A 71,245-nucleotide genomic window follows, 5' to 3' on the forward strand; every position below is an offset into this window, starting at 1 on the left:
GGTGAAACGCTCGGCCTAATGTACCCCTTGGCCAACAAATCTTCCAGCTGATCTTTCAACTCCTTCAATTCAATAGGTGTCATTCTGTAAGGATCTTTGGATAGTACCTGACATTAAATCAATGCTGAAATCTATCTCTCGAACTGGAGGTAAACCAGGAATTTCATCAGGAAATACATCAGCAAATTCATGCACAACTGGAATATCTGTTACTGCTGGACTGGATTTCAATACATCGATTGCATAAATAAAAAATCCTTCCGTACCTCTCTGCAATAAACGGGTCATAGATAACACAGATATCAAAGGGATCTTGGCTCGAGAACCCTTACCGTAGAATTTCCATTCAGCTGCCATTTCTGGTCTAAATCTGACCACTTTCTGGAAACAATCTACAGTCGCCCTGTACTTGGTTAACATGTCTATACCGACAATACAATCGAAATCTGATAATCCAAGTGTTGGAACACGGTCGTTCTTCGGATCGAAAAAGAAAGTGATACCCGGTGCAGCGGAAGTTTTAAAATTTAATTTTTTGATTTTTTGAAATTTTTGAAATTTCAGTTTTTGATCCGATGCCGCGCTCTTACCATGATTCGTTGGGTAAGTCGGAAATTGTTGTTTCGAGTCACAAGGAGTTGTGAGCTCACGGCTAGCTGTATCCCTGATAGTGCCTGCAAGAACCAATAGATTTTGGTTAGCGTACAGTACGGTCCCTTCATCCATATATCCCGATCGAATCAACAACCATTGGTAAATCGAGAGTCGTTCGAGATTCGATAACTTTGCAATTCATCTTGAAGATCAAATAGTGACATCGCATGTGCTACTAGGAAACCAAGTAACCTAAAATACATCATGTACTCTGGCCAGAGATTCGTCACACTAATATCTCCTCAGATTGCATAGGATATCCACACTCGCAAGTGTGCGGTGAATCCTTGACAACAAAGCATCGACTCCTATATGTGTCGTAACTGTACCCAATCCCGACACCTGATGACCCTAATAGAGTCGGTAAACGAGTCAAAGCACAGTACTAGCATATAGAGTCTCAATGATGTTTCAAGTAATAAGGACTAATGGTGTACAATCAAAACCGCGGACTATATCCACTCGATAAGTGATAACCACTTGGAAAGTCCGAATAGGGTAGTTCGATCATTCATCATATGAATATCCATTTGCATGCTTCGAACATCTCTATGTTCCATACCAATGAAACGTGGTACTCGGCATCGCAAATGCTAGTCTCAATCTCGAGCGATCCTTATCCTTATTTGTGGATGACTCAATTGACTAGGAACTGTTTAGAATGTACAGTGAACATAAGATGTGTTTCATGACAGTGATCTCTCTATATTCACTATCTCATCTTACTTTAATATATTCAAGGTCTTTATCAAAATAACAATAGTATATCATTATATAATAATAAGATAAAGTGAACGCCATTTAAAGAACGTATATTATATTAAACAAAGATTGTTTACAAAAAGACACTCTCAAAGCCCTTAGCCACAAGTTGGCTAACGGGGCATCAACTCTTTCACCAAGTACTATACAATCTATATCAATCACATTCTCGTCATATTGCAAAGCACAATTGCGAATCATTCGAACAGAGATAATACCTTCACCCAAAGGTGAAGAAATAGAAATAACAGTAGGCAATGGCTCAGACAATAAAGAATGCATCAGAACAAATTTTTCAGATATGAATGTATGTGATGCACCTGTATCTATCAAAACATAGGCAGGATAACCATAAATAGAGCAGTTACCTGCTATGACATCGTCAGGTGATGCCTGAGCCTGTTCCTCAGTAAGTGCAAATACTCGAGCCTGTTGTCTAGGAGGTTGAGTAACAGTCTGACTTCCTCCTGCTTTGGTCTGTTGTTGAGGCTGAATGAGTGCACTGATTGTCTTTCTACCTGAGGTGCTTGTCGAGAAGAACTTGCACCAATAGCTCGTTGGGGACATACTTTGGCATAGTGACCTGGTTGACGACAAATATTACAATTCCCTAATACACCTATACACTGTTCAATAGCATGTCGTCCCCCACATTTTCCACAAAATACTCCTGACTCACCAGTTCTCTGACCTGTACCAAACTGTCTCTGTCCACTAGAACTGGAAGAACTACTGCCTGTCCTCTTGAACTGTTTATCTTTTGGCTTGAATCTAGAATCCTTTCTGCCACTGCTTCCTCCCTCAAATCTGGGAGATGGTTGCTGAAACTGTGGCGGATTCTGTGGAACTGATGCTGATACAAGCTGTGGGGCTGGCTGTGAAATGAACGGTGCTCCTCTTTTTCGCAATAACCCCGCTTCTGCTCCCTTAGTTTTATTCAAGTCGTCAGCAAAAGTATTGTGTCGTCCACTATTCACCAAAGTAAACACATCTGGATTGAGGCCATTAATAAACTGATCTGCCATGCCTTCCTCAGTCGCTGCTATATGTGGAGCAAACTTCAAAAGACTTGAAAATTTGGCCACATATTCTTCAATATTCAAGTTGCCTTGCCTCAGATTGGCAAATTCAGCACTCTTATCCTTCCTATAGGAGACTGGAAAGAAACGTTGATAGAACTCAGTTTTAAAGACAGTCCAGGTAATAGTCATACCTCGTTGTTCCAACGCACGTTTTGTCGTAATCCACCAACTTTTGGCAACTTCATGAAGTTGATGTATTACCAATCTGATACGACGATCATCGGTATAATTAAGTGATTCAAACAGCTGTTCTATATCTTCAATCCAATTTTCACAATCAACTGAGTTTTCTGTTCCTTTCAATTTTGGCGGTTTGAATGACTGAAATTGCTTCAACAAAGTCTCCATTGGAGTAGCAGTAGGATCCATAGGGTCAGTAGATGTACTACCCTGTGCATTCTGAAATTCAACAACTGGCGGTGGTACTACTGCTGGTTCAGCTTGAGGAACCGCTAATGGATATCTAGTGGCCGGTGCTTTATGAGGAGGCATATCTGATTGCCTAACAGATTAGTGCATAAACAATATCATATGCAACAATTTATTCCATCCTTCTCAGATAAGCATTCTCATGCATTCTCATGAGAATTCAGGTTCTGACTGAGGATAATCTGGAACACAATTGCATATATAGCATGCAGTAGCAATGAAAGCACATCATAATGCAATTACATAATATTGCAATATCAAGCATGCTAGCATATAATGCACATAATCAGATACTACATGTCATCTCATGTGATATCAATCAATCAGACAGACTCAATCTACCCCGCTCATCAACTTCTATCTAAATCCAGAAACTTATGCTCTGATACCACCTGTTGTGGGGACCTCGGGTGCTAATCAAATCTTATAGGGCGATTAATAACTAAAAATAGCTAATCTGCACTACCAGACATTTGGCGACGCATAACCTTACATTTGGCGACGCAAAAACGCGTCGCAAAAAGATCGACAATTTTTTTTTTTTTTAAGGAAGTAGGCGCGGGCGCTCCACCTTAGGCGCGGGCGCTCCTAAGGCTCGGGCAAAGGCACCCAAGGTGCCTTGGTTAGGCGCGGCCGCGCCTCCTAGCTGGGCGAGCACGCCTAGGACTCGGGTTCCACACCAAAATAGCTGGAAAATGAAGATTTTGCCCCTGTTTTGAATCTCAAACATCCTATAACATTACAAACATGAATCATGCTTCAAAATATAAGCATAATCATGCATAACCATGAGTTAATCAAGTAACAAAACATGGACTTGATATACAACTCACTAGACGTTACATCCTCTTGTTCTTGACCAACATACATGTCTATATGTTCCAAGTACTAAACAAACTCAAGTTCAAGATACAAGTTTGACATAATCTCTACTTCTTATACCCGAAATCACCACTTGCTAATCTCTCTCTCGAGCTATTCTTGTCGTTTCTGACCAGCTCCTGCCCCACCTATTGCCATGCACACATACAAAACAAAGCAATAGCCGGATACCTTCGGTAAGAATAAAATCCCAGTATAAACAACATAAAGCGCGAGATAATAAACGTGAATGCAATGCATATGGCAAAAGAGGCTATCAAGCTGATATCAATCGAATATAAGTTCTTGGGATCCCGAGAAAATAAAATCTTCAACAAACACCAACTCACCCAATCGAGGTGATGTCAAATACTTTATTTCCTCTGACTTTGGTGCAACTATAGTGAGTCTTCTGGCTCTGGAAGTAAGTCTACAATCCGTGCCACTCAACTACAGCCCTCCAAACGTCATATGCACTCTAGGCCTTTCAACCCTCTGTGCTTTTCAGGCTGGAGTTCACGATGAATGCAACATGTTTTGTATGCATTAAATGCTATAAAACACCTTGAACATTTAATCAAATAAGCAAGCAAAGCAATCAAAACATCTAATCACATAAAAATACATAAACAACTAAGTATATGATTAACAAGGGAATACTCGAAACAATAGCTATTTCGAGCATTCTATCCCATCTGGATTAGCTGTCATTTATACCTTTTAATAGCACGTCTGAAAGTACTTAAAATCTGCAATTACATGACATGATGAACATATATCAAAATCTGCTCGAAGTCGTTGCAATTTAATCACTCAAACTACTTCAAACCTCAAGCGTTTTCTATTCCGATTCGAACGTTGAATTCCCGAGTTTCGAACACTTCACACCAAATCTGAAAATGAAGTTTCACAAGCTCAAAGATCAGCTTATCATTCAATCTCCAGGATAGCCAACTCAACAAAATCGAAAGTGTATCAATTCGGAAATCGACGGCGTAACGGCTAAAAACCGGCAATCCAAACAATATCACAAGCAATCCAACAAGCAAGATAACTCATAATATCATCTCAATACCATAAAAATCATCATAATCAGATAGGATAGGGTTCGAATTTTTCTTGCTAAAATCGTATAAAATCCGAACGACAGTCTTTTTCCGAACCGTCAGCGAATACGTAACCAGCACTAGTTGAAGCACATATATAATCAAAAAGAAGAACAACCCATCTTCAACATAAAAATAAAGTCTGAGAAAAGTGAATGAAACTTGTACCAAAACGAAGGTCTCGGAGCGGTGATCGCAGATATATATTTATCTGAAATTTCTGACAACCGAAACACACAAAATCGAAGCTTTTTAAGAGACAAAAATGGAGTTTTGAGGTTTCAGCCGTTCTTCCTTTTCTTTTCTTTTCTTTTCTGTTCATTCACGTGTAAATTGGCTGAATAAGGTATAAGTGTAGATAAATATTAGCCAAATTGCAGTTTAGTCCCTGAACTTTTGGCTATTTGCAATTCAGTCCCCGGAAAAGCGATTTAATTCAATTTCAATCCTTATTCATTTAAGAATATTAGAATTTAATTCTAAACTCTAAATATTCCCAAATTAAATATTCTCGAATTAAAATTAAATAATCCCGGGCCTTACACTTTGTGTTTATTTTAGGGGACGAAATCCTCTGCTACACTTTGTGCTACAAACCATGCTACACTTTGCTAAAAACAACCTCGTTTGCACAAATTATTAAAAATTAAATTTATTAAACAATATGGATTAAAATGAGATATATATGATTTATTATTCACAATTAATTCGATGTTTACTTATAAAAATAAAATTTTATTCATAATCACTCTATATCCTATAGAATTATTTTAATAACTATCTTAGAAATTATATCTGCACAAATCATATCATGAAAATAAAAAGTTAAATATTTAACAGATATCAAGTCTACATGCCTACAAGTCGTCAACTCCATGTCGGAATCAGAACAAAGTTGGACTACTAAGCCATTGCGGTTAGGGGTGTCAAAACTCAATTCAACCCGTCAACCCGACACGACTCAACCCGAAAAATATCAGGTTAGGGTTGGAGGTTTTTGGGTTTGGGTCGAATCGGGTTGACCCAAAAGCTAACCCGAAAAAATTAGTCGGGTTCGAGTTGGTTCGGGTCAACCCGGGTCGACCCGAAATGACCCAAAACTTTTAATTATTATTATTTTTATATAAAATTAATATAGATTTACTACATTTTTATACATTGTATGTTTGAAAAAAAATATTATATATTGATATAATATATTTTCGTCATTTAATGTTTATTTTGTACAATTTTTATTTTTAAAATATTTTTTTAATTTTTTGTAATAGGTATACTTTAAATTTTCTACAACTAAAAGTTCAAATTTAAATTATATATAAGCTTAGATTTTGTTATTATGTGATTAAATTAAATATTATTATTATTATTGTGTGTTTTGAATTTTTATTTAATAATTTGGTTAAAAAAATAAAAATAAAATTGGGTTGGTTGGGTTAGTCGAGTTCGGATTCGGGTTGGGCATTTTCGTGTTGATTCGGGTTCGGGTCGGGTTGGGTTTGGTTTGAGAAAATTTATAAAATTATTATCGTCAACCCGACCCGAACCCACCCAAATTGAAAACCTAATTGCGGCTATTTAGCTAGAAAGAGTCCAGATGTGGTCCAATTAGACAGATAGAATCAAGTGGCCCAAATTCGTGTATTTAATTACTTAAATTTGGGCCAGGGTCCAACTAGTTTACACACTACGGGCCTCGACCGAGAAACTGGTTTACCTTTAAAAATTTATATATATATATATATATATTTTGCTTTAAATCTTTAATACATTAGCAGTAACTATTTTTGATGTGTTATGTGGGTATGTGATTCAATTTTACTTCTGCATATTTTCTTACATAACTTTGATGTCGTGGGTTTACTAATAATTTACAATTATACATGGTTTTTTTTTAAAAAAAAAATTAAAAAACATTTTTTAAAAGTAATAATTAAAATATGTAAACATGTGATCCGTACTTTTGACTTGACTTTTGGATGACCTAATCGGGTATGTAAAGAAATTATGATACAACGAGGATTAAAGTCCAAATAATTTTCAATATTCAACTCATAATAGTTTATACTTCTTTATTTCAATGTTTATTTATTTTATGCTCTATGTTATTTACTCACGTATCAGACTTGTTATCATCAGAAAAAGACGAATACATGTGGCAATCTCCTCCCACAAAATATTCACACAGTTTTACCCGTAAATCGATGTCGATTTTCTGCACATCGAATAACTCATGACCAGAAGTTGTAAGAGATTTTTTACGAGGCCATTCAAATGGTTAAGTCGCTATTGATATAAAACTCAAGATAAATGTAAGTGTGTGTGTTATGAATATCTAAAGTATGGGGTCAATCTCTTATTTATGGACAAACCCTACGACGAGCATTTTCGAATGCAAAGATCTGCTTCTCTTTTAGATTCAAAACTTTTTTCTTATCAAATATTTTTTCTTTATCCAGAGATATGGTGATATCTTGACAAAGTAATAATGGATTTGATTTGGTATCATTTTTTTTATCTCTCGTAACTATGTACCTTTTAAGCTCGGTCCTTAGTCCTCAAACCCCAAGCTTCTCCGCTTCTTTACAAAGTACCTCTCTTTTCCAATATCTCATGATCGTCTTCTCAAACGACTTCTCTTTCTCCACTACCCCATGTTGGTCCTCGTAAGAGCTTGGGCTTGAACCTTCATTCTCAGCTTCCTCGACACTTTTTACCATCTGTTCAGCCCGACGTCTCGATCATATTGGGTTTGCGACTCCCACTCCCGACAGATCGATCATCTAATCGCCATCGACCAATTAGGTCATCGATTCGTCGGCCCCAACTCGGGATACTAGTCAGTTCTTACTCGGGTCAAAACTCAGAATACTACAAAAATATCAAGCATCAAAATTAATCAACCATACATCTCACAAGTTACAACATACAAAAATAGGTGGAAACCAACTAACCAAGTGTAGTAAAAAGATAGGAAAAATTGAACTTCATCTTTTTAATTTATCAAATGTTGGGAAGTCGAGGGATAGTTTCAAAATTCATTTTTTTCTTTCAGAAATAATTGAATTTATAAATTACGAAGAAGTGAGTAATGTTTAAAAACAAAAGAGAGAAATTGAAAAACCAAAGAGGTCGTGTTTGATCAATAAATAATTTTGATATCAATCTTTTTACCAGTATTATTTTTTGTAAAAGCTGAATCAGCGTCTCATTATTGTTTTAAAGCCAAAGATACAAAATAAATTATTTTTAGTTTATTGGAAACACTTATACCGAATATACGCAAATATTTAAATCTGAAATTATTTCAAAATTTATATTCACAAATTATTTAAATTTATTTTAAAGTATTTTTAAATTAGATAAAAAAATCCCAACCAAATCAGGCCAAGAACAAATCTCCAATTTCAAAACATTACAATTTCCCAAAAAACAAAAAGTTCAAAACATCACCAATTTGTCATTTTACGACATTATCCCTTTGCTTCCGCTCGAAAAACATAGATATTCAAACCCTTTTTCGTCTTTCTAAATTATAACCCAACCTCCTCAAAACCACGGAGTTCCAAAAATCTCCATCTCCTAATCCACACCGTTCGTTACACGGCAATCGACGGTGAAAACACCGCTATATATGTGTTTAATTTTTTTTTTAATCCCGAAAATATACGTACACATATACATACAGAATCCGGGCCCCGTCTCCGAGAGCAAAATTGTGTGTGTTTTTCCTCTCTCTAAAATCGACGAAATTCGATCGCTTCTTCTTTCTACAGATCCCTAATTTTTTTCATAACTATCGGGAAAATCTGGGCGATCGGTGAGTTTTTTCAGCTCAATCACTCTCCAAAGATTGTTCGATCATCACTTGTTACTGCAATCGAATCACTATTTTTGGTTAGTGTGTTTCCCTATTTTTATGCCTTATTTTTTATTGATTGCATCACTGTTATTGGTGTTCGACACCGATTTTAGTTCGCAAACACAGTGATTCTGAATTTTTTTATACCTGTGTTTGGATGACGGGCAAATGCGTGTGTATCTATGTATTCCTTTTAACTTGATAAATTTATGGGAATTTTTAGGGTAAAAAGGTATGAGAATTGGAGGATGAACGATGCCGGTGCTGCGTAGTGGAGTGCGCAGAGGCCGGAGAGGGAAGCAGCAACAGCAGCAGCCACCACATAACGACATCAATCAAAATCCAGACAAAGATATCATCCCAGTTGTTGAGGAGAACGCGGCTATTGCAACAAGAACAAGGAGAAGAAGAGCAGAAGCAGCTGCAGCCGTCGCGGTTGCTGAGCCCGTGGATGACAAAGTAGTTGCCGCTGTAGCAGCTGTCGAGGTTAGGGAGGTCGAGGAGCAGGGAGAAAGGGTTTTGGAACAACCAGAAAGGATAGAGGAGGTGGGGGAAAAGCTGATGGACGATTACGGAAGTGGCGGGAAGAGCCCTGACAAAGGGAATGCCGGCGATGACGAGTTAGCCGCAACACCTATCCCAGAAAGGGTGAGACTTTATGTACATATATTATAAAAATTATATTTTTATGATTTTTTTGTATTAAGTTTTGGTTTCATGATCTATTGGTGAGCTTGTATCTGAAGCTTGAAGCTTTTCCATCTTGATTGTGGAAAGCGGGATCTCAGATTTGTTTGTGAACGTATTTGAGTTTAGATTTGTGTTTTGATAGATAAGCATTTCTTTTTGGATATTTGTTTGCATGTTGTGCGTAAGTGGGAGGTAATTTATATACTGTAAGAAAGAAGATGGAAGCAATACTTTTAACTAACGTCTCTTTGATTATGGCAGTGACTGAATCACTTGTTCTGTCAGCTTAGATTATTGTATAATATTGCTGGTGTGAGACTACATGTTGGAGTTGAACTTTGTCCTTGTTTACTTCTCATACTTTGGGGCTGGGATTTTTTGGTGAACACTTGTCCGATGCAATTAGATTTATACGTCTTTTGAATATCTTCAGGCATCTTTTCCCTTGAACATTTCCCACTTTCCACTTGTCCATTGTCCGTAAGTAAACTTTGATCACCAAAGCCATGTATTTTCCTTATTTAGTTAAATTTGCTCACTCAAACCTATCTGGGTACTTGGATTTCATGTAGATCGTAAACTGAAGAAAAATATCCCACCTGTCCTAATTGAGTAATTATGTTCTTATATTTTTGTTATTTTCTTTTCTAGCTGTCGAATGCATGATTGTGATTGTGCTTTATGCTTAGCTTGTCAGAATTTGAGTTATGCTGTCATCTTGAAGTTGTGAATGTCCTAGGGGTTTTATCGCATACAATCCTTTGAAATTATATTTTTCTGGTCTTGTAGGGCCATCGAGATTAAAAAAAGAATGCTCGGACGTATTAGTTAGACTATATATTGAAGAACTGAGTGTGTAAAAGATATTATGTTGTATGCAGTTGAAGTTTACAAGTGAAATAGCAGCGGAATCTAATCAACCTTGATTTGCATTGTTGGGTGCTTATTATGATATAAGATACCCAATTTTGTTAATTAATTTAACTCCAACGTTGTGTGCTACAGGTTCAGGTTGGTGGTTCACCAATGTACAGAACTGAGAGGAAGCTTGGTAAGGGAGGTTTCGGACAAGTATATGTCGGCCGCCGTGTTTCTGGCGGTTCCATCAGTGAAAGAACGGGCCCTGGAGCTACAGAGGTATACATTCTGCTTTGACCAAAGTCAAACATTTTCATGATCTTCCTTTTTATATTTACGTATCTGTGCTTGCATTCACCAGGTGGCCCTAAAATTTGAACATCGTAATAGTAAAGGGTGTAATTATGGCCCTCCTTATGAATGGCAAGTGTACAAGTAAGTAATGTACTGTGATGCTTTGGGTGCTAGTTGTTGATGCTATGGATGTTTTACTTTGAAATTATATTGTGCTCAGTACTCTGGGTGGAAGTCACGGTGTTCCACGAGTGCACTTCAAGGGTCGACAAGGTGACTATTATGTGATGGTATGTTGGTCACTGATTTTATCCAGTTTGCTTTGTTTATAAAAATTTTTCCTCGCCCCTTTTGATTTATGATTGTTCCATTGATCAGTTGGAGACTTCATTTGCAGGTCATGGATATGCTTGGACCAAGTTTGTGGGATGTGTGGAATAATAACTCCCACACGTGAGTGGATCATCTCTAAGATACAAGTTTTTGTCAGTGATTGGTAATTTACCATTGCTTGATTACCCTTTTATGTTGTCAAATTCAGGATGTCTGTTGAAATGGTCGCATGCATTGCTATAGAAGCACTATCTATATTGGAGAAAATGCACTCGAGAGGGTGAGATTTCTTCATCGCTTTATGGAAGTATTTTTACTGAACGTTTCTATGTTTCCCTTGACTCTACTCATGTGTGTGAATCTCTGCGTAAGCTTCCTCGAAGCTTTATGGAATTCTTTTATTGCTATATTTCCCTGGATTCTATTCATGCGTGTGAATCTCTGCATGAACCAATTTCTTTTCCTGATCTCAGAATGAAAATAGCTAGCAGGAGCAGAAACTCATTGGCATGTCTGATATTTCAAGTTTCAAATTAATAAGAAAAACATTGAAAACTCCTTTTGCTTTACAGTATTATTGGCCTTCATCAAATGTCAGTGGGAGATGTTTAGACTCTAGTTAAGTTTTTCTATGTAGTGACTAGTGCAATTGATGTCTTTTATTTGAGCACAGCTGTTTGTTTGATGCCTAATACTTTTTGGAATTCAAAGAAAAAAAAAAAGAAAGACAAACATAACTGGGTGAAGTTTTTCATGCGTGAATAAGTTAGGATTTTGATCTATGTTAATCCCGATGAATTTCTTACATCTGTGAACCGCTAGATGAGATGAAGTTGCTTTGTTGGTGCTATAAGAATATAACTTTTGATGGTTATTTCTGTTGATATTATAGATTTGAGGAATACGTTTGGTGACTTGCCTAATATTTAAACATTTGCAGGTATGTCCATGGGGATGTGAAGCCTGAGAACTTTTTGCTTGGGCCTCCAGGGACCAGTGATGAGAAAAAATTGTACCTGGTTGATCTTGGTTTAGGTACTTTATATTTGTGTCTTGGTTCATCATATAATTTAGCATCATATTTTGAGAAATCATTCTATTTCTTTTTGCACAATCAGCTACTAGGTGGAGAGATGGAAATACAGGTGTGCATGTTGATTATGACCAGCGGCCCGATGTTTTTAGGTATGTCTCGAGATTTATTTGGGACAATGACATGTTTTCATTTTATATTTTCTATTTTCTTTCCATTCTCACCCATGTCATGATGAAGGTATGGCTGATGTTAATCATATGATTAATATTATCGTTATTATTTGTAGTGGTAGTAAATTTTTTTCCCATTTCTATCATAATGTGCTGTTGCTGAAGTGTGTGTTTTTCTGGCCATCAGGGGAACCGTTCGATATGCAAGTGTTCATGCTCATTTAGGTAGAACTGGCAGCAGGAGAGATGATTTAGAATCTCTTGCGTATACGCTCGTTTTCCTTTTGCGTGGGCGTTTGCCTTGGCAGGGATTTCAGGTATGTCTGTGAAATTACTGTGCCAATATTCTCCATGTGCAGCTATTTTTAATTGTCAGTATATGCTTATTTTGTTTTTGCTTCCTACCCTTCTCCCTTTCGGCTCTTTTCTATTTCTGAAATGATTCTGCTTTTCCATAGGGTGAGAACAAAGGGTTTCTAGTTTGCAAGAAAAAGATGGCGACTTCACCCGAGGCGCTTTGCTGCTTCTGTCCACAACCATTTAAGTTGTTTGTGGATTATGTAGTAAATTTAAAGTTTGACGAGGAACCCAATTACGCCAAATGTATCTCCCTTTTTGACGGGATTGTGGGACCAAATCCAGAAATCAGACCAATCAACACTGAGGGTGCACAGAAGGTGATCATGCCAAATTCTACTTGTGGAAAGAAGTTTTCCTGGCACAAAATTTAGCTGCGCGTCTAATTTTATATTTTGCACTTCAAGCTTATCGTTCAGGTTGGTCACAAGAGAGGACGACTGACTTTTGAAGATGAGGAAGATGAACAACCTAAAAAGAAAGTTCGCATGGGAATGCCTGCTACGCAGTGGATTAGCATTTACAACGCCCGTAGGCCCATGAAGCAGAGGTAGTTATCACTGATTTCCTTGTTTTTCGTTTCCTATTAAATAAATTGACGAGCTTTCGAATAATTGTCTAGTAAATGGCCATGTTCCATGCGATCTCCATACCAATTATTTTACCTTCTGCTTGTAAGATTTTTCCCTGTTTAATGGGAATTTTTGGATTTTGCTTGCACCTCAATAATTCTAATTCACTATTTCTTCTGTTTGTATTGCAGATATCATTATAATGTGATGGACTCAAGGCTTGCGCAGCACATCGAAAAGGGTACCGAAGATGGCCTGTTCATCAGTTGTGTGGCATCTTGTCTTAATCTGTGGGCTCTAATAATGGATGCCGGCACCGGCTTCAGTGCTCAAGTTTATGAACTCTCGCCGTTTTTCCTCCACAAGGTACCTTATTCATGACGAGAATAAAGTATTACCTTCTGTCTTTTCTTTTGACATACAGAAGTTGCGAATTTCAAGCAAATTTTGGAATGCGTACAGGAATGGATATTGGAACAGTGGGAGAAAAATTTTTACATCACTGCAGTTGCTGGAGCTACAAATGGTAGTTCATTGGTAGTAATGTCTAAAGGTAAGCTTATCATCCTTTGTTAATTTCTGGTGGACGTCATAGATTTGTTTGACTGATTTTACTATGTCCAAGTCAGGAACTCAGTATTTACAACAATCTTACAAAGTTAGCGATTCATTTCCATTTAAATGGATAAACAAAAAGTGGAAGGAAGGTTTTTATGTCACATCCATGGCCACATCTGGAAATAGATGGGCAGTCGTCATGTCTCGAGGTGCAGGATTTTCAGATCAGGTATTTGTTATTCACCATAATCACCTATTTTCAATTTATTAAATCATCAACGACGTACAATCTAGGCTGACCGTGTAATTATTTGTGCAGGTGGTGGAGCTAGATTTTCTTTATCCAAGTGAGGGCATCCATCGCCGTTGGGACAATGGTTACCGCATAACTGCTACAGCAGCAACTTCTGACCAGGCTGCACTGGTTTTGAGCATGCCAAGAAGAAAACCCGTTGATGAAACACAAGAGACGCTTCGCACATCTGCTTTTCCCAGCACACATGTCAAGGTTCATTTCATCTGTCTCATAGAATTACATCTTTTTACTGTGGTCTTTTACTGCTCGATTCGTGGACACTAACAGATCATTTTTGTTGGTTTATTACAGGAGAAATGGGCCAAAAACTTGTACATTGCATCCGTTTGCTATGGCCGTACAGTTTCGTAGATAGCCTTCTCCCTGTTATGAAAGATGTTGCTGCCTTGGTTCAAAAACTGGAATTTATACTGGAAATAACCTGGATTCCTGCTCAAGCATCTGGGTTTTGTTATAAACTTAACGGTGCTGCGACCTGTCAGTAGTAGTGGTAGTCTAGTAGTTAGTAGTTCGTGCAAGGTAATTTACCGATGGCTCATTTGCATGCGAAACCGAAGATTGATTGTCTTCACTCGTTGCCATAAAATGTGTATAGTTCCCTTTACGATAAATTTTCTTTTAGTTGTACGAGTTAACACGGTATTATATTACCTATCGCAGACACAAGATTGAACCTCTAATATTTATTTCATGTCTTAGTGCTTATTTCTTTACCTTTACCTTTATGCCAAATTTATTTATTAACGCGAGTTCATTGAACTCGATTTTTCCGGGTACGTCTATTTCTCCAAACATGACTCGTTTTAATTTTTTATTAGGAAGATGGAACCCAACAACCCATTTTCAGGGAATGGCAATATGATACCCAAATAATAAGTAATAACCATCTCCAAATTAAAAAATAAAAACCATTTTATAATCAACTATTAAATACCCGCCGTGATTGTGAGAAGCCATCTTGTGCCTCACGGATGATTTGATTCTCTTTTATGCTTTATGGCTTTTCTTTTTTCTTTTTTTTTTTTAAAAAAAAATTTAAATGAGAAAGGTTAGATCAACTGAGAAGTTAACCTCGTAAGTCAAATCGGTTCAGCTTCAGGTTATACTATACTTGGAAGTGTTACTTCCTCTGTGTTTTGGTGCAAACTCAATTGATCATCTGATTCTAACATATCGGGAGTAATACTCTTGATATAATATAAACTTATCCATTGCAATCGGAATTGTGACCCTTCAACAGACTGTTGTGGGTACGTGTGTGGATTTTATTTATTCGTCATTAAATTGGATTCTAGAAGGAAATTTTTCTTGAAGGAGGTTTTAGGCTTTTAGCAGAATTTTAAATTTTAAATTATTTTGTACGGTGGAATCACGTGGTGATAGGGCAAAGTTAAACTATAATGAATATTTTACTACCCTTCGTGATGAAGAAATTACGCTCAGATTCGAGCAAGTTCAAGCTCTAACGTTCATGCTTTGTCTTATCAAAATATTTTTAAGAATCTTAAAAAGTTAGCATAAACTTTAACCACAACTGGTATCTTCTCGTACAACGTTGTTAGGGTGAAGGTGAAAACTTCACTAAAAAGTCATATGTCATCGTGTTACTGTTTTTCCATTTTTCAACATGATCCTCTGCTGTTTTCTAAGAACAGCACCTTGTACTGTTCACGCAAAACGCTACCGTTTTGCTAGCTGTCAATTTATTTTTCGTTTTTTGTTTTTGTTTTTGTTTTTTGTGTACGGACTAAAAGAGCATTGCATTTCATTTTGATAATCACGTTACCTCCTTCATTTTGGCAATATAAAATTATTTTCTTTTCTTCTTGCTTATGCTATTTACATGTATTACAATTTTTGTATGTTAATGTAAATAAAAAATTTATTTTGATATATAAACTATTAAAAAAATATATTTATTTATTATAATTTATAAGTTTTTAAAATATATTTTAAATGTATATATGATTTCTGTAAGAGTGTGATTTTATTATTATATATATTAATATAAATACAGTAAAAAAGTATAATTTTATTATATTAAATATGTATAAATATACAAGCAGTAAGTCAACTATTTGTTATAATATAAAATTTAAATAAATTTAAATTTATTTTTTTATATTTTTTATTCATAAAATAAAATAATTTTAAAAAATAAAATGGTTATTTGAATTTATTACAAATATGAATTTGTCAATTATCAATAATTCGTATCAAAATGAATTTTATTTTGTTAATGTTTTGAGAATAATTGTTTTAAAAAATAACTTTGAAGCTATTTTGTAAAGAAAAAAAAATGTAAACGAACCTCAAAAACAAAAGAAAAAAGTAAAGTTATTGAAAAAGGAAAGCACTTTCATTTTTTCAAAAAGAAATTAACCGCACGCAAAACGATGACGTTTTGTGTGAACAGCATGAGGTGCTGTTCTTTGAGACTCGTTCCGAATTTTTAATATACTAATTATACAACTTAAAATAGGTAAGTATCAGTGTATCACTGCTTAAAATATTATTGTCTTATAATTTTACCATAATATATTATATTCAAATTTTAGAATAACTCTTTCAAAATTACAATTCAAATATATATGGAATGACCCCCTACTCCCTAGAAGGTTGTTTTTTTTTGAATCCACTCCCAAGAAGGTTATTTAACGTGTAGTATATTCACATTTATGGCGAAAACGATTATATGTAGTCCAATATGATTTTTAAATCTATGTTTTTTAGTTGTAATGTTGCTCAATGCTAGCCTGAACTATTAAAAATCTTCAAAAAATAGTCGATAAATCCCTATGATTAATGATTAGACGGGAGAATCGAACCACGCATCTTATCCGATTCCTTTGTTTTCGATATTCCATTGGTAATTTTCTTGTTGGTAAGTTTTGATGTATTGTATGCCATTGGAATCTTTGAAAAAAGTTGATCCAAAACCTCGAAAAACAATTGTTGGAAGGTTATCTGAAACTATATATTATGAAATTTTATCATCCACACGAATAATGAAAGCATTGAATTCATATTTGTGATGTAGATATCTTATAGCAATTTTCGAAATATGGCTTTTAAATTTCATAATAGACGAAAACAAACAACTTGTCGACCGTGACTAATGAAACCCAGCCACATTTTCTTCTTGGCGTTGCCCCATTGGACATGCAACTTGAGAACAAACCTTATTTTTGGAGAGAACACTATAAAAGTAAGTGTTTCCTCTTGTAGCAAAAATATAAGAGGGGAAAAACTTGGTAAGAAACCATGCAAATTCAAATGAAGAAGCTCTGATTTGGGATAAGCTACAGAAGTTGCGGCCTACATTAGAAATGCCCCGGAGAGCGAACCTAAAGTCTTTAATGCAAACTGATGACAACTCAAGCAACATGGCTTACAAAGAGGTCGATGCAGCAAATCTCGACGCGAACGCTAGGCAAGAATTTATCAATAGGGCTATCAAGGTTCCCGAGGAAGACAACGAGAAGTTCTTGAAAAAGATTAGGCATCGAATGAATCAGTAACTTACTGCCACTCATCCTTGTTTACTCATTACGAAACGAAACGAAACGCCTGAATACATGGTTTTTCTTTACATTTTCTCAGAGTAGGGATTAACCTTCCCACCATAGAAGTCAGGTTCAAGAACTTAACTGTCGAGGCTGATGGCTTCATAGGTGACAGAGCACTTCCGACGCTGCCAAACACGGTTTGTAACTCTGCAGAGACAGCTTTGAGTTGCTTTGGAATCAAGCTGAGTAAACGAACAAAGTTGACAATATTAAAAGATGCTTCTGGGATCATAAAACCATCAAGGTATATCTGTTTCAACTTCTATGGATCAATTCTCGCATGATATATTACATTTAAAATAAAAAAAGATGTCTCCTTTAGAAAACAAAACAAGCATAGACAGTAATTTTAATACAATCTCTTAAAACACATTTTCAGGGAAAAAAATATATATATATCTGGAAGTGCTAGAAATGAAACCAAACATCCCCAGAATTTTCTGAATGTAAAAAGACATACGGTGACCAATTGTGATTTCCTCAATTATTATTCAGCTAACGAGAGAACATCCTAACGCAGTAGAGGATGTTGCGCCACACATAGCAGCGACACTTTTAAATTGACTACTTACAAGATGTTAGAACTTATTTATGATATACAATTTGATTGAGTTATCTCCATTAACTATTCAACGCTCACGGGTCTAACTTATGCGTGTGTTTTTTTTTCTTTATGGGCTCATTCAAAGGATTACCCTTCTATTAGGACCACCATCCAGTGGAAAAACAACCCTTTTGTTAGCTTTGGCAGGCAGGTTAAGTCCCAACTTAAAGGTCGGTTGTTTTGAAGTTATCAAAATTCAAGACTTTTAGGGGAATTCAATGAAAACTTTTAGATCCCTTGAGAAAAAAATAAATAAGAGATAAAAAATGAATCCCTTTCTTTTAACTATGTGGAATAGGCAAGAGGAGAAATCACTTACAACGGGCATGGACTCAAAGAATTTGTCCCTCAGAAGACATCCACATACGTCAGTCAGAACGATGTTCATGTCGCAGAAATGACCGTAGCAGAGATACTAGATTTCTCTGCCAGGTGCCAAGGGGTTGGATCTCGATGTGGTATTTATTTCTTTTTTACAAGCTACACGGAATTAGTCAACTATCATGTAACTAAAATGCACCAAGTACCTCATTGTTTTAACTCTCCGAGTATCTTTAGAACTCTTGGAGGAGATTGCAAGAAGGGAAAAAGAAGAAGGTATTATCCCAGACACGAAGGTTGACCTTTTTATGAAGGTAGAACAAGATGATTCAATGCCTTAGACAATAAATGTCATTGTTGTCGTCATCACATGAGTTTGACATTTATCTTTTTAAACTTTGTGGTGTTGTTTAATAAGGCAACTGCACTAGAAGGAGCTGAGAGCAGTCTTCTTACTGACTACACGCTCAAGGTAAGATGAGAAACAGTAGGCAACTTAAAGTAATTTAAAAAAAAATGACTTCTTACCGTTAACATCAACGATAAAAGAAAATTCTAAATGTACAGATACTGGGACTTGAACAATGTCGGGACACCATTGTTGGGAACCAAATGAGACGTGGGATTTCAGGAGGTCAAAAAAAGCGTCTGACAACAGGTTTTTACAATGCCTGCCTAGATGAATTAACAATGTAAAGAACTGTAAATGATAAATGAATATGTAAAGAAAGAAGCAGAAAATCAGAACAAGAAAATAAAAAAGTTCTTGAAACAACGATTAAGAATTATGCAGGTCTCACAGTGCTTGCTTCGCTGCAAACTATTATTTCCCAGTGAATATTCTTACCTTGATTGATGCAGGAGAGATGATTGTTGGACCATTCAAATCACTATTTATGGATGAAATAACAACAGGCCTAGACAGCTCAACAGCATTTCAGGTCATCAAATGTATGCAACAATTTGCGCACTTCACAGAGGCTACCATCTTGATGTCCCTCCTCCAACCAGCACAAGAAATATTTAACCTCTTCGACGACATAATCCTATTATCAGAAGGCCAGATCGCCTATCATGGCCCAAGAAAAGACGTACTTGAGTTCTTTGAGAGCTGTGGGTTCAAGTGTCCAGAGAGAAAGGGGATTGCAGAATTCCTACAAGAGGTAATCACAAGGCAATTGGTTAAGTTACCATCTACAATATGCAAGGAAACACAATACTTAAGTGGTCCAACTTATATATCATAAATCAAACATTGAACGGAGGGTAATAAAGGTTTAATTTAGAATTCAGTAATCGAAGAAAAATATCGTAAAAAAATCTAAGTGATAATGCAGGTAACATCAAGAAAAGACCAGGAGCAATACTGGGCAGACAAAAGCAAGCCATACAGCTACTTTCCAGTCGGCAAATTTGCAAAAATGTTCAATGATTTTCACACAGGAGTGGAGCTTCAAGATGAACTTTCAGGCCCTTGCGACAAGAACAAAAGCCACAAAGCAGCCCTGGTTCGTAAAAAGTATTCAGTCAGTAAAAGTGTTCTTCTCAAAGCCAACTTTGACAAGGAATGGCTTTTGATAAAAAGAAACTCCTTCTTCTATATCTTCAAGACTGTCCAAATTGTATTTGTCGCGATAGTTACATCAACCGTGTTCTTGAGGAGCAAATTACACACTCGGAATGAAGAGGACGCTGCTGTGTATGTTGGCGCACTAGCGTTTTGCATGATCAATAATGCATTCAATGGTTATGTAGAAATCTCACTCACCATGGAAAGACTTCCAGTGTTCTATAAGCATAGGGACCTACTTCTTCATCCACCTTGGGTTTTCACTCTGCCAACCTTTCTGCTCCGAATACCAATATCCATGTTAGAGTCTGTTGTATGGACGATCATAACATACTATACCATCGGATTTGCCCCAGAAGCAAGCAGGTAACCAGAAATATATTTTCGCACGTTCTTTCTGAGAGATTAAATGAGAGTTTTCCACAGAACTGGGATTAACTATTTATATTTGATCTCAAATGGTAAAAGAGCTTCCGAAAGACACAAACTTCAAGTGAAGCACATGTTGTTGAGACTATTTCACAGTTTAAAACATATAAAGAAACTCATGAATTTCACAATGTTGTAGAGAACAAAATCAGGTCAATTTGAACTTTATTAGCTTGATTGTTAGAATGGATAATCATATTATTGCATTTGGTAAGCAATTGATATAATAAGTTTATAAATGTGATATGATTCCAACCCTGATCTTCGAAGAACCTAATAAAGAATCGAACATAAGAATTGTGATGCAATTATTAGCAATTAGAGGGCTGCAAAAGTTGAGCTAAGTTAAAGATCACATATCAAGTATATTCTAACTGATTTTGTTACATAGGCTTAGTATGTAGTTTATTTTCTTTTATATATTATAGTTGGGTGGCCAATTCGCCAAGATAAAAGAGTTTTCTTGAACTTGTTTTGAGGTTGTTAGGACTGGCATATCTCATATCGACTAACACGGTATCACCAGGTATCGCATCAAAACACCTCTGACTATCTGACACTGAGCAAGACATTAAAGACAAACCTTAAAGAAATATAAACTTTGTTGTCTTTATACCCTTAATTTGTTTAGTCACTTCTCGTGAAAGGATATAGACGATGACCAAGAAGTAAATTATCATTTTCTCAGGTTTTTCAAGCAACTCCTGTGGGTATTTTTGATTCAACAAATGGCTTCAGGGTTGTTTAGGCTCATTGCAGGAGTATGCAGGACAATGATAATCTCAAAAACTGGCGGATCTCTAGCTCTTCTATTCGTGTTTCTGTTTGGCGGCTTTATTCTTCCTAAAGGTTTGTTCGATCACTTTACAACGTGATGAATTACGTATGTGAAAAGCTAGATTAAAATGCAGATAAATTCCAAACAAAAACCAAAAGCTTGTGTATATCACAATATTAATGTATGTTGAATTCTCTGTTGGGTTATCTTACATAAGATCTTACTTGAATCATAACACATGTTATAGCTTCTGATAAATTAATACATGTTCGTTGTCAAAGCTAATATCAAGTGCTTAATGTTGACCTATAAGTGGATGCAAAAGTTGATAGGCTGCTCCGTGCTCGTTAGGAAGTATAACTCTTTGGCTGCTGTCTTATAAAATTGCAAGGATCTATATCTTTAATTTGGAGGCTAAAGCCTAATTAACGGTAAGAGGACAAGACACAACTAAGACTTGCAAATGCTTTGTCGGACATGAAGTTAAAAATTTGGATTTGGACTACTGACAGGCAACACATAAAACTAGCAGTATAACACCTACTGACAGGCAACACATAAAACTAGCAGTATAACACCAAATCCAAGCTGATCACTCACTTGTTATTTACCTTCACACATAAGTTTCTTCTGCTTTTCTTTTTTCTTTTTATCACTGAGTTACGTTTTGGATACACATAAATAAACATCGACTGCAGATAATATTCCAATCTGGTGGAGGTGGGGTTATTGGATGTCTCCCTTGAGCTATGGATATAATGCAGTCACCGTGAATGAGATGTTTGCTTCAAGATGGATGAGCAAATTGGTATGAACGATGGTTACATTCCATTTTTTTTTATGATTGTATCATATCATATAATGTCAAGCATAAATCGATAACGCGAAGCATGTATATTTTTTTAACTATTTGGTCTCATTTACAGGCCTCAGACAATGCTACAAGATTAGGAGTGGCAGTGCTAAATAATTTTGACATATTCCCCGAAGAAAAATGGTATTGGATTGGCATAGCAGCCCTCTTGGGGTTCACGGTTCTCTTCAATGTATTATTCACTTACGCTCTCATGCACCTCAACCGTAAGTTTTACAACTCCAATTGTCATAAGTGTTCCTAGAATTCACGTCGCTATGACACCTAATGTCGCTCAGTATGACAGCCTTCCAAAATCAACAAGCTACAGTTTCCAAAGACCGGCCATTGACGATGGGAATGTACCAGGAAAATTACAAAACGCTAAAACTTGGACTTACAGAAATGAAAAAAGATTCATTCCCCCTACCTTCATCAGCTTTGAATAGAAATGATACAGGTATCAAATATTCAAAGGCTTCAGATATAGAATCGATTATTTGTCAAAAGTTTGATGCTCACTCAGATTTTTCAGATTTTTTTCACAAAGATATATCAATGCAAGGGATGAGCAACCAATCCAATGTCAATGGAAAAAATGAAAATGAAAATGAAAATATAAGCCTTGGTGACACAAGATGGAATGCAGCTCAGAGAGGAATGGTTCTCTCCTTTACACCTTTATCCATGTCCTTTGACAATGTAAACTACTTCGTGGAGATTCCCCCGGTAAGAACAAACATCTTTTCATTTGTTCGTGTATCGGCAAGTAAAGTATAGGGTCTGATACATCAAGCTTATCCATTTTCCACAGGAAATGAAAGAAAAAGGGGCAACTGGAGAGAAACTCCAATTACTTTGTGGATTAACTGGTGCATTTAGGCCAGGAGTTTTGACTGCATTAATGGGAGTAAGTGGAGCTGGAAAAACTACGTTAATGGATGTTCTAGCAGGAAGAAAAACACGGGGTTATATCGAAGGTGACATTAAAATATCTGGTTTCCCCCAAAAACCAGAAACTTTTGCCAGAATTTCAGGATACTGCGAGCAAAATGACATCCACTCACCTCAAGTGACAGTGCTTGAATCTTTGATCTTTTCAGCTTCTCTTCGGCTCCCTAAAGAAGTTAGCAAAGAAGAAAAAATGGCAAGAACTTTTCTTCTGTAAAACATAAATTTATTTAATTACTAAATCAAATACTAAGTGAAAAAATGTTGGCAGATCTTTGTAGCTGAAGTGATGCACCTGGTTGAACTGGATAATCTCGGGGAGGCCATGGTAGGAATTCAAGGAATTTCCGGATTGTCAACTGAACAAAGAAAGCGATTGACCATAGCGGTTGAACTTGTGGCCAATCCTTCCATCATATTCATGGATGAACCAACCACTGGTTTAGATGCACGAGCTGCAGCTATCATAATGAGAACTGTGAGAAACACGGTAGACACAGGAAGAACAGTTGTTTGTACAATACATCAACCTGCCATTGAGATCTTCGAAGCCTTTGACGAGGTAAAAATACAAATCATACAGCTTCCTCAAATGTCAGAGCAAATCTTCTATTTCTACCTCATTGTTACTCTAAAAAAAATTGCGTCATTATGCATCAGCTACTTCTACTGAAAAAAGGCGGCAAGATGACATATGCAGGACCATTAGGGCAAAACTCACAAAAAGTCATCGACTATTTCGAGGTACAACATACTCCAGAAATGTTTAATGCACTCATTAGGATAAGCAAATCAAACCTTCTATACAATCACAGGCAATTCCTGGAGTTCCGAAAATTGATGACAAATGTAATCCAGCCACTTGGATGCTCGATGTCAGCTCAGTTGCAACAGAACTCCGACTTGGTATTGATTTTGGCGAGCACTACAAAACAACAGCGTTGTACTCGTAAGTAAAGATAAACCTCCCGGGAGCTTTCCCCGTTCAAATTTTTACCCATTCTGATACATACTCGTCTTGTTTCCCAGGCAAAACAAGGCTCTAGTGAAACAGTTGAGCATTCCAAATCCCAGGGCCAAAGACTTGCACTTCCCTACCCAGTACCCTTTGTCCACATGGAACCAATTTCAAACCTGCTTATGGAAGCAAAAATGGTCTTATTGGAGAAACCCTGATTATAATCTTTCGAGATACTTCTTTACTTTGATTACTGCACTGATGTTTGGAACAATATTCTGGAGTGTAGGCGCTAAAAGGTATATATCTAGTTCAACAAATGTCTTCAAGAAAATACGGTAACAGAACTTGGCAGCCATATCTTAATTTTTGGTTTCTAATTTCATATTCTAGGGAAACTGACAGCGATATCATAACGGTTACTGGAGCCATGTACGTTTCGGTTCTTTTCATCGGAATCAATAACTGCGGTACCGTGCAGCCAGTAATAGCTACTGAGAGACCAGTGTTCTACAGGGAGAGAGCCGCGGGAATGTACTCAGCATTACCATATGCAATGGCACAGGTTATTTATTACCAGATCAGTGTTCGGGTTTATAATCAAGTCAGAATTTTCTGCTGAGGATGGGTCAAACTTCAAATCATTATTTCGGGAGGCAGCAGAAAGTTAAACTTGAAATCCCATCATGTGGGACAAGTTTATAACCAAAGTTAAGCTGTTAAATCTTTACTAACATTTTCGGTTACATGCAGGTCGTGACAGAAATACCTTACGTATTTGTCCAAACTTTTTATTACACACTTTTGGTGTACACTATGATGAGCTTCGAATGGAAAGCTGTTAAGTTCTTCTGGTTTTTCTTCGTGACCTTCTTCTCACTTCTCTACTACACATATTACGGAATGATGACGGTAGCTATCACACCTAACCTACAAGTGGCAGCAGTCTTTGCAACTTCCTTCTATTATCTTTTCAACTTGTTCTCCGGTTTCTTCATCCCCATGCCAGTAAGTTAACTTCATCGACATGCATTGATTTCTACTAATGGTATTCATAAAGTTCTAACCTTTTCCACCTTGAAAAATCACAGAGGATACCCAAGTGGTGGATTTGGTATTACTGGATCTGCCCAATGGCTTGGACAGTGTACGGATTGATTGTATCCCAGTATGGTGATGTGGAGGACACCATAGGCGTGTTGGGGGTGCCTATCAAACCAATGGTGAAAACGTACATCGAAAACCATTTTGGGTACAATCTAGACTTCATGGGAGTAGTTGCATTAATTTTGGTCGGTTTCACTTTTTTCTTTGCCTTCATGTATGCGTATTGCATCAAGACATTCAATTTCCAAAAAAGGTAGATAGAATAATCATGACGGGGGGAAAGGATCTGTAATATGGTTTCGCAAGCACTTATATATATTTCTGTGATTGTGTGAAAACTATTAAAAGGTTTCAGAGTTCATCAACATTGCAATGCGTGAGCTACCTATTTGAAGCTTTGATCCAACAAAAGTTTTTCCCGAAGCATGTTGCTAAGCTAGTAAGCTACCAACTAATCAAGAGTTTTCACCGGTAACATACACACTCAAATCCGACCAAAATATAGCAATTGTTTAAACAATCTGACAGACAAATCGAAGCAAAATAAATAATTATCAAGCACGAAATACCTCCGAAATCATCTTCATATTCAGCAAAATCCGTCCGCAGCTGTAATGGAGCGGAGCTTGAGCATCCATACGTATTTCGCAGTAATTCGCACGACGGCGTACAATATCTGGGCTAGTACCTTGGCCCATAAGTTATGGGCTTCAATCAACCTTGGCCCAACAGGCCTTCTTGGGCTCCCTGCAAGTAAATACTTAATTTTCAGACATGAATAATAATATTTGAAGCTGTCTTAATTTTCTTTAAAAAATATTGAATATTAGTTTCTTCATTTATTATGGGGAGAGTGTCTATTCTACATTAGTAATTTTCTTATTATATAATTATTTTAATGCATTAATTAATACTCAACCTGTTCGATTTCTAATTTTTTTAATTAATTGGTGTATCTTTATATATATAATTTTTTTTCTTATATATATATATATATATTTAAACAAATGATATGATAAATTAAAAATTAAAAATTAAACTCATGTTAATTTATTGTTGGCTAACCTGTGCAATTGCCTCACAACCTAACTTTTCCAGCACTTTACGTGGATGAAAAGCGACGGAGTATACAATGTGAAAAACGTTTTGCAAATAAATAAATATAACGTTTGTGTGTGCTTAAGGAACATGGAAATTGACCTCATTTTAATTATTTAAAAATAATTATATTTCATTACCGAGGTTTATTCAATGCACACCGAAAGATAGCAACTGTGGATTCTCGCGTTATACCAAAAATAATAATCATCATCTTTTTTATGATTTTATTTAATTATAATAACATTCTTAGAATTGTAAGTTTTTTGTGTAATATATATTGTCAAGCCAATAATGTTATAAATAATAAAAATATATAGTTTTAATTTGCCATCAATACAATCGATTGGCGGGGTCTAATCTAAACAGCCCCAACCACCAAATTAACATAATAGTAGTGTTTTGAATTGTGTTCCCAAAGTCTAAATTATAGGTACATTTACGGCAAGTAATTGTCATTTAGACGTGGAAACAAGATTTTAAAGTGCTAGTAATGACTGCTATATTTCAAAATTTTAAAGAATTATGATGTATATTTGCGTTTTCTAAAAGTAAAAAAAATTGTGTACTTTTGTATAAAATGAAATTTTAATTTAATTTAAAATACCATGACATATAAGATGGTAGTGATGCATTAATAAAATGAACACGTGTTTAATAATGTCTCAAACACTATTTAATTTGCGGCCGCGTGGTAATTGTTATATGCACTAAATTATTTTTTGGGTGGCATTTAGTTAAAAGATTTTCCATAACACCCATGGCTTTTGACTGCAGTTTATATTCGAGATTAGTTGCATTAATTTCTCATGAAAATTATATTATAAAACTCAATAACATTCAATCTCTCTGAGAGGAGATTTTATGTTCAATTTTTATGGGGTCTAACATACTATTAATTATGGATATGATATATTTTTTTTTACAATAGATATATAATTATGCAATTGAACCATTTATAAATTATATTATGTGAAGAAAATTTACAACTTAAATTGCTTGATTCCACTCTTATTCACGCTGAAAATCAAAGAGACTTATCACAAGTTCACAACATTAACCTGTCATGAGTTTTTTTTTTTTTTTTCATTAATGATATTTGTGTATTGGTTGTATTAATTGACCAATTAAATTTTTTTTGGTTTGAGAATTTGTGGTGGTAACGTAATAGGAATACGAAGAAATCAAAATAACAAAAATGACCAAATACACACATTCCGTTTTCAAAAATATCGGAAAATTTGCCAAAAAATAAGATCAATTAATTATTCCTTATTTTGGTACGTATAGCATATTATTATTTCCCATTTTTCTTTACCTCTCGCTTTCAAATAAATTTTCACCAAGAAAGCACTAAAAATATGTACATTGGTTTCAACTCTTGAAAACCACAAAAAAACAATAAATTTTTGGCTCATCCACCCTCGTTGTGGGAGAGAGCCATGGTATATTTCCAAGAGAAAGGGACACCCCAGATCCCATGAATATTACATAATAAAATGCAATCTACAAAAGTAAAGTAATTGTTTTTTAAAATATTTTTCAATGAACAATAATTAATACGTGGGATATTTCCTAAATATTATTTTTATTTTTTTGTAAATAAAATATATAGAGAAAACACAATTTATAACGATGGATGATGCTATCTCCAGTAAAATCCAAAACTAACACATCCCTAATGATCCCCAAGAACCATACTTAAAATCTCCCACCAAACTCCAAATTAAATGTACAGTTGTTTGCTTTGTTTATTACAGCACAATCCAACCATACGGAAACCGACACAAATAAAATAATACAAATACATAAAAATTGATGTTTATTTCCTCAATATATATTATATATTCATATAAAATATAGAATAAAGTGAATGTTTCTTTTTCTTTTTTCTTTTTTAATGCAATAAAGTGAATATTTCTGAGTGTAATCAAAATCACATGCAAATTTCTAGTTTCTTGAATAATGAATGACACAGCTACATCTCCCCAAAAACAAAACATATAAGTCTAACCAAACACAGCGTAAATTAAACACTAATTAATTAAATAATTAATTAAAGAAATCAAATTAAGAAAGAAAAATCTTTTGATGAATCTGGTATAAATGCGAACTCCAAAGGACAAGTAGGAGAGAGGTAGAGAGGAAAGCGGTGCAGCAGATCCCATAAGAAGGAAGCCATTGTTGCCCATTTTTTTTCCTTCCCTTTCCCCTCTCTTCTCTCGCCTGGTTTCTCGTTACGTTGTCTCAAGAACACAGCACATCGGAAGAAAAGACTACACTTTTCGTGCTATCTGCCACCATGTTTTCATTAAATGGAAGCAGTTTACTGGTAATCCGAACCATTTTCTGGAAAATCTCTTTGCCTGTCTTGAATCGATCGTATGCATTTGTAATGATTTGTTTCGTATATTTCTGGCTTCTTTATCCTGAAATTGTTAGTTGCTTGTAGTTTTCTTTATCTTCATATTTGTTTTTTTTTTATCTGATCCTGGATTCGAAAAAAGCAGAACAACCCATTGCATGGATCTTGATCGAGGAAGTAACCACAAAGATTAAAAAAAACAAATCTTTTTTTTTTCTTCAGGAATTCCGTGTTCAGCTTGCTGATAGTTTTTTATTTGATCGAAGGCCCTTTTTATTTCTCGAATCTAACTATTATTGGTGTATGTTTTTTTTTAATTATGTGCAGAATAATTCGATTTCCGGGTTGTACCTGAGCTCGACAAAGTCCACACATAGAAGGGTCGCGGCAACTCCGGTATTGGTGGCTGCCGCTAGCTCAAATGGCAGACCAGGTGATCGAAACGCCACCGTTTTGATGGAGAACACGCTCAAGGAGATGAGGGAAAATGCTTCCTCGTCTCCAACACCATCACCTGTGATTGAAGAAGAATCTAAATCCACCGTCGGTGGTGGTGTGGAGGACGTGTATGGTGAGGATAGCGCCACCGAGTATCAGTTCATCACCCCCTGGACTGTCACTGTTGCCAGGTTATAAAAGATCTATTTTATCGTTTTTCTTGATGTTGCCTGTTATTATTTTGTTTTGCCGGGAGTTTAGATGATTACTATGTTTTGTTACGAGTTTATTGCCTCTATTTTTTTTTCTTATTGATAAATCTACGTGCATGTTAATAAAGATGGTAAATTTAATTATTTTTGTAGAGGTCAGGGCATGGTCCAGGGAGGCCCTGTGTCCCAATTTTCTGATTTTGTCCCCCATTTTTCTCTTCGGTTTAGAACAGGGGGATTGCATTCCTTATGGTCATCTATTTGTGTCTTATGTGCTTGATAATTATGTGATTTAGTTGTTTGTAGGCCAGTGCGGGACGTGGAAGGTTTAAGTTCCATATTTTCTAGTTATAATATAATATAATTACTTTTCTGCAATCACTATCCTCATTTGATGAACTTTATTGTTTTAATACGTTCTACGAAACAACAAGATCAGCTACATAAATCTGGTTTATGATTAATAATGAAGTGTTCATAAAATATGCCACAGGAATTTGATAACTATAGTTATACAAGTGTGAAGATGAGGGTATTTGTGTTTCATTTAATTATTTGCTGAGAACTTTGGTCTGAGTCTCTGCATTTTCCAGTATCAACTATAGCAAGCTTTTTATATCTTCTTTTTCATGTTGCAGTGGGTATCCATTGTTGCGCGATCCTCGCTACAACAAAGGCCTTGCCTTCACTGAAAAAGAGAGGGATGCTCACTTTTTACGTGGTCTTCTTCCTCCGGTGCCTATTACCCAAGATCTTCAGGTTCATTGTCTGAGAAACTCCATCCTTCTTGATTTCTTTTCACTAGCCCTGAAATAAGCTTAGAATAGTTTTGTGCCATTCTGTCAAGTAGGTTAAAAAAATGATGCACAATATGCGCCAGTATCAAGTTCCGCTTCAAAGGTACATGGCTATGATGGATCTCCAGGTAATTATGCAGTTTCTTTTGCCGTATTTCTTAGTTTTACTTCATTATGAAATCCAACTTTTGTTCTTTTTAACATTGATGGCTATGAATAGGTAAGTAGGTTTTCTCATTTCAGGGAAGAAATGAAAGATTATTCAACTTCATTCTGTAATCTATAAACTTGTGTTCTTTTTAATGTTTGATGGCTATGACCAGGCAAGTAGTTTTTTCCTCATTTCAGGAAAGAAATGAAAGATTGTTCTACAAGCTTCTCATTGAAAATGTGGAGGAGCTACTCCCAGTTGTCTATACTCCTACCGTAGGTGAAGCATGCCAAAAATACGGGAGTATCTTCAGGCAACCCCAGGGTCTTTTCATCAGTTTGAAAGAAAAGTATGTTTGATCCCAGTGATTCAATGTTTTTACCGGATTGGTAGCTGAAAGCATCTCTTTTCACATGTTAAAACTGATTTTTGGTAGTATTTTCGCAGGGGTAGAATTCTTGAAGTTTTGAAAAATTGGCCTGAGAAGAAGATTCAAGTTATTGTGGTGACGGATGGTGAGCGGATTTTGGGGCTTGGTGACCTTGGCTGCCAGGTGAATGAATGTTTACTTTTAAATTTCTATTCCTGTTATTTTTTCATCACAAGTATATATCTAGATATGATATGGTTTGGTTTCTTTGATCTTATCATGTTACAGGGAATGGGAATACCTGTAGGAAAGCTTTCCTTGTATGCAGCTCTTGGAGGTATTCGTCCCTCTGCTGTAAGTATTAATGAGGCCGCTCTTGTCAGCTTGATATGATAAATGGCTTTAACTTCATTTTTGGTCATTTGAAATTGATTAATTTGAAACTCTTGGTATAATCCCCAAATTTAAATGTTTTATCCATCCCAGTGCTTGCCTGTGACCATTGATGTGGGGACCAACAATGAGCAGTTATTAAATGATGAATTTTATATCGGGCTTCGACAAAGACGAGCAACTGGGCAGGTTAATAATCCATTGCTGTGAATTATATGACCTTAGAGGCGATTAAAAGAATTTGTCAATTAAAAGCTCTCTGTCACCAGGAATATGCAGAGCTTCTGCATGAGTTTATGTCAGCAGTCAAACAGAATTATGGGGAAAAAGTCCTTATTCAGGTTCTTCATTTTTCGACATAAAAAGTTGTGTTTTTTCCATATTTTTGTTTTGCCATTTCCCAACACAATCTGTACTCGCCTCACAGTTTGAAGATTTTGCAAATCACAATGCTTTTGATCTTCTTGCGAAGTACGGAACTACCCATCTTGTATTCAACGATGATATTCAGGTACCTAAATTTTTTTAAATATACATATTCAAGTATTTGGTCCCTCTTGTATTGTGCCATTAATAATTTTGACTCTGTTTCCTTTGTGGCAGGGAACGGCATCTGTTGTCCTTGCAGGACTCATGGCAGCTTTGAATTTAGTTGGGGGAACCTTGGCAGATCATAAATTTTTATTTCTTGGAGCTGGAGAGGTGCATTTTCATTAATTACAGTTTAAGGTTTTCTTGTTATTTTTAAATGTATAGTACATGGGGACTGAAGTTATATTTTATGTATATGCGTCTGTGTGTATTTGATTTGGATGCTGGATGCTAATATATTTTCCGAATTTCCTTGAATCCATTTTGCACTTTCGGCATTCGAGTTCATGTGCATTTAAAGCCATCTTGAATGGCCAGATTTTTGTTCGATTAAGTGACTAACGGCTTCTTGTTCAAATAAATTTTAAATATTTGTTTATTCACATCCATGTATGATTTTCTTCTTATGTTAATATTGCAGGCTGGCACTGGTATTGCAGAACTCATAGCTCTTGAAATGTCGAAACAGGTTTAAGAATGATATTACCGTTTCCATCATTAGAATGACTTTGTTTGTTTTTCTTCTTTGCTCAAGTTCAAATGGCGAGAGTTTTTCTGAATCTTGTTGATTAGTTTACCGTTTCTATGTTATGCAGACTGGCGTTCCTTTGGAAGAGACTCGCAAGAGTATTTGGCTTGTGGATTCAAAGGTATGGAGAATAAGTTCTTTTATGGTACCTCGCTTCATGTTATATTGTTGAGCATCCGTGATTTTTCTTTATAGGGGTTGATTGTTAGGTCTCGCCTCGATTCGCTTCAACATTTTAAGAGGCCATGGGCGCACGAACATGAACCCGTCAATACTTTATTAGATGCTGTGAAGGTTTGAACTCTCTAGCTCTCTTTGTGCCTTTTTGTGTGTATGTTTACAAGCAGCAGCAGAAGGAATTGGTGTCACGATTGTGACTGAATCTAAAATCCTTTGTCAAATTGTAACAAAAAAACATTGTTTTTGGGAGGGAAATAGGGGTTGAAAATTACATTTTTTTCCTCTCGAAATGTACTATTAGCTCTGTTATACCACGTCTCACAACAGATTCTGCAACATGTGTTAATTGTTATATAAGATGAAGACTAAACATTGGGCTCTTCTAGCAACTTGAGGTTTTACCATTTTCTTAAAGTGAAGTTGAAAATGAAGGAATTACTATTAAGCTCATTCTTTAAAGCCTAGGATGTGTGGTCCTGGAACCTGACATACTCCCAGCAGAAAGTCTTAAGGTCTCGTATTTAATTTTTATGATATTAAATGTAAATTTTGCATTAGATCGTCTTATTATCCAAAAATTTATGTATCTGCCCCTGTTGCTGTTGTTTATGTACATGCATGAAAACGAGCATTTATGCATGAGCAACTATGTTGCAAAATGTGGTCTACTCACCTATCTCAGTTTTCAGGCCATCAAACCAACAGTGTTAATTGGATCATCTGGAGCAGGAAGAACCTTTACACAAGAAGTGATCGAGACAATGGCAACCTTGAACGAGGTTCGTCTCCCAATATAATATCTTTAATCACCATGAAGTGATTGTTCTCTCAACTTAACTTCAAATCCCATTCGTTTCACAATCAGAAACCTGTTATTCTTGCCCTCTCGAATCCAACTTCACAGTCTGAATGTACTGCAGAAGAAGCTTATAAATGGAGTCAGGTAACTTCACTATCTTTTTTGTTAATGCCCACTGATTCAACATGTATTTAATCTGTAACCAAACTTTTGTTATCACATGCATGTAATGTTTCCAGGGTCGAGCTGTTTTTGCTAGTGGGAGCCCATTTGCTCCCATTGAATATAATGGGAAAATTTACGCATCTGGCCAGGTCCGTTTTAATCATCTCTCCTCTTCGCTCTAATCATGCACCAGCATCTGGCCAGACACTAGAATGTTTCTGCTCTGAATTTGTCAAATTTGTATTTTTCAGGCAAATAATGCGTATATCTTTCCTGGATTTGGGCTCGGATTGATAATTTCTGGTGCCATACGAGTTCATGATGATATGCTGCTAGCTGCCTGTAAGTAACTTATGATAATATAAAGTTTCATGTAACCAGTGGAGGATCTGCTTGCCAACCTCAAATTAAGGGGGGAAAAAATCTCCGAACACTCCTTAATTTTGCACAGAAGTTTAGTGTCTCAATGACCAACTTTTTCGTGTGGCTCGAGTTATGGATTTAAACATCATGTTTTCCCCTGAAACAGCGGAAGCATTAGCAGCACAAGTCAGCCAAGAAAACCTGGATAATGGTCTTATATACCCACCTTTCTCAAATATAAGAAAGATTTCCGCCAAGATTGCAGCCAGTGTTGCAGCTAAAGCATATGAACTTGGTAACATCTTAACTCCTTAGTATAAAATTTGTCATAAATTGCATCTACATTCCTTTTAAGGTTAGATATTTTTTTTGAACTTTCAAAACCAAATCATTATTTGTTGGACAAAGTATACCCCAGTCAGTTTTCATTTATCATCGAAACTTTCTGAGGGATGCATGATGTCCATGTCACTAGTTTAATTTTGGCCTCTTATCCTCTTTTTAATTCCTACCACTTGTGTCTTCCCCTGTTTCCGTCATCATCATCTCCGGCATCTTTTGTAAAACCCGCGTCTGCACATTGGGTGCGACAACTGTGAAGGCAGTGGCGGAGGCGGAGGCCCATTCGGACAACCATCCCCCACCTTCTCGTTAATTTTGGAAATGAACTGAATATAGAATATGTAGAGTAAAATACAGTCCAGCTAAACTTTTATCGTTTCAGTTTCCCCCTTTGGCCCTTTCTAAGTCAGTTTTTAGGTTCCATGCTGTGAGGGGTCGTTTTAATTTGGTAAAAAGAGCACATGGGTTTCTATATTGGGGCCAAACTTCAAAGGGCTGTCGTCTATGCATTTTAATCTGTAAAACATGCTCTGCACTCGAATGCGTGCCTAAAGTTTCTTGTTTTCTTTTGCTCGAAGGTTTGGCAACCCGCCTACCGCAACCAGAAAACCTCGTAGCATATGCAGAAAGCTGTATGTACAGCCCCAACTACCGTAACTACCGCTAAACCATAGCAAGATAATGATACTGCATAGCATCAGTCGCAATTTTTTTGTGCCATTCACCATTTTGCCAATGTTGCCAATGTGTTCCAATTGTTGTATTCATACTAGGGGTACATGCACCTGCGAGTAACGTGTAAGCGTGAACTGTTTTGTAGTAGCGGACTGAAACAAAATAAGACCAGGAATTTGTGTAGTCGAAAACGTGACATGTGTTGTCTTAAATTTGTGTTAAATTTTGTTCGAGTAAATCTAGAAATGGCAAACCTTGTGTAAACAAAATTGATTCATGCTAACACCAAATTTCGGCCCAAATATTTGTTCAATTGACAATTTGAATTTATTTTTCTGATTTTTTTTTTTAAAAAACCGTCTGTTCAAATATTTGTTTATATGAATAAATGGGAAGATTTGGGAAAAAGGGATAAATTTGACCGATGTATTGAAATACACTGTGAGGCTCAAAATATTTTTTAAAAAAATTTGACCCTGTCCCTCCAACTGAAAAGGCCCAGCTTTATAAACGAGGAGAGGGGAGAAGTATTAACACAATAATGTGCACAAATTAATTATACATAAAATTGTTTCTACCACTGCCACTATCTCCTTCCTACATGAATTTCTTACACAGTTGGTATGTACACAGCTCCAAACAGTTCTTTGGAAAAATAAATACGTAATCGATGGTTGCATAAACTAACAAAATTGACATATGAAAAAACTGGTGGGATGATGGATGATTTTGTGATTTTGGGCATTAAAAACAAAGCCAAGAATTATGAACATATGTCATCTAAGATTCTAAGTTGGGTGACTTCTTCGCTTTCCCCAATATGGGCCGCCATGATGTTAGAACAAGAAATGGATGTCTGAACCTATCTCACGGCTCTTTAAGAAATGAAGAGTTTCTTCAGTCATTATACCGAGGCCCTGCAAATGAGATCACCGATGACAATTACACGTTGAAAAGATGGGAAAGACTAAGAAAAAACATACCAAGCGCTTCGACATCTGACAGCTTCTTGGCGAATTATTCGCTTGGGATCGTCCAGTGCTTTTGATATGGATTGCAAAACCTAAACATCGATGACTCATCATATACTGTTATTATCGATATACCATTGAGAGGCATCATTGTAAGAAGTGAACTTGTGATGATAAAGTTGTTGCTGATGCTATTTTATCATGATAATGTTTTCTATATCAAAATTATCATTAGTAGGATTAGGATGTCTCAGGCAAGAACTTGAAAGGTCAACAAGAAGTTTGGGAAAGGGGGTTCCCATCATTGACAATTCTGTTTAAAAGAAGTCTAGAAGTAGACACATCCACACATACCACAGAAAAGAATGCAGATCCAAGAGGATCAGCGAAAGTGTCGACGAAAGTGGGGAGATGATAGACTTTTTACATGGAACCGACCAGAGACATAACAAAAATATGCAAGTATGCAACGACTACTGTACCTGAGTTCTCAATGGATAAATTCTGATGTGGGGAAGTTCCGACATAGCCACAAGGCACTGTATCGCTGTCTCCCGAACGGCCTGAAAATGTCAACAAATTTTTACATATAGTTGATATAACAAACCTCTGGAGAGTAAACAAATACTTTTTACATTTCACCATGTACAAAATAAATAAACTGTAGCAAAAACAAGCCAAATAATGACATAATTAAAAAGACAAGTACTCAAATTCCATGAAAACATAATAACTTTTGTCATTTTAAATGATGCGTAATATCAAATGCCATGTTTGATTAATAAGATCGTTTAAGAGAGATTCATTATACCATGGATGGTGAATATGCTGTCAGATCAAGAAGTTGATTGATTATTCTTGGTGCATTTCCTATGACAGCTTCTTCTCCTGCAGCACAAGTTAAGCAATTGACGAGCCACCGTGGTTAAAAAATAACCCTCATCCAGTTCAAATGAATTTGATAAACCAATTAGTCAATCAACAACCTCCACCACCTTTAAGGTGGTGTCAAATGTCAGAAGAAAAACCACGTCAAGACTAGTCCGCCATTTCTTAAATGGCAACATATTCCGACGTCTATCAAGAAAGATTTATCCATGCATGTATAAAAAGGTTTCTCAATATCAGTTTTTGGGATGGAACCATACACAATAAAACATCGCAAAAGGAATCTCGTGAGCCTAAAAACTTAGGTTGTACTTGGATTGATGGATTTGATTTCGAGCGAGAGATTTATTTTGGGAGTTTCAAATGACCATCTTGAGTGTATTTTGAATCCACCTTAATCACTACCGAAATTGCAAAACTTGATATGGAATGGATTCGAAATTCACTTCAATTTTGTTCATCCACACAAGTCAAAGAATTCAAAATCCATCGTCTCAAATCCATCAATCCCAGCACAACTCATACAAAAATTATAACTATAATATTGTTCTAAACATGAATATCTAATAAACCTTCAAATTTATCTCACCATTTTTGTCCGTCAATATTCCAGATACAACTAGTAACACCTTGTAGATAATATCCTTATCCAGAACATCCATGCTCAAGATGGATAAGCAATCCAACAATATAGGAATCAGCTGCATGAAAAGGCAAGTTTATCAACTAGAGTTTCATAACGAAGATTAAGTGTAAACAGAATACATGAATTTCTGAAAGGATGCACCCAGATGTTGTGCTGACCTTTTTGGCTTCACTGAGAATAGGCGTGAGGGGAGTATCCGATACAACATGTGCAAAGGCTCGATATAGCATAGATCTGGGGAGGAAAATTTGGGACTAGATCAATGCAAAAATATATACAAGGAAAGCATCTATTTGGCCAATATATAAGCTTTGAAGATAATATTAAGCATGTTATATGATGGTCTAGCATAGAAAAAGTTTCATGATGGAATATCTCGAGGATGTGGTATAGTGGCAGTTCATAAGGACAGTGATACACTTGTCTCTAATTTACAATGCACTTTGCAAAACTATGAATAACAGTTGGGAACTGTATATACAAACCTAACAGATGGTGACTCGGATTTTACAACCAAGGACAATAATATGGGTATCACGGAGCTAAAAAACCGCTGCTTGTAGAGAGGTCGTATGACTGCATGATATCTTCGATTCAAACATTCTTCGGAATCACTCATGATAATATGAAATGCGTCTGCAGCACACTTAACCAGCTGATGAACATTTTCCTCATCACAAACTTCATTCCATTCCTGCAACTGATTTGAGTCTCCAATATTGCCATCCAGCATCAATAAACCTAACAAAGTCATTGTTATATCTTTTACCTTCTCATGACCCCTCATGAGTAACGCTTTACCAATCCATGCTAACCCAATCACAGCATTACTTTTAGCTGATTGAATTCTTAAAGTATCTAGTTTCAAACCACCGAAGTCAATTTCATTTCCAGACATACTACGATTGCTGGAAGTCCTGATGAAACTACCAAATATCATGTCCAAGGCCTCTTCCAGGCTGATGCTTCTAAATGAATTTATTCCTGTGATTTGTGAAGGTAGTTTATTGACTAAAGCACTCAAAGCATGAGCTGAAGGAACATGGCCATTGAGGATGGCTGAGATGAACAGCTGCATCATCATTTTTCCATTTGGTAGGCATGTATGAGGGCGAAGGGCTATAATAACTGAAGCAAATAAAGAAATGAGCCATTCATATCTATGAGTGGAAGAGTCAAAATTGTGATTTTGCTGGAGCACTTTCAATTTTATGGAACAATTGTCAGATTGGAATCCCATCGACTCAAAACAGTTGCTTGCAAGGAGTAGTTCATAAGATTTATTCATAATCATCTCCTGGCCTTCCACTGTACAGCTTCCAACAGCCTTCTTCATTGCAGTCATGGTTGCACCAAGAAGATTCTGATAATAGATTTCATGATTAGCAACGGTCAACAAGAAAAAAAAAACATGATATACCAAAAAATCTGGTCATTTAAGTATTCAGACCAAATGTCTCACCCTTGCATTGTCTGGATGTCTGGGGTTAATACATCTACTATTTTCGATATTGGCCCAGATACTAAGTGCAAACTTAATTGGAATTTCCTCAGAATCCCCGGTTTCAAGAAACCTGTGGTCATGTCAAGAACTAAGTCCAACGAATACTGGAAAAATCATAAGAATACTCGATCAATCCGAAAATCAGCACATCTAAGAAAATAAACCAAATGGAATCTGTGAAATAATACAAATTGTATAGATCTAATTGCCTACTAGATAGAATCGATAGCACCATTCAAAAGTCATTGGGGAATAGTTTCACGATAGCGAAGTTGTACAGCTACAAATTGATTTAGAATTTAGGGAAGTGGTTAATACCAAATAATGAAGCATGGAAATGGTTAATACTAGTCATCTTTCCATGCATATTTATATTTTATATTTTTTTAATACTCCACAACATAACTTGGACTCGAGTATCATGACCTACTGAAGAAACTACAATTCTGATCGTGTGTTTTCTTAAACCAGGATACTCCCTTTTTTATAAGTTTTTACCATGAAAAACGTGATTGACTTTACCACCAGTTTCCCCTCTACCCACTCGTACCTATATGGTGACTTTTCCTATAAGATTCTTAAGCAAATGCATACAAGTGTGATTGTGAAGGAACACATCCTTCATTTTTCTGCCCTTCATTATGAAAACTCATTTCAACCATTTTGTGTCACTTCAGAGTCCTAGGCAGGTAAACAGATTTAGATAAATGGACAGGAAGTCCAAATTCAGCACCAGGATTTTTAAACTGATGCGATGTGTTTCCAGCATTAAGCATGAATCAATCAACTTTTAACATACAGTAAAAAAAACACCCATCGAAAGTAGACAAACTAATGGGTCCAACACCCATCTCTGATTGAACAATAGATCGTCTCCGAAAATGCTTCTATCCATATGCATCAGATTGCCAACATCAATCACGAACTCACACTGTAATTGTAATATGTATAACTAAAGACGGTTTTGATACTTATTAAGACTAGAATGACATTTAGCCAGTAGAAAGATAATGGCTTGATCTAGAAAATATTGTCAAATACAGGACTGAACAGAACCATGACAGAATAAAAGATTGTACGATATTTAATTCAATAAACTCTGCATACCATGGAAGCACCCTATTAGAGTAAGTATCAAGAAGCTCGGTCGTAAACTTATCGGACTCAAGATTCCCAAGTTCCTGTACGGTTACATGTACTAACTTGAATCAGTAGATACCAAGCTAGAAAAGATAAAATGGAGAAAACAAATCATAAAACAGTATCAGGGGTACAAAATGGCGGAAAATAGAAAGAAAGAACAATTGCAAAATTGACTACAATAATAAAAGGATATATGTGATGTCTAAAAAGTGAGTGACAAAACACAATGTATTGCAACTACTTTTACAAAGGAATGTGTACGATGAAGTTACATCATATAAAAACTTATGTTTGTGTTGAATAAGAGATACTAATAAGCATACGTACATAAGCTGCGGAAAAATGGACAGCTATGGCCTCATCCAACCCTCGAACAATTTTGACCATAAATTCTTTCCTCGTTGCTCCTATGTCATAGGCTGCTTGCAGTTTAAGTGATGAAGAAGTAGTTATATCACCAGAGGATATCAAGGAAACAATCTTCTCGACAACAGTACTCTTAAAGCATGAAGCTCTCTCAGAGTCTGGACATTTATCAATAAACAAGCTAATCTCGACCAGTGCCTTCAAAGCTGAAGTCCATAAGAATGTCTTATTGATCTCAGAAGTAACAATTGATACCAGCTTCAACAAACTAGAGTCATACAACGGCTTGGATACTGGGACATAGCTTGCCGGAAAAGTAGACAGTGTTTGCAAACCCTTCACTGCAGTCGTGGGAGTTCAACATGCAATGGAAAACTAGTTTAGCATGATGAATATTTACTTTTTTAACCCAACCACACACTTTAAGCACTTCTTGAATAAAAATGATCAGTTAATGGTCAGTAATATATCTATCCACCATTATAATTCATAAAGCAGTTCGGAACAAGGATTTTCCTTCAAGACAAGTGCACCGAAGAAAATAAAGTAATGGAGGAATTCCATAAGATAGTATGCTAAATCAATATACATTTTATATTATTCGTTTATTGAGCTGCTCTTTGTATCAAATTAATGCTTCATTGCATGATACACATCTATGCACACAATCATATGTCTTAGCAAACATTACATACAAAATCAAAGTATGCTTACACTTCAATAACTTCATGCAAAAAGATACATATTTAACAACATTCTCCAAATTTGACATGGCAAGGAAAAGAGCAAACAAATCCAGTAAATATGGCACATTTAGCTTCATTATCATCACTTGTGTTTGTCATATGGAATAATAGATGACAGAACTTATAGAACAGGACTAACCGCAAAGGTATGCAAAGGCATTATGTGCATTGTCAACAATATTTGATCCTAGGAAAGAAATGAATCCCTTCATTAGTGGCACAGAGAATGTGTGAAGCATTGCACACCATGTCTGATTGGCGAAATCAGAAACCAAGGTGAAATTATCGAAGGATGCGGTCAGACATCTGCATGCACCTAGAAATTCAATGCAGAGATAGAGGGCTCCAAAATTAAGTTTGACAAAAGAGCAATCATCATCTAAGTAGCTCTCTTGAGATGGTTTAGCTGGGGAAATCACTAAAGCATCCATGAGGAGAGGAAAATAAGTCTCGAAGACCTTATTGCACGATGCAACTGAGGATTTAGCACAAACTGACAGAATATGACCAGCTGCATGTAATTTCTGCCTGACAAGTAATGGAATATCACCAAAATCCATAGACTCGATCAGGGAGTTCACAAATATGTTGATGTCTTTATCACTCAGGACTAGGTTAGTAAATATACTGTCTTGCTGTATAACCTCTTGCAGCAGTACAAAAGCCTGAGTCATTATATCATTGTCCTGAAATCCCATTCCACCCATCAATTCAGACTCCGCGGAAACAGTAGATTGTGGTGAAATAAATGTAGCTTCTTTTATAGAAGACCAAAGAGCTTGAGCATATTTGACCATTCTGTTTGATCCATATTTTGGTGTGCAATAGCATATATACCTAAATGACTCCACCTGCAGGTGAAGAGGTATAGGTCTTCTAAGGTCCGGAATAAAGAGAATCCCTTCAATGTTGAACAGATAAGAAAAAGGTTTTGGATTAAAAAAACACCAACCTTAGCAGATGGCAGAGACGAAGACAATTTCTCTAATAGCAAGGGCATAGAGAATGGTTCAAAAAGGGGTGTAGAAGCAAATGCCAGCTGAAAGACATCATATGAAGTAAGAATCAAAAAGATATCAACTCTTAAATTGACGAGGATCTCTGCTTCAAAAACTTCAACAATATAAGCACAAAAATTACAAAAGGTGCAAGCTTTATGAATTATGACTGTCCAAGGATAGAGAAAAAAGCACAAGTATAATTTATTTCTTTTTCTGCGGATGTCTGTATAATATTTGACAAAGCATCAGTTTCACATACTCTGAGCAAATAAGAAAGATAAAAACATTGCTCAGGTTGATTAGCTTGAGATGATTCATCAATAGCACAAAGCTATGAAAATGTTTGCCTTTTTCAAGCGAGCTCAAAGGAAGAGAACAAGTATCCCGCAAGAGCTTTCCTCCCTCTCATACTCCAAAGAAAGAAGGGTGCACCTCAAAATTAATTAGTATTTAGCAGCACACAATCTCTCCCCAAGTTTCTCCTAGAGAAATGTGGTCAGGCTTAATTCTAACATGTGGCCGATAAAAAAAACAATTGAGATTCAATTATTCATAGGAATCTGAGCGCCGGAATAGTGCTAATATCATACTTATCTTTATATTAGATAAATGAGAATGAAAATATAATTGTCTGGGTTATTCAAAACCAATTTCTCGGAACATGGAATTATCATGACTAACTTTTCCTATCTATCAGCAAATGCATAAAAATAAGCCTATTGTGATATCAAAATCAGATAGTCATAATCATTCGTCATAACATCAGAAGCTGCTAACAAGAGATCCTTGAGAAGTTTTCTGATGTAATAGTACAGAATCAAGCCCACAAGCCAACTTTTTTCTGATACCAGCTCATACGGCTTTTTCATGGTAACATGATGCAAGCTGCAAATTACATACCAATAATGCCCTTGAAAGCTCCTCTCTCTTACTATCATCGTCCTCACCTTTCCGCTGCAGAATAAAATTGTGTACCAAATTAGTGGAGTTCAGCATAGTAAGTAGTTAGAGGAAAAACAGATGTTTCCTAGTTGTGCATATACCGACCCGAAGTGGTGCATAATGAAAACAAATTGAATTAACCAAAATATTGAACAGTCCTAGACCAGTCATAAACGAAAGAGTTAACAAGTATATTGCAGTTACTTGTCCTTTAAGTCCAAGAAAGTATTTCGAATTTATCTATCTCAAATCACATAATAATCTGAACTACTTAAAATTATGTCACTCACACATTCCTTAGGTTGCCACTCACTCATCTCCAAGAAGTTATCTAAACCGGAGTATCTGGCTACCAGCGGTCCGTGCTCATTTATTGAACCAAAGCCATCTTTACAGTAAGTATAGATAGTCCTTTCATTTAGGGAGTGAAGTGTGCAGAGTTACTTATTAAGGTTTAACATCGGACACACGATTTATCAGAAAAGAAAGGCAAGAAAGAACTAAACTGGAGTCAAGATATCTCACATGTGTAAAATGGATGGGAAAGTAACTTCCCAAAATTTCAAACAAATCCTGTGCAAATTTTGATAGAGGGCCAGATGGATCAGGATATAGTTTGGCGAGACTTTCAATTATATGAAACACGAGCACTAAGCAATCAGGATCTTTTTCCCCATCAATAGCTTCACAGATTCCGTAAAGAAGCACGTCTCCCTAAAATACATAGGGGGTTAATGCAGACACTAAAAGCTTTTTCAATATGAAGAAAAAAAATTAACCAGACACGTCATTTAAAAACTTTAACAAAAGACATTATCCACGCGTTTCTGAGATTTGAAGTTCGCAGAAGCGAATACCCCAAATATGATGGAAAAATTCAAACGATAAAAATAATACATTACAAGGAACATAACAGGCACGTTCAAGCATGATCAGGGCTTGCAGGTTGTAAACATCATACTGACGTCTGATTGCACATGATTGTCACATCCTCCAACATACCAGGAAATTATAGAGATGAGTCCAAGAATAGTATTATATTGCAATGAAAGTCAACTGGAAGCTATTAACAAGCTTGCAAGTTTTCAGGAGTATGTAAGTAGGTATCAAAATTAATGAAAAAAGAAAACCACGCAGGGGCCAATTCCAAGTTACCAAAAACTTTAAGACTCTTTCTGTTCCATCTTTGAATTCTCATAATAACTCTCGTTAACTGTGAAAACATTGTGAGGTCGATCAGTAGCAATTTTGCAAAAAAGGAAAACTGTAATTATTGTTTATCTCACTTTTTCTTTTATGGGCATTCAGAAAGGCGGCCACAAATTTGAATCTCAGTTAGCCAGCCATGTTTCTTGAGTAACTACTATTATTGATTATAAACATTAGGTAATTCCAATTTGCAGAACCATGTGAACGAAAGACAACCATCATATGAGATGGAGAAAAGTAAGATTGGTCCTTACCAAATCCCTAATTGCACCAGCATAATGATCCAATATACATTCCATAAGTTGGAAGCTTAGCTGCAAAATTGTCATATATTAGAGAAGAATTATCACAACAAAATATGATTAACACTACATACAAAGTTTACCAATAGATCAATCCATGATTTACCTTCCTGTCATGCTGTCCCAATGCTTGCACCTGCAGATTTTGGAGATAAGAGAGGGCCACAGCCTTTGCTTCACTATCAGTTACCATACCAACATCCTTTTTTCTCCTCAACAATGCCAAGCAACCAACAACTGCTCCACGTAATGCTTTCCAATCTGCCTGATATGAATGAAATAGCATCTGTTTTTAAATTGACACGATTGAAGCATATAACAAGTCAACCAAAAACAAAAAGATAATCCATTTTTGTAGCGTGAGAAGACAAATAAATTACCTGAAATGGTCTCACTTAAAGCATGTCACAAAGCCTAACATTAAAGGATGAATGCATTTCTTTAGACAACTCGGACCTTATGATGATGCAATTTTATTGCTCAAACCTTGTTTACAAATTCATCTCAAATTGAGGCCTGATGCTAGCATATAATTAACAAAAGTAAAGGACACATGTCTGGCACAACTTCAAGAATTTAACATAGGCCTGCGAAGGAGATAATTAATCATGAAAGAGAGGTACTAATTTTATAACGAGTGTGATTCAAGTTATCCAAATTGCTTTCTGCTCATGTAAAACTCAGCTAAATCAGAAATCCTTCCAGCAGTAATGCAAATATATCATGACCCTCACATACCTCATACTTACACTGCCCTACCTATTTTTCATGCTGGAAGACATATAATCCACATGTTCCAGAGACGTGGTTTGCTTAGTAGCTTAATACTCATGCAGCACACTTTTCACATGCGACAGATCCTCAGCCAACATCTATTGCGAGATTAATGAATGTAACGCCCCCAAGCACACAGTTTCTCTGGTAGACTATTGAGGCACCGTTTCAAGTCACATTATTAATCCACTGATAATTTATCTAATCCAATCTCATGTTTACTTGATCATACTATTTATCCATCCACTAATTATTTATCTTACATCAATCAAATCATTAATTATTTATTTTACATCAATCAAATCTTGAATTTAAATTACAATATTACCCTCGATAAATAATATTATTCATATTTTATTGATTATTAAAAGGACAAAATAGTAATTTATCATCTTATTTAAAATTTAACCAATCAAATCAAAAAACTATTATTTATCAAACAAACCAAATATTATATTAACTATCATTTTTTATTTCTTTTTTTATTATATTAGATTATTTATCTATACATTATTATCCTATCTTTAACTTCAAACAGTGCCAGAGGTGATTAAAAATTGATGCCAATATGAAGTGAAACAATGGTTCAACTAGATGATGAAGTTAGAGCAGGCTATCCAGAAAAGTTAAACAACATGGAACACAACTTAAGCACATTCAAACTGTAAAATAGAGCAGACAGACCAATTTCTTCCATACCATTGTTTACTCACCAATCTTTCAGAGAAGAATCCTATCAGACTATGTATTGAAGTATCCGTTAGGGGCTTCGATGTTAGTTTTGCCATAACTTCAGCCAGGAGGTGAATTCCTGAATCATAGCATGATAAGCATCAGCCTTCAGATATATTATAATATAATCTGCAAGAACCACGTGAGACTTTACGAAAAATTGCATGACACGTGCAAAGTAAAGGGCGATGGCATCTGTAGTCCAGATCTTGAATGTTTTACAGCATTTCACCGCTCCTATAGTGCAGGCAATTTTATTTTTTCTTAATTGGAAGATTATCACCCAGACTCTTCTCTACAGTAAGCATAAAAGACAAATTTTCATGAGCATTTTCTAATCCTAAAGTTGTTTCTTAGTTAAGCACTGATTAGGGTGGTCATCATCAACTTCAAAAGTTTGCTGGATTTGACGGAACACAGCAATCATCAGCACCAAACACACCCCACATAAATCTATCTTACACGGCTAATAGGGATTGCCAAAATCCATGGGCTAGGTAAAATTCCTGGGGTGCTTCATACCTCACTAAAAAAAATTACTGAAATGTACAAGTAGTAGAAAAGTAAGAGGGAAATGATGTAGGGTACAGCCCCGAAAATTATCACAAATATAAGCCCTCATTACGATGAGTTAACATTGACTTTATCGAAAATAAAATCTTGATTTTACCACAAACACATCACATTGATGACAGTATGAAAACAAAATTACCACGGGCACGGATAGTATGGTCCGTAGTAGTCAAATACATCTCCATCTCCCTAACCTGTACATGTGTAACGGCAATGTATACTCACCAAGAAATTTAAAATATCTAATACAAAAGAAAAGGAAAAAATATCCTTCAAAACTATGTTTAAAAAATGAAGGAAAGTCTTACAAGTGCTTCTATAGTCAACATGTCATTTTTCAGTAGGGTAGCAATTGCATCGACACTTGCTTCCTGTAATGCAAATTAACAGTCATAAATGCACAACTTTTCAGCTTTCAATTTGAAAATAGAAGCAATCTAAACAAAATTAGCATATAATAAACATTTGAAAGGTATACAAGAGGCTTCCTCTTTAACTGTAGTCAATTTTAGATCGCTAAACCCTGATGGATGCCTGTCTACTGAACATTGGTGAAAAGATTGAGCAAAAACAACAGAATAAGGGGTTTCGATATGGTATAGAAATAGACGTGAAGTCAGATGCTCGTAATGGATTTAGAAAGAATGGTTCTTTCTAAGAACTACTGTTAGTATAGCGCTGGGTTCTCTAAAAATTGGAAAAGCATATAAACATTTAACTAAAAAAACAGAGGTCGGGCATTCAAATTTAATAAATATACGAAAGGGTAAATGAATGAATTCTGGAAACGTAATTCTGAATCCAGAGTAATTGTGTCAGATCACTGAGTTTTCTAAAAATTGGAAAATTCGTGGACATTGAATAAAATAGCAGTATGTTAAGGACCTTGGATATTTTATTTGCATAAACAAAAGATTAAATGTCTACAGTGACATGAGGGAAAAAAAATTAGTCTTTTTAAGAATCATTGAAACTGGTAAGACTCACAAAGACTGAGAAAAAGCAAAAACGTAATAGCTTCAAATTAGTGCAAACACACAAACAAACAAACAAACAGTGATTGCTTTACAACATATTCAGGAATGAAATTCTTTATCATGATCCTGTAATGAGATTATCGTGTTCGCCAAAAAATTGGCAGAATTTTCTAAACACTGAGCAAATGACGTAGTAGTTGCTCAAACAACAGAGCATAGATACAACAAAAATTGATTATTTTTTATGATTATTGGCATTATTCAAAAAATTAATGGAGAAGGAGAGTACCTGCTGAAGCGAAGTGGCGGAGGAGTTGACGTACAATTCGATATGCTTTACACAGTCGATTGAATCACCCATTGCGACTGTGCTGTGGCACGAAAGCAAGCGCAAGCTCAAGGGGTGTAGGGGTTTGCGGCGAATTTCATGCTTTTATAGTGGTTTGGGGGATTTATTTTAAACTTTATTACTTATTTTTTTAATCAAAAATAATATAGTTATATACGTAAATTAGTTTCTAACTGTATTCGATTCGAGATCATTTAAAATATATTTGGAACAACACAAAAGATCATAATACGTAAGAGTACACTACAATTAGAACTCAAATTAATATAAAACAACTGTGTGCTCCATATAATAATCAAATCATGCATAAACCAACAATGCTTCCACTGGAACATGTATATCTCCTCGAAGGTCTGTGCTCGAGCCAACTTCCATAACCGTTTTCTCCTGTGCAAATGTGAAGATGGAGCATACATTGTTTTCTTGATTATGAAAGCCCAATATTTTTTGTTATGTCGACGATAACTTCTCAACACCTAAATAAAAATAAAATAATTTACATTGAGCTTAAAAAGATAAAATCTTGTATGAAAATTTTAATAAAATTAGATAATAATAAATAATATTGGGCTTTCATAATCAAGAAAACAATGTATGCTCCATCTTCACATTTGCACAGGAGAAAACAGTTATGGAAGTTGGCTCGAGCACAGACCTTCGAGGAGATATACATGTTCCAGTGGAAGCATTGTTCGTTTATGCATGATTTGATGATAATAAAATGTTACAATATTATGGATGTCAAAGATTTGGGTGATCGAACAAATCTTCAAGAGATGGTAAAGAATCAAGATAATATCAATTCCTTGTAATTGCATAGTTACCATACTCGAGAATTTCTTGTACCTATAAATAGGTCACTTATATAATACTTTTGATATATTGAATTTACTTGTTTTCTTTGCATATTTTTTGGTTAGTTTATCCTTTATTTTATAACACGTTATCAGCACGATTTTGCTAATGTTTTTCAATTTCATGGTTTTCATATAATTATCTCTCCGGCACATCTTACTCACGTCACCCACCACCGCCAACCTTGAGTGTCTCGTATTGAATTTGATGTATAATAATTTTGTAGATTATCATTTTCTTTATCCACGTCTGACGCCACCCACAATCACCAACTTTCAAATTCTTAAGTTACTTTTTGAATGTTATCCGTATGCTAATTAATTCATTTATGGCTTACACTATCATGTATAATTCTTTTGTCATATTCTTGACTCATGGCATGATTACGTGAACTTGAGTATATGCACCATCCATATTTTGTTCCCTTTTAATCTACTATTATTTCATAAAACATCAGTTTACATGTATATATTATAATTATGTTTAGAGATTTTTTATTGATGAATATTATATGATTCTAATTTTTTTTTTTTTAGATTTCATCATGTCGAATATCTCAAAGCTTGAATTTGCCGCTCTTGATATCTCCGACAAGAATATCTCTCTTGGATACTAGATGCTGAAATACATCTAGATGCTATGGGTATTGAAAATACAATCAAAGATGAAAATAATGAATCACCGCAAAACCGTGCAAAGGCTATGATATTCCTTCGTCACCATCTTCATGATGGTTTGAAAATTGAGTATTTGACGATAAAAGATCCTCTTGATCTGTGGAATAATTTGAAAGAGAGATATAGCCATCAAAAGACGGTGATTCTCCCAAAAACACGCTATGATTGGATGCATTTGCGCTTACAAGATTTTAAGTCTGTAAGTGAATATAATTCTGCATTATTTCGCATCAGTTCACAATTGAAATTGTGTGGAGAAAAAATAACTGATGATGATTTTTTGGAAAAAACATATTCCACGTTTCATGCCTCTAATGTTCTCCTGCAACAGCAGTATAGAGAGAAAGGCTTCAAAAAATATTCTGAATTGATTTCATGTTTACTTGTGGCTGAGCAAAATAATGAATTATTGATGAAAAATCATGAAATCCGTCCCACTAGAGCCAACCCATTCCCTGAAGTGAATGTGGCGATGCATGATGAAAAAAGAAAACAAAATAAGACCGAATTTGGTCGTGGTAGTGGTCATGGTCATGGACGTGGCCGTGACCGTGGACGTGGACGTGGACGTGGACGTGGCCGTGAGCGCCGTCGAGGACGCTTTCATCCGTATAATCGTGGGCATGAAGAGCCACGTGACTATAGTCATAGCAATCAAAAGAATACAAATTATCAAAAATGGGGTAATGACCAAGCAAAAAAAGTTGAAATTGGTCAAAATAATATGCCAAAGAAATCAGAAAATGAGTGCTATAGATGTGGAATAAAAGGGCATTGGTATCAAAATTGTCGTACGCCCAAACACCTTGTTGATCCCTACCAAGCATCAAAAGAAAAGGCAAGAGATATAGAGACTAATTTTATTTATCAAAGTGAAGATTTAAGCCAAGTCCCATCCTTCTCAGCACCTTTCGATGTTTCTGATTTCTTTGAAGACCCAGATGGGAGAATTGATCATTTGATTGGAGATGGCAGCGTGCAGAATTATTAAATATTTTATCTATCGTTTAGTTATATGTTTTGATTTATTTAATGTTTTTGAGTTATTTTTATTTAAGACAATATTAAGTTGGTTTAATTGTTTTTTATTATGAATAAAAGTTATTTATTTCATATTGTCTTTATTATGAATTTTTTTATTCTTATTAATTCTATTATTTTGAATAGAATATGGACTTTGGACATGAAGTCAATGATGGAGATTTATGTCTTGTTGATAGTGCGACAACGCATTCTATATTTAAGAAGGATAAATATTTCTCATATTTGCAAATGAGAAAAAGTAATGTCAACACAATTTGTGGTAGTACAAACATTATTGAAGGCTCCGGAAGAGCAAATATTATATTACATGGAGGGACAAATTTTATTATCAATAATGCATTATTCTCTCCTAAGTCTCAAAGGAATTTATTGAGCTTTCAAGATATCCGACGGAAATGGATATCATATTGAGACTGTAAGCCAGGAAGGAAAAGAATATCTTTTTATTACGAAAGAAATGTCGGGAAAGAAATACATTGTTGAAAAATTACCGACATTTACTTCTGGCTTATACTACACAAAAATAAATGTAGTAGAGATAAATGCCACAGTTGACCAGAAAGTCATTGATATGAATACGTTTATGACTTGGCATAACCGTTTGGGACATCCTAGTTCTATAATGATGCGAAAAATTATAGAGAATTCACATGGGCATCAATTAAAGAACAAAAAGGTTCTAAATTTTAAAGAATTCTCATTTGATGCATGTTCTCAAGGCAAATTAATTATTAGGCCTTCACCGACTAAAGTTGGTATTGAATCACCTACATTTTTGGAAAGAATACAAGGTGATATTTGTGGACCAATTCACCCATCATGTGGACCATTTAGATATTTTATGGTTTTGATTGATGCATCAACAAGATGGTCATATGTATGTTTACTATCATCTCGCAACTTAACGTTTGCTAGATTATTGGCTCAAATAATTCGATTAAGAGCACAATTCCCAGAATATCCCATTAAGAGGATTCGTCTTGATAATGCCGGTGAATTCACATCCCAAACTTTTAATGACTATTGCATGTCAATTGGGATAATTGTTGAACATTCTGTTGCTCATGTTCATACACAAAATGGTCTCGCTGAGTCATTGATTAAACGTCTCCAATTAATAGCTAGACCATTAATGATGAGAACGAAACTCCCCACGTTAGTTTGGGGACATGCTATTTTGCATGCAGCAACACTTATACGCATCAGACCTACTAGTTATCATGAATTCTCCCCTTTACAATTAGTTTTTGGCCAAGAGCCTAATATTTCCCATATAAGAATTTTTGGATGTGCGGTGTATGTTCCAATTAGTCCATCACAACGCACTAAAATGGGTCCTCAAAGGAGATTGGGAATATATGTGGGATATGATTCTCTATCGATTATCAAATATTTAGAGCCCACGACGGGAGATATTTTCACGGCACGATTTGCCGATTGTCATTTTGATGAAACAAAATTTCCAACATTAGGGGGAGAAAATATGAGATCACCAAGTGAATTAACTTGGAATGCATCACTACATCAATTTGATCATCGGACAAGTGAATGTGAACTTGAAGTTCAAAGAATAGTCCACTTGCAAAATATTGCAAATAAATTACCTGATGCATTTAGTGATGTGAAAAGGGTGACTAAGTCATACTTACCGGCTGCTAATGCTCCAGCACATATTGATGTTCCCAAAGAAATATCAAATGATGAGTCAATTGCTCGACTCAAGCGTGGTAGACCAATTGGATCCAAAGACAAAAATCCACGAAAAAGAAAAGGAGCAAATAATATGAATCAACATATTGAGATATCTGATTCATTGATTAATAACTCTGAAAAAGTTGATCATCAAATCCCCAATGAAGTTCAAGTACTTGACAATGAAGAGATCTCGATAAATTATGTCAAAACGGGGAAACGATTAAATCGAGCAGAAATTATTGTCGACAATAAGTTTGCATATGCCATGGCATTTGATGTTAATGAAGATGATGATCTAGATCCTAAATCTATTACTGAATGTCGTAATAGACATGATTGGCCAAATTGGAAAATGGCAATACAAGAAGAGTTAAACTCACTAGCAAAACGTGAGGTTTTGGGACCTGTTGTCCAAACACCAAAAGGGGTAATTCCCGTGGGTTGTAAATGGGTTTTTGTACAAAAACGAAATGAGAAAAATGAAGTGACTAGATACAAAGCTCGATTAGTAGCACAAGGTTTTTCTCAAAGACCCGGTATTGATTATGAAGAGACGTACTCTCCTGTGATGGATGCAATTACATTTCGATATCTTCTTGGCATGGCCGCACAAGAAAAACTTGAAATGCATCTTATGGACGTTGTTACTGCATATTTGTACGGAAAACTTGATAATGATATCTACATGAAAATTCCTGAAGGATTTAAGATATCAGAAGCATTTGCTTCAAATTTTGCAAACGTTTGCTCCATTAAACTACAAAGATCCTTGTATGGACTAAAACAATCTGGGCGCATGTGGTACAAGAGACTTAGCGACTATTTGTTGAAAGAAGGCTACAAAAATGATCCAATTTGTCCATGTGTTTTTATTCAAAAGAATGGATCAAAGTTTGTCATTATTGCTGTATATGTCGATGATTTAAATATCATTGGAAGTCCCGAAGAACTTGAAAAGATAGTTGATGTCTTGAAAAGGGAATTTGAGATGAAAGACTTAGGCAAAACAAAATTTTGTCTTGGTTTACAAATTGAACATCTGGCAGATGGAATTTTAGTCCATCAATCCACATATACAGAAAAAGTGTTGAAGCGATTTTATATGGATAAAGCCCATCCATTGAGTTCGCCCATGGTTGTTCGATCACTTGATGTGGAAAAAGATATTTTTCGACCTCGTGATGAGCAAGAAGAACTACTTGGTCCAGAAGTACCATATCTTAGTGTAATTGGTGCATTGATGTATCTTGCTAATAGTACTAGACCGGAAATATCATTTGCTGTAAATTTGTTGGCAAGATATAGTTCTTCTCCTACACAAAGGCATTGGAATGGAGTTAAACATTTATTTAGATATCTTCAGGGCACTCATGATTTGGGTTTATTTTACTCTAATGCTTGTAATTTGCAATTTATTGGTTATGCAGATGCTGGGTATTTATCTGATCCACATAAAGGAAAATCACAAACTGGGTACTTATTTACTTATGGTGGAACAACTATATCTTGGAGATCTACGAAGCAAACCATGGTCGCTACCTCATCAAATCATGCAGAAATACTTGCAATCCATGAAGCCAGTCGAGAATGTGTTTGGTTGAGATCGATGATTCATCATATTAAAGAGGAATGCGGCTTGTCTTCTACTAAAAACTTGGCTACAATACTCTACGAAGACAATGCGGCTTGTATTGCTCAACTGAAAGATGGATACATCAAAGGTGATAGGACAAAGCATATATCCCCCAAGTTCTTTTTCACCCATGATTTGCAAAAGAAAGGTGATATTGAAGTTCAACAAATTCGCTCAAGTGATAACCTTGCCGATCTTTTCACAAAATCATTGCCCACATCAACTTTTGAGAAATTGGTGTACAAAATCGGAATGCGGCGACTTAGAGATTTCAAGTGATGTTCGCAACAGGGGGAGTTAATCCAAACTGCACTTTTTTTTCCTAGTCCATGATTTTTCCCAAGTGGTTTTTCATGACAAGGTTTTTAACGAGGCAGTTTAGCAATAATGAGGGATGTTGTACTCTTTTTCCTTCACTAGATTTTTATCCCATTGGGTTTTTCCTAGTAAGGTTTTAACGAGGCACATCCGTCGAATGACATCCAAGGGGGAGTGTTACAATATTATGGATGTCAAAGATTTGGGTGATCGAACAAATCTTCAAGAGATGGTAAAGAATCAAGATAATGTCAATTCCTTGTAATTTCATAGTTACCATACTCGAGAATTTCTTGTACCTATAAATAGGTCACTTATGTAATACTTTTGATATATTGAATTTACTTGTTTTCTTTGCATATTCTTTGGTTAGTTTATCCTTTATTTTATAACATAATTTAGTATTATTAGCTTCACAAAATTATCTACTAAATGTTACAAGCAATAACATGATGACTCCCCATAAATAGTCGTTCAGGTGCTTGATAATCTCAGGATGTCTGTTCGAGAAAAATTGAACTCGTCGAATAGAATGTAATGATATGAAAGTATAATACCTCTCAAAATAAAATGTTTAGATGTTCATGTTTGCTATCTACCTTTAATATCATTGTGAGTTTCTTTCATATATAAAGATAAATCACAATAAGGACATTATCGTCATCGTTTAGAAACACGAACATCTTATGATGTGGTGTTATGTATTGCATAATCATGAATTCCGAAAAAAATTATGCTCATTTGTTGAGACTCACAAATATATTCATCAAAATACACCCAATATAGATTGAAATTACAAACATATGTTTTTTTATGTTTATAACAACAAAAAAAACAAGGTTTTCATATTTTATTTTGAACATAATAAATAACATAACATTTAATATAATAAGATAAACAATGAAGATCATGACTTTATTCATAACCCATTCCGCAACAAAAATATCACAAAATCACAACTGTAAATAGAATATTCAAATACTATAAAAACTATCCCATACAATCTTTATAATCCAGTACTAAACTATAAAAATTGACAATAAAATCGTTATAATCAAGAACAATAACGAATTTCAGATAATTAACCTATAATTAGTTGAGATGAACCACAGACCCACAGACCCACAGAGATACATAAAACCTAAATATTGGTCATCAAATCTGTATAATTCTAATTTTTTATGAAACTTCCAGATAACCACCACACAATATGCACAAACAACAAAGAATCAGTCAATTGAAAAAGATTAAAAAAAGAAACAATCATCCAGATGAAATTTTATCTAAAAAATTTCTTAATTTTCCAGCAAAAAAAAAAAAAATACCTTGAAGTTGATGTTTCAATGTCGCTTTTCACATAGATTTTCAAAATCAGACGCTTCTTCACTTTAAACTTCTTTCATCTCATTTTTTTGCACCAAAGTTCGACGAAAAAGTACAGATCGTGGTTGGTTTAAACATTGAAATTCAAGTAGAAAGAGGTTGAAGAGATGGAAGATTGGAAGGGGAGAGAATTATTATTAAAAAATAGGTTATTAATTAGTTTATATTATATTTAAGGGCAATTTCGTAATTTACTTTATTTAGGGAGTTCAAACAATTGTCATTATGTAATCAGAGAGTTAGAACAACAAATTTCTGACACAGGGATTGAGAGCAAACTTTAACTTTCTATTAGGTATTTATTGATCATTTCTCGGTATTATATATATATATATATATATATATATATATATATATTATTAAAAAAATGTTTAGACTAACTAACTTTGATCTTCGATATTTATCAATTTACAAAAATATCAAATTTTTATTCAAGAACAAAATATAATAAGATCTTGGTTTAGTAAATTCGTGATATATCTATATTTATTATTTAATATATCTTATCCACTTCCAAAAAAATTAAATTTATAAAAGTTTTTATTGTTGAAAATATGTTGTTATTATTATTATTATTATTATTTAAAGTTGAATGTTGAATGTTGAATATTGAATATTGAGTTGTAAAATGTGGAAAATTAGTGTGTGATGATGTAGATGATGATGTATTAATATTTGGATTAATCTCCAAATGAGATCTATAAATAGGTCTCTCCATTTATGTAGAAAAATACAATTGAGTTGAGAGAAAATTATTATAAAGTGTAGAGTTTGATATATTTTGAGTTTTGGAGTTTTTACTTTTTACCATAAATTTTTTACTTTTTCCAAAACGTTATCAGCACGATCGCTCGAAGGTTCTCTATAATTTCCGACGCTCCAAAACACAAATAAAAGACAAAAATATTCAACAAGTAAGTATATTTATTTTATTGTTTATATATTTTTTATGTATATATATTAATATATAATTTCATGTTATTATATAAAAGGCTGTCTATGACACCGACCTTATAATAACGTGATATGATATATATTTATTATGTATATATACTAACTATATTAATATATAATTTCATGTTATTATATAAAAGGATATCTATGACACTAACCTTATAATAACGTGATATGATATATATTTTTTATGTATATATATTAATATATAATTTCATGTTATTATATAAAAAGTTGTCTATGACACTGACCTTATAATAACGTGATATGATATATATTTATTATGTATATATACTAACTGTATTAATATATAATTTCATGTTATTATATAAAAGGTTGTCTATGACACTGACCTTATAATAACGTGATATGATATATATATTAGTGTGTATTTATATACTAACTATATACGTATAATCTCATATTATTATATAAAAGGATGTCTATGACACCGAACTTATAATAATGTGATATGATATACATAATTATTTAATTATGATTATCATTATATGCATCACGTGATTATCACGAATTTTTATTCAACACATACTCGATTTTTTTTCCTTACCCTCACAAACGGTAACAAAACGGCTAGTTTTTTGCCTATAAATATGTTCACTCAAACTCATTTTCAATCACACCAAAATTCACTCTTTCTCTCAAAATATTTACTCCTCGGTTTTTTTTCGAAGATGAAGATGATGGCATTATAAGGAAATATTTCATCATGATTATGATCATCATGCTCACGAGTCTTGTACTCACCGGCGATTATCCACCGTACACTTTTCATATATTTTTAAACATACTTGTACTCGTTGTTTATCTATTATTTTGTATTGTCTTATTAATATAAATTAACTAATAAAATGCATTGTTATTTTTATAGTACTACCATGTCAAATTTGGCAAAGATTGAATTTGTTACGCTCGATATCACTGGAAAGAATCATAAGTCATGGACTCTCGATGTAGAGATGCATCTTGAGTCATTGGGTCTAAGTGATATCATCAAAGAAAATAATATATCATCCTCACAAGAAAAGACAAAGTCTATGATTTTCTTACGTAGACATCTTGATGAAGGATTGAAATGTGAGTATCTCACAGAAAAAGACCCAATAATTTTATAGAAAGGGTTGAAAGAAAGATTTGAGTATATAAGGAAAGTTATATTCCCGACCGCCCGTGATGAATGGGATACGTTGAAATTCCAAGACTTTAAAAAAGTCAGTGATCACAATTCTGCGATGTATCGAATAGTCTCGTAATTGAAATTTTGTGGGCATGTTGTTACTGAAATGGAAATGCTTGAAAAAACATTTTCCACTTTTCACGCATTGAATATAACTCTATAACAACAGTATAGAGTGCGTGGATTTTTGAGATATTCTGAACGCATCGCATGTCTTCTTGTGGCAAAAAAGAACAACGAATTGTTAGTAAGAAATCATCAATCCCGACCCACTGGATCAACGGCATTTCCAGAAGCAAATATCGTAATTAAAAATGAAAACCAAAATCAAAGGCATAGACCAGATTTTGGTACTGGACGAGGTCGAGGACGTGGGCGTGGGCGTGGACGTAAAAATGATCGCGGTCATGGTCGCGGCCGTGGATCTGAAAATAATCGAGATAGTTACTTAAATAACTCATCTCCAAAGAACGTCACGAACCACCCACAAAAAAGGCAGCATGAAAATACGAGTGAAAATGAAAATCACTCAAAAAGATCTGAGAGTGTTTGTTATAGATGTGACACTCTAAGACATTGGTCACATATTTGTCGAACCCCTGAGCACCTATATAAGCTCTATAAAGAATCGACAAAATGGAAAGGAAAAGAGACCAATTTTGTTGAAAACAGTAACCATTCAAGTGGTTCAACTCATTTCGATGCTGCTGATTTTTCAAATGATTTCGAAGACATTGATTAATATATTGGTGGGAATAGAATGTAACATATTGTATTTTTTATGTATTTTTGTATTATGAAACATGTTATATTTTTCATATAATGTCATTGATAAGTGTATTTTATACACTTAATTTATATATGATTTTAATTATTAATTGTTTGTTTCGAGCAGATTTATGTGGGTATTTTGTTGTATTTGTGTTTACAGTGAATTATGGAATTTTGTGGAGAAAATAAGAATTATTGAATTTATTTGGAATTTAGAAGAGGAAAGAATAAAAGAAAGGAAAAAAGAAAAGAAGGAAAGAAACGTACAGAGAAGAGAAGAAAAGAAGAGGAATAGTGTTGGGCTTTTGTTTAATTGGGCCTTAAATGGTTAGCGCGTCTTCAAGCGCTAATGAGGAAGGGAAGAAGAGCTAACGCGCTGAATTGAAGAATTGGAATCGCGAGATTGAGGCGCGCCCGTGCCGTTCCTAGAGCGCCCGCTCCGTTGCTGTTTGGAAAGTTTTAATTATCTCGGGCAATTAATTCTTGGGCTTGATTTTGTGGGCTTTTGCTGAACGATATAAAAAGGAATTGAATCAGACTTGTAAAGGGAGCCGCACAACATATCACACGCAGATATCAGAGAACAGAGATTGATCGTGATCGTGAGATTTCTGAGGAATCTGGAGCTTTAACTTGAAGAACGAAGACGGAGTTCGATAGACCGGACACGGCGTCGACGACGGATTTGATTCTTATCTTATTTTTTATTTTAATTCTGAATTTATGTTTGGATTTATGAATTATTGTTTTATTCAGAATTCAGTTATGAACTAATTTTTTAGAGTCTAGAGGTCGGATGGAACCTGGTGTAGACACTTTCATGAATTCTTGATTTTATTGAATTGAGTTTTGTTTCTAGATTAATTTTTTTTCTAGAATTGATTGTCTTTTCAATTATCTGATCAATAATTGATTTGTTATATTTATTTAAAATCATTGCTCGGGAGAGGGGATTTTGAATAGGACCATTGGAAAATACACTGTTAATTATTTATACAGCTCGGGAGAGTGTATAATTTTAACAGAGCTTTTAAAAAGAACATTGTTTTGTGATAGATCACTGCGATAAATTCTTAATAGGGATATTGGAATTTAATTGTAGATGATAAAAATTATTTGTTGCTCGAGAGAGGGAAATAATAAACTTAAGTGTTCTTGGCTATTAATTGACTGAAATTCATGAAGATTAATTAATTATGATTGATTGTTGTTGAAACCAGGTAAAATCTATACCTCTAGACCATTTTTCTCTGATTGATATTCAGTTGAAAGTTGTGTGCGTGCTTTTAAATCATCTGATTATTTTATTTTTTGCAAAATTCTCAAAGTTTGATATTCTAGATAAAGTTTGGACTATTTTAATTACAAGTACTGATTATTTTCATTTTACTCCCTGTGGGATCGATATCTGAATTATTCACTATATTAAAACTTGGCACTCGTACGCTTGCGAGGAATTTTCACAACAAGTTTTTGGCGCCGTTGCCGAGGAGTAAATTTTGATTATTTTTTAGTCTTGTTACCAATTAGTCTAGATTTTAATTTAGAGTTTTTTATTTTATTTTAAGTTACTAATTAATTTCTTCTTATTTTTAATTGCAGTCTATGCGACGATCTCAAAGTGCGAATTCTCTACTGTTTGATCTGGAGATCGAGCGCACTGCACGTGCTTTAAGAAGAGCTAGAAGAGAAGAAATTGAAAGAATGGCTGAAGAAGTAAATCAAGCTCCCTTGGTTCCAATCAGAGATCACTTCAGGCCGACGATCCAGGCTCACTATTCTGAAATCGCTCGAGGAACTATCAACGCTAACAATTTTGAGCTGAAACCTGCTTTGATCAACATGGTTCAACAGAACCAATTTAATGGGAGCGCCACTGCTGATCCTCACCTACACCTACGCACCTTCTTGGAGATAACTGATACGGTAAAAATTAATGGTGTGTCTGAGGATATTATTCGCTTACGCTTGTTTCCTTTTTCTCTCAGGGATCAAGCCAGAAGTTGGTTGCAATCACTGCCGCTAGGAAGCATCACTACTTGGGAGAGAATGGCAGAAAAATTTCTTGCAAAATATTTTCCATCTGCCAAATCCACCCAACTGAAGATAGAGATCAGCACATTCCGGCAGTTGGACACTGAACAGCTATACGAGGCGTGGGAAAGGTACAAAGAATTACTTAGACGTTGTCCTAACCACAATTTTGCAGATTGAAAACAGATCGAGTGGTTTTACAACGGACTGAATGCGCCTACAAGGATGAATGTGGATTCTGCTTCTGGAGGAACTATTTTTGCAAAGGACCCCGTACAGGCCTACGATATGCTGGAACAGATGACGGTTAATAGTTTTCAATGGCCATTTGAGCTTATGGGAGTCAAGAAGCCGGCTGGAGTGTATGCAGTGGATCCTCTCACATCCATCACCGCTCAATTATATGCACTGACTACACAGGTAGCTTCTTTGAATAAGATTAATGTTGCAGATTCAACTGGAGTTGAAGGATCACACGCCTTAGAGAAAGTTAATTATATCACTCCTAATGGCTACCGAGGTTATGGAGCTTACAGAGGTAACCCTGTCCCTAATACTTACCATCCTAGCTTGCGAAATCATGAAAATTTTTCTTATACTAACAATAATAATGTGTTGAATCCTTCGGTGTTCATGACAAATAAGAGTGAGGATAAGCCGTCTTTGGAGGATGTGGTTAGTACTTTTGTGCAGGAATCAGGTAAGAGGATGGCCAGAACTGAGTCTCGCCTTGACAGCTTGGAGACGCACATGGCCAACATGGGCGCGGTATTGCAATCCATGGAGACTAGCATTGGGCAGTTGGCAAACGCACTGAAAGACAACAACCGCGGCCAGTTCCCTAGCAATACTGAGGTGAATCCTAAGGAACAGTGCAATGCCATAGAGTTGAGAAGTGTAAAAGAAGTTGGAGTCCAAGAACCTGCTGTTGAAGAGGAGAAATCTGAGGAAAAAGTCGAAGAGAAGGAGTCTAAACCTGAGCCAAAACCAATGTACAAGCCTCCACTTCCATACCCGCAGAGGTTCAAGAAGAAAGCATTGGATGAGCAATTCTCCAAATTTTTGGAGATTTTCAAGAAAATTCACATCAACATCCCCTTTGCTGATGCTTTGGAGCAAATGCCAAATTATGCAAAATTCATCAAGGAGATGATGTCCAAGAAAAGGAGACTGCTAGAGAATGAAGTGGTGAATTTGAATGAAGAGTGCAGTGCGGTGCTTCAAAAGAAGATGCCCCAAAAGCTTAAGGATCCAGGGAGTTTTACTATTCCTTGTTCTATTGGTAGTTCTCATTTTAATAATGCACTTTGTGATTTAGGGGCCAGTATTAACTTAATGCCATTATCTATTTACAGGGCCTTGGAGTTGGGTGAGATGAAATCCACTATAATTTCATTGCAGTTGGCGGATCGGAGCATTACATATCCCCTAGGAATTGTTGAAGATGTTCTAGTCAAGGTGGATAAATTTATCTTCCCAGCGGATTTTGTGATATTGGACATTGAAGCGGATCATGGTGCTCCGCTGATTTTTGGACGCCCGTTTTTGGCTACTACTGATGCCAAAATAGATGTCAAGAATGGTGAATTATCGATGGGTGTGGAGTACGAACGAGTGGTCTTCAACTTATTCACGAAAGCACCCATTCCACCCATTGAAGAATTGTGTTTAATTGATCAAGTGGAGAAGTTGGAAGCGCCAAATTTACCAACAAAAAAAGCCACGAAGAACAAGAAAGCAAAATTTAAAAGGCGGTTCGTTGAATTTATTTGGCGAGTAAAAGAGAAAGGGAAGATCTAACACCGGTGAAAGTCGGGCTGACGACTTTAAACCAAGCGCTACTTGGGAGGCAACCCAAGCATTTTCTTTTATTTTATTTTATTTGCTTTTATTTTCAGTTTATTTAATTTTTGTTATTTAATTGTTTTAAGTATTTTTATTTTAAATTTTTTAGCTTAATTTTTCTTAATTTTCACAATTATTTTCAGGCTTAAAAATTTCAATGCCGAGCAAAGGGCGCGCCAGCGCCACTCCTCTCGAGCGCCCGCACCTCCCCTTCGTTTCACTAAGTCAAGAACAGTGCTACACCTTGCGCTATCGCACAATCCAAGGGCGCATACTTAAGCACTATCGCGCTCACTTACAGCGCCTCGCTATGCGCTATCGCGCTCTCTCAACCGCATAATCTCCAGCGCTATCGCGCTTGTTAACCGCACGTGAACAACGCTTCACTAAGCGCTATCGCGCAACTTAAGGGGCCGCAGATAAATTTTGATTCAGAGATTAAAAATCCAGTCTGCTCGTTTCCATTCCATCTCTAAATTTCATCTCACACTCTCGCACGATCCGATGTCAATCTTCCACTCAACAAAATATAACCATCTATAGGATTTTGATCTTCATTACAAGGCAGAGATTCCCAGAATTCGTTCTTGCTCCATTACGCTCGTCCAGAAACAGGGGAATCTTGGAAGGTTTGGGAAGTTTTTTTTTGTGAACGGTACAAAAGCTGAAATTTTCTCTATTACATTTGAGCAGTGTTAAAGTTTGTGTGTTGAGGCTGTTGGGTTGTTTGAATTGTGGTGTGAAGAAAGTTTGATGCGAGTGAATTTCTATATGATCAACTTCGTGCATACCAAGTGTTTGTTGAATTGCTTGGGTTAAAGTTGTGTTTGAACGTTGCTGGAATTGGTTGGAGTTTAGTGCATTGTTTGTTTGAGGCATTTGATTTGAGTTGAATTATTGCGTTAAAATGCCACCGAAAACCAAAGGAAAGGGAGCACTTTCTTCATCCTCTGCTGCTCCATATGATAGACACAGATTTTGGAATGCCACAGCAGAGGAGTATTGTTTTGATGTAATGGATAAAGGGATGTACAAAGAAAGGGGAATGAGCTTGAGAGAGCTTGATGCTCCGGCGTTAATTGAAGCTGAGAGAAGAGGTTGGGAGCAATTTGTTAGGAGTCCGCCAGATGCTGTTATATCATTGATTCATGAGTTTTATGCAAATTTGATGGTCAAAGATGTGAATCTGAAAGTTCGAGTTCGAGGAAAATTGGTAGTTTTGATAGGACTACGATTAATAATCTCTATGGCATGCCGAACTTGAATATTGAAGATGATGAGTACCAGACATTCAAAAACAATCCATTTCCTGATAATCTGGTACTTCAGACTTTGTGTCAGGATGGGGCGGAATGGAAGAGGAATGCGAGGGATGAAGCTGTTACATTTTCATCCATCTTTTTTAGAAGAGAACCAAATAATTGGCATGAGTTTGTGGCTGCCAGGATGTTGCCATCTGGGCATACATCCGATGTGACTAAGGTTAGAGCTGGTCTTGTGTACTGCATTGTGACTGGAAAATCTGTTGATGCTGGGAGGGTGATTCAGGAATCTATTATTGCTGCAGTTAGGGGTTCTTCGGCTATCAGTTTACCCCACTCGTCTTTGATTACTCAATTTTTCCGGTTAGCTGGTGTTGTGTGGGATGATACGGAGCAGATTCTTCCAATTTGAGGTCCTATAAGAATTACTGGTGCACTGAGACGGGACAAGAAGAAGAAAGCGACCGGTACTTCTGAACAGGCAGCTGAACCATCGCAGCACTCTGAGCCACTACCACACTTTGAGCCAGCACCTTCCCATTTGGAAGGACCTATGTCACTACCAACGCATCCGGCCACTGAGTATTCTACTCGTGATGAGTCTACGACCGTGCTTGCTCAGATGAAGAAGCAGTGGAAGATGATGCGAGCACATATGACATATATGCATGACTTCACTGCCGCTCTCGCCCAGAATTATCCTCCCACTGTTGTGCCTTATCCACCTCCTCCGCAGTGGTCTCCTGATGATACTGCTGATGCTGCCCCTTCTTTTCATGGAGATGATGATGATGCCGCCGAGTCCTGATGCTCGGTGTCGAAGGTATGAGTCCCTTGTTCGTTCTCTTTGTTTTAATCATTAGAGACAATGATTATATTAAGTTTGGGGGGGGGGGGGGGAGGTGAATCAGTGTATGATATTGTTGATTGGTTGAGTGTTGTTTGGTTGAATATTATGTGTGGTTCATAGATAAAATTTTTTGTTGAGTTTAGTAGTGTTAGTTGAGTTGAGTTGAAAAGAAGTTGAGAAAGAAATGGATGCATGGCTGATAAAATTTTTTTTGTGCTATAACTGAAATCCATGATTGTCCACCTATCTCACAAATATTTTTTGAAAAAATGGAACTAATTAGATGAACAATTCCCTATATACTCTGTGATTAATACTTGAATCTGAGTTTTGAGACATACAGACATAGATATCATTGAGGCATTGTTTGGATTTTTTGGGACTAATTTTCATTGAAATAATTTATTCTTAGTTGCCTATTTGAGCCTACACGTATATTAGTACTTTGAGGTACGAGAAAATCTAAAGTTGTTGGAAATCATCGTTTACTGCTGATGATTAGTTTTTATGCACTGATTGGAAATTTGTATGATTTAATTGTGGATTGAGACTTGTCTAGAACTAGTTCGAATACTCTTCGAGACGAAATAAGGGCAATACTATGATTAGAAATGATTTAGGCAATTTTTCTGAATTCGTTTGAGCCTTTCAAGCTACCTAATTATTTGTTATCCCTAGTACCTTATTTGAGCTTATTGAAAATCGAATGGCATGCGTGTAAACGTGTGATTAAACCCCCATTCGTCATTTTTTCAAAGTCCTACATTGACTACCTGAATAGCCTATACACTAATTCCTACCTTTAAAAGAGTAATTTGAATGCTAAAATGTTATATTCTCCTAGTTTTATTTGTGAAAAATGGAATGGTGTGGTGGATGAATTGAAAATGATGAAAAGAGGTAGTAGAAAAAAAAAGAGATGAAAAATGTGGTTGAAAAAGTTATGAAAGAAAGAAAAAAAAAATTGTGAAAGAAGAAGTGAAAAGTTGAAAAAAAAAACAATGAAGTGAATTGAGAAAAAAAGTGTGAAGTTGTGAATGAAAAGGAGTTGAGATTGAAGTTAGATTAAACATAAATATAAATTACTCCTTATTTGAATTCTTATCCTTCATTTGTAGCCATAAGTCAGGCCTTACATTATAAGCTGATTAAGTCCTATTGACCGAGTCTCAGTTGCCCAATATACTAGTGGAGAAGAGTTGCGAGAATTTAGCTTATGGACTGTTGATTGATGCTTTTAATGATTATGAATTTTGATCGAAACACGCACACACGCTTATTCATTGCATTTACCTTATTATGAGTGTTTTTAATTCAATATCCTATAATTTGATCCTATGCTACCTTGAAAAGTCCTCATGATCTATGAATGTTTAAATTGAATTTGGACAATGGTGTTTTGAAACGTGAGTTGCGGAGATTGTGAGTTTATGCGGTTATTTTGTTATGACTGAAATTTTCAAGTGCTAGTTGGGTGTGATATGATTGGATTTGAAAATTCTTTGAAATCATTGCTGAGGCCATTGCTCCATAATATTTCTTGACTATTCTTGTTGATTGTTGGGTAGTAGTATTTTTTGGAATTTATTGTTTTGAATAGTTTTGCTCGGGATTAGCAAAAGTCTAAGTTTGGGGGTATTTGATAAGTGTATTTTATACACTTAATTTATATATGATTTTAATTATTAATTGTTTGTTTCGAGCAGATTTATGTGGGTATTTTGTTGTATTTGTGTTTACAGTGAATTATGGAATTTTGTGGAGAAAAGAAGAATTATTGAATTTATTTGGAATTTAGAAGAGGAAAAAATAAAAGAAAGGAAAAAAGAAAAAAAAGGAAAGAAACGTACAGAGAAGAGAAGAAAAGAAGAGGAATAGTGTTGGGCTTTTGTATAATTGGGCCTTAAATGGTTAGCGTGTCTTCAAGCGCTAATGAGGAAGGGAAGAAGAGCTAGCGCGCTGAATTGAAGAATTGGAATCGCGAGATTGAGGCGCGCCCGTGCCGTTGCTGTTTGGAAAGTTTTAATTATCTCGGGCAATTAATTTTTGGGCTTGATTTTGTGGGCTTTTGCTGAACGATATAAAAAAAATTGAATCAGACTTGTAAAGGGAGCCGCACAACACATCACACGCAGATATCATAAAACAGAGATTGATTGTGATCATGAGATTTCTGAGGAATCTGGAGCTTTAACATGAAGAACGAAGACGGAGTTCGATGGACCGGACACGGCGTCGACGACGGATTTGATTCTTATCTTATTTTTTATTTTAATCCTGAATTTATGTTTGGATTTATGAATTATTGTTTTATTCAGAATTCAGTTATGAACTAATTTTTTAGAGTCTAGAGGTCGGATGGAACCTGGTGTAGACACTTTCATGAATGCTTGATTTTATTGAATTGAGTTTTGTTTCTAGATTAATTATTTTTTCTAGAATTGATTGTATTTTCAATTATCTGATCAATAATTGATTTGTTATATTTATTTGAAATCATTGCTCGGGAGAGGGGATTTTGAATAGGACCATTGGAAAATACACTATTAATTATTTATACAGCTCGGGAGAGTGTATAATTTTAACAGAGCTTTTAAAAAGAACATTGTTTTGTGATAGATCACTGCGATAAATTCTTAATAGGGATATTGGAATTTAATTGTAGTTGATAAAAATTATTTGTTGCTCGGGAGAGGGAAATAATAAACTTAAGTGTTCTTGGCTATTAATTGACTGAAATTCATGAAGATTAATTAATTATGATTGATTGTTGTTGAAACCAGGTGAAATCTATACCTCTAGACCATTTTTCTCTGATTGATATTCAGTTGAAAGTTGTGTGCGTGCTTTTAAATCATCTGATTATTTTATTTTTTGCAAAATTCTCAAAGTTTGATTTTCTAGATAAAGTTTGGACTATTTTAATTACACGCACTGATTATTTTCATTTTACTCCCTGTGGGATCGATATCTGAATTATTCACTATATTAAAACTTGACACTCGTACGCTTGCGAGGAATTTTCACAACAGTCATTAATTTTTTTTATTGCATATTTTCTTTTGAAGTTCAAAATGGAAAACGGTATGAGCAAAGCTAAACAAAAAAATAATCTCATGGAAGTTTGCATACCCGATAGTGGTACAACGCACACTATTCTTCGAGATAAAAGATATTTTTTGGAATTAAAATCAACAAAAACAATGGTGAATACAATATCAGGTCCTGTAGACTTGATTGAAGGTTGTGTAAAAGCACATTTTTTGTTACCTAATGGTACAAATGTTTTGATAAATGATGCTTTATATTCACCAGAATCAAAAAGAAATTTGTTGAGTTTTAATGACATATATTTTCATGGGTATGATACTGAGACGATAACTGATGGAAATCAGAAATATATGTGTCTTACCATGTAGTGACCCTGCATGGTATCACCTACTAACTGACAACTAATAGCATGCATTAAACTTAATACAGCAAAATAACTTAACAGAGTAAAACGTGCGGAAACATAACCATAAATTACATATCATCTTAGTATAAAAGTGTCAAGCTTATTCATCAGTAGTGATACAACCATATCGAAATACTTAAAAGTAAACATTATACAGCTATATCGAATCCTGCTGTATAACTAACTCCTCAAGGCCTGCTCCCTAATCCTGCCTTGAACCACCAGCTTCGTCCATCCTGCGACCTGCCCCATGGAATAGGGTGTTCAAGATAACAACTAGGACGTGAGCGCTAACGCCCAGTACATAAACATGAGTACACGTATAAATATTATGCATGCTACATGATGACTGGTAAAGGGTCATCTGAAAAGTCATGCTCAGTACCGGCGCCACATGAGTGATGCCACCGCACGGATCAACCTCTGGGTGCAACCACACTCGTCAAGTACACCAGAGTAGTCAGACATAAATGTCCCCGCCGTCGTGGTACTCTCAGTGACAGACTATCGAGTATAGAGCTGAGCGGCTCTATAATCAGGTATATCAAGGTATAGGCTCAACGTGTATATGCACATGACATATGAATATAGAAAACGGTAAATCATATATCATGTCATATAATAATGCCAAATAAATGCAACATATAAACATGTATACTCGCTGGCAATCTCAGTGAATGTGTACGTACCTCTAGGCTAGTTCAAGTATAATAGGATCCTAGGTTCCAAGCCTATATTCAAAAGTTCACCGTATCACTACATAAATTCTATAAGCCTTAACTAAGCTAATAAGTACTCCCAAAACTTAAATAGATTCCCGGACCATACCTTCGTCCGTAGATAGCCCTTTGAAGTCGCAAGTCCCGGATGACTATAACCACTCCTTGGTTATTCCAAAACCTCTATTATAACCTATAGGGCCCTCAAGTGTATATCTCACACTATATAACTAAAGAAGGAACCTCGGGAATTCGTATTTCAAATTATGACTCCGAAGAGCCCTATTTATAGCCAAAAATCCGTCAGAGTTCGGAGCCTTCGAACTGGGTTCGGACCCTCCGAACCTGCATGTACGACACTTGTCAAAAATCGCGGATTAGTCATCTAGCATTGCTGTCTGGGGGAGTTCGGAGCCTTTGAACTGGGTTTGGAGCCTCCGAACTGGCTGAGTTCGGAGCCTCCTAAGTGCTGGGTTCGGATCCTCCGAACTTTGTATTTGAGTTCGGATGTTCCGAACTCATTTCGGTGCCTCCGAACTGTCCGAGACCCCCAGGACCCTTCCTACCATTTTTGGACGTTCCGGAGCTGATTTTCCACTTATTTTTACCAAATAAGGACTCCTTAATCATGTTTTGCCATATTTAAAATTATATGCCATATCATAGCATGGAATGTGGAACTTGTCTATCACCCTTATATGCAGCGATCCCTCTGGTAATTCTGAAGTCCAATTATGCCCTGGAATTGGTTAATTACTAACCCTTAATCATGTTTAACATATCATTATCTTAAAATGGAATCTGGGTTACTACATTCTCCCCACCTTTAGATATTTCATCCGCGAAATAAAATCTAAAGACAAATCAAGATAATAATATGAAACATCAAACCATGTTTTATTACAACAATTGTAATTACAACTACATGATAATCAAAAATACAAAGCAAACAATTCAGGATATTCTGCTTGCATACGACTCTCAGTTTCCCAAGTTGCTTCTTCAACGCCTCGGCGCTGCCACTGTACCATCACAAGTGGTATAGTCTTGTTCCGAAGAACTTTCTCCTTTCTGTCTAAGATACGGATTGGTCGTTCAACAAAAAACAGATCTGGCTCTAGCTGAATATCAGTAGACTGAATCACATGAGATTCATCAGCTATATACTGTCAAAGTAACGACACATGAAAAACATTATGTATACTGGAAATATTTGGCGGTAATGCCAAACGATATGCAACATCTCCGATCTTTTCCAGTATCTGGAAAGGTCCAATAAAACGAGGAGACAACTTGCCTTTCACGCCGAATCTCATCACCTTCCTGAAAGGTGATACTCGTAGAAACACATATTCACCAGGCTCAAACTGAAGTGGCCTGCGACGAATATTAGCATAACTGGCTTGTCTATCTTGAGCAACTTTGATCCTATGCTTGATCAAATCTACCTCGTCTACAATCTGCTGCACCAATTCAGGACCCTCGACTTGTCGTTCCCCGACTTCATCCCAGAATAACGGAGTACGACACCGTCGACCGTACAATGCCTCGAAAGGTGCCATATCAATACTACGATGATAACTGTTATTGTAGGCAAATTCGATCAAAGGTAACTGATCCTGCCAAGATAAGCCAAAGTCCATGACAGAAGAACGTAGCATATCCTCCAATGTACGAATCGTCTGCTCTGACTTTCCGTCAGTCTCCGGATGATATGCAGTGCTCAAACTCAGAGTGGTACCCAACGCCTCCTGAAAACTACCCCAAAAACGTGAGGTAAATCGCGGGTCTCTATCACTGACTATGCTCACTGGAATCCCATGCAATCGCACTATCTCCTGGATATATAAACGTGTCATGCGATCATAAGAATACTTCTGGTTATAAGGAATAAAGTGTGCTGATTTCATCAAACGGTCAACAACGACCCAGATAGCATCACACTGACGTGAAGTCATAGGTAAGTGGGTAACAAAATCAATAGTTACGTGCTCCCACTTCCATTTGAGAATCTCAAGATTCTGCAATAATCCACCTGGTCGTCGGTGTTCAGCCTTGACCTGTTGACAAACCAAACATTGAGAAACAAATTGATACACACTACGCTTCATCCCCTTCCACCAGAATCTAGTTCGCAAGTCCTTATACATTTTCATGCTTCCAGGATAAACTGATAATCGACTCCTGTGAGCTTGAGATAGAATATCGTTCCTGAGCTCCGCAACATTAGGTACAACCACTCGATTAGATAAGCACAATAAACCATCTGCCTGAAAATGAAATCCAGATGTATTAACTCCATTGGCTAAACGTGCCAAACGCTGAGTCTTAACATCAGATATCTGAGCATCTCTGATCCGAGAATACAATGCTGGCTCAGACAAAATAGTATATAATCGAATCCCATTTCTCCCTTTCTTGTGCTTGAGCGTAAAACTCAATGAACAGCACTCTTGAATCATATGAGATACTTCACTAGTCTGAAGTGCAGAAAGTCTCACCTGCCGACTCAAGGCATCAGCAGTAAGATTAACAGAACCTGGATGATATTTGATTTCACAATCATAATTCTTCAGAAGATCCATCCAGCGTCTCTGTCGCATATTCAACTCTGCCTGAGTGAATAAATACTTCAAACTCTTATGATCCGTGAATATCTCAAATTTCTCGCCATAAAGATAATGCCTCCAGATCTTGAGTGCAAATACAATGGCGGCTAACTCGAGATCATGTACTGGATAATTACTCTCATGTGTCTTCAACTGTCGAGAAGCATAGGCAATAACATGTCCATGCTGTGTCAGAACACATCCTAACCCCTAACCAGAGGCATCAGTATAGAAAACATAACCTCATGATCCAGAAGGTAGAGCTAGCACAGGTGC

The 71,245-nt window shown here is 35.7% G+C and overlaps 5 protein-coding genes and 1 long non-coding RNA gene across 11 annotated transcripts; 4 read left to right on the forward strand and 2 right to left on the reverse strand.

Annotated features, from left to right (window-relative positions):
- Positions 1–8,581: 8,581 nt before the first annotated feature.
- LOC140880025 (casein kinase 1-like protein HD16) lies at positions 8,582–14,656 on the forward strand. 2 transcript variants are annotated; one of them, XM_073284115.1, is made up of 17 exons: positions 8,582–8,788; positions 8,977–9,401; positions 10,449–10,580; positions 10,663–10,736; positions 10,816–10,885; positions 10,993–11,048; positions 11,137–11,208; positions 11,869–11,963; positions 12,047–12,113; positions 12,322–12,451; positions 12,593–12,811; positions 12,899–13,041; positions 13,255–13,429; positions 13,526–13,616; positions 13,693–13,850; positions 13,941–14,129; positions 14,229–14,656. In XM_073284115.1, exons 2-17 carry the CDS (start codon positions 9,009–9,011, stop codon positions 14,286–14,288), a joined length of 2,124 nt encoding a protein of 707 aa, XP_073140216.1. In that variant the 5' UTR covers positions 8,582–8,788; positions 8,977–9,008; the 3' UTR covers positions 14,289–14,656. The 2 variants fall into 2 exon arrangements, with proteins under 2 accessions (XP_073140216.1, XP_073140299.1); XM_073284198.1 differs by having other exon boundaries at positions 12,911–13,041.
- Positions 14,657–17,097: 2,441 nt separating this feature from the next.
- On the forward strand, positions 17,098–25,438 carry LOC140881456 (ABC transporter G family member 29-like). Of its 2 annotated transcripts, XM_073286794.1 has the most exons (22): positions 17,098–17,454; positions 17,541–17,750; positions 18,196–18,280; positions 18,409–18,568; positions 18,669–18,745; positions 18,850–18,903; positions 18,999–19,089; positions 19,293–19,594; positions 19,769–20,367; positions 21,119–21,279; positions 21,907–22,016; positions 22,135–22,288; positions 22,369–22,521; positions 22,597–22,790; positions 22,876–23,208; positions 23,284–23,574; positions 23,673–23,756; positions 23,828–23,961; positions 24,042–24,269; positions 24,364–24,535; positions 24,724–24,978; positions 25,062–25,438. In XM_073286794.1, exons 1-22 carry the CDS (start codon positions 17,267–17,269, stop codon positions 25,332–25,334), a joined length of 4,308 nt encoding a protein of 1,435 aa, XP_073142895.1. In that variant the 5' UTR covers positions 17,098–17,266; the 3' UTR covers positions 25,335–25,438. The 2 variants fall into 2 exon arrangements, with proteins under 2 accessions (XP_073142895.1, XP_073142887.1); XM_073286786.1 differs by having other exon boundaries at positions 22,369–22,790.
- On the reverse strand, positions 19,447–25,685 carry LOC140881465 (uncharacterized). Its single transcript, XR_012149961.1, has 7 exons — positions 25,647–25,685; positions 24,026–24,146; positions 23,811–23,937; positions 23,543–23,681; positions 23,308–23,467; positions 23,129–23,223; positions 19,447–19,585 (listed from the first exon to the last, which is right to left on the reverse strand). It is a non-coding gene; the product is annotated as an uncharacterized lncRNA (long non-coding RNA).
- A 2,609-nt stretch (positions 25,686–28,294) lies between these two features.
- On the forward strand, positions 28,295–34,847 carry LOC140875415 (NADP-dependent malic enzyme-like). Its single transcript, XM_073279091.1, has 20 exons — positions 28,295–28,507; positions 28,868–29,169; positions 29,829–29,949; positions 30,041–30,115; positions 30,336–30,487; positions 30,586–30,691; positions 30,797–30,862; positions 30,995–31,090; positions 31,171–31,242; positions 31,329–31,412; positions 31,505–31,603; positions 31,914–31,961; positions 32,089–32,142; positions 32,217–32,315; positions 32,891–32,980; positions 33,067–33,144; positions 33,240–33,314; positions 33,417–33,507; positions 33,695–33,823; positions 34,449–34,847. The coding sequence occupies exons 1-20, from the start codon at positions 28,478–28,480 to the stop codon at positions 34,535–34,537; spliced, it is 1,956 nt and encodes a 651-aa protein (XP_073135192.1). The 5' UTR covers positions 28,295–28,477; the 3' UTR covers positions 34,538–34,847.
- A 207-nt stretch (positions 34,848–35,054) lies between these two features.
- Positions 35,055–47,729, reverse strand: LOC140877840 (MMS19 nucleotide excision repair protein homolog). Of its 4 annotated transcripts, XM_073281434.1 has the most exons (20): positions 47,609–47,729; positions 46,651–46,713; positions 46,482–46,536; positions 45,751–45,848; positions 44,370–44,528; positions 44,216–44,275; positions 43,278–43,466; positions 42,711–42,764; positions 41,762–41,848; positions 40,949–41,660; positions 40,025–40,404; positions 39,662–39,735; positions 38,513–38,624; positions 37,536–38,413; positions 37,209–37,284; positions 36,994–37,105; positions 36,328–36,404; positions 35,999–36,079; positions 35,529–35,608; positions 35,055–35,462 (listed from the first exon to the last, which is right to left on the reverse strand). In XM_073281434.1, the coding sequence occupies exons 1-20, from the start codon at positions 47,678–47,680 to the stop codon at positions 35,450–35,452; spliced, it is 3,432 nt and encodes a 1,143-aa protein (XP_073137535.1). In that variant the 5' UTR covers positions 47,681–47,729; the 3' UTR covers positions 35,055–35,449. The 4 variants fall into 4 exon arrangements, with proteins under 4 accessions (XP_073137535.1, XP_073137530.1, XP_073137541.1 ...); XM_073281429.1 differs by lacking the exon at positions 35,055–35,462 and having other exon boundaries at positions 35,513–35,608; XM_073281440.1 differs by lacking the exons at positions 35,055–35,462; positions 46,482–46,536; positions 46,651–46,713; positions 47,609–47,729 and having other exon boundaries at positions 35,513–35,608; positions 45,737–45,848.
- Positions 47,730–49,162: 1,433 nt separating this feature from the next.
- On the forward strand, positions 49,163–50,191 carry LOC140868937 (uncharacterized). Its single transcript, XM_073272943.1, has one exon. It carries the CDS (start codon positions 49,163–49,165, stop codon positions 50,189–50,191), a length of 1,029 nt encoding a protein of 342 aa, XP_073129044.1.
- The last annotated feature ends 21,054 nt before the right edge of the window (positions 50,192–71,245 follow it).

This window comes from Henckelia pumila, chromosome 1 (genome assembly GCF_033568475.1).
Source record: "Henckelia pumila isolate YLH828 chromosome 1, ASM3356847v2, whole genome shotgun sequence".
In the NCBI taxonomy this organism is placed as follows: domain Eukaryota; kingdom Viridiplantae; phylum Streptophyta; class Magnoliopsida; order Lamiales; family Gesneriaceae; genus Henckelia; species Henckelia pumila.

Excerpts from the sequence above, each read along its gene's own strand:
- LOC140880025 (XM_073284115.1), top strand. The coding sequence starts at position 9,009 with ATGCCGGTGCTGCGTAGTGGAGTGCGCAGAGGCCGGAGAGGGAAGCAG. Across the intron at positions 10,886-10,992 it reads AAGGTGACTATTATGTGATG|GTCATGGATATGCTTGGACC; the intron begins GTATGTTGGTCA and ends CTTCATTTGCAG. Across the intron at positions 12,114-12,321 it reads CAGCGGCCCGATGTTTTTAG|GGGAACCGTTCGATATGCAA; the intron begins GTATGTCTCGAG and ends TCTGGCCATCAG.
- LOC140881456 (XM_073286786.1), top strand. The coding sequence starts at position 17,267 with ATGCCCCGGAGAGCGAACCTAAAGTCTTTAATGCAAACTGATGACAAC. Across the intron at positions 18,746-18,849 it reads AGGTTGACCTTTTTATGAAG|GCAACTGCACTAGAAGGAGC; the intron begins GTAGAACAAGAT and ends TTGTTTAATAAG. Across the intron at positions 19,595-19,768 it reads TTGCAGAATTCCTACAAGAG|GTAACATCAAGAAAAGACCA; the intron begins GTAATCACAAGG and ends GTGATAATGCAG.
- LOC140875415 (XM_073279091.1), top strand. The coding sequence starts at position 28,478 with ATGTTTTCATTAAATGGAAGCAGTTTACTG. Across the intron at positions 29,170-29,828 it reads TGGACTGTCACTGTTGCCAG|TGGGTATCCATTGTTGCGCG; the intron begins GTTATAAAAGAT and ends TTCATGTTGCAG. Across the intron at positions 31,091-31,170 it reads AAAGACGAGCAACTGGGCAG|GAATATGCAGAGCTTCTGCA; the intron begins GTTAATAATCCA and ends CTCTGTCACCAG.
- LOC140877840 (XM_073281429.1), bottom strand. The coding sequence starts at position 47,680 with ATGGGTGATTCAATCGACTGTGTAAAGCATATCGAATTGTACGTCAAC. Across the intron at positions 46,714-47,608 it reads CCGCCACTTCGCTTCAGCAG|GAAGCAAGTGTCGATGCAAT; the intron begins GTACTCTCCTTC and ends TTTGCATTACAG. Across the intron at positions 36,080-36,327 it reads CAGCATATTCACCATCCATG|GCCGTTCGGGAGACAGCGAT; the intron begins GTATAATGAATC and ends TGACATTTTCAG.
- LOC140868937 (XM_073272943.1), top strand. The coding sequence starts at position 49,163 with ATGGGTATTGAAAATACAATCAAAGATGAAAATAATGAATCACCGCAA.